The sequence below is a fragment of the Acartia tonsa genome, chromosome 3, assembly GCF_053477335.1.
Source record: "Acartia tonsa isolate MP-2025a chromosome 3, ASM5347733v1, whole genome shotgun sequence".
Lineage (NCBI taxonomy): Eukaryota > Metazoa > Arthropoda > Copepoda > Calanoida > Acartiidae > Acartia > Acartia tonsa.
Genome location: NC_137262.1, coordinates 15,207,308 through 15,279,396, shown reverse-complemented (window position 1 = coordinate 15,279,396; position 72,089 = coordinate 15,207,308). Strand labels below are relative to the sequence as shown.

Below are 72,089 nucleotides of genomic sequence, written 5' to 3'. Positions count from 1 at the left end.
AATATAATCTATGATTATGGTTTGGACCCTCTAAAACTGTAATCTACCCTTCCACTTTCCCCTCTCTTGGTGAAGATAGAAAGTGGAAAGGTAGATTACAGTTTAAGAGGGTCCAAACCATAATCATAGATTATATTTCTGCTTCTATAAAAATGGATTCAACTCCCTAACTGTACATCACTTTAAAATATATATGAAAATGCCATCTATGAATTAGAAACACGCTTATTTGACCTACTTGCATGTACCTAAAAATGAATTTAAAATAGCTACTCCTCTAACAAGTTATATGCCATGCAATGGATATAGAATACGCGGATATTGTTAGAGATTCTCGCACTCCCTAATAAAATTTTTCCCCTAGCTGGCTAATATAACGTATGGATCAATGTCTGAGGACTATATTAGCAACCTACGACGACAAAAATTCTCCTGTCACAATATCCATGTAGTCTATATCGATTTGTTTGCCTAATTGTAGTTCATGATGCATATTCAATTTTTCAATTTTAAACATGCCACTCTCTAAAACATAAACTATCTTCGCTAAATCACATAATTTAAAAGTGGTGTAATTGAGGCCCCCGTAAATATGTTAAAAATTTGTTTCTACCTTGTTTTAAAATATGACAATTTTAATGTTTTTCTTCAACTAATATTATAATGGCATAAAATAAAGTAATCGCCATGCGTCCAGCTACTTATGTAGACACGACAACTAGAAACCTTTATCTACAAGGAAACAATCTTCTTTAAATGATTATATTATGTTGTAATTTATGAAGACATGTATAGTAAGTATATCATATTTAACATAAAGTTGCTATAAAATAGTTTATCCTAAAATAAAACACATTAGCACTTTTCAGAAATTATTTAACATAACAAATCCTGTATCACATAACATTTTTTAAAAATATTAATAAAAGGGAAGGGTTTTATTTGCTGCACTTGCAAAATAAGAAATTTTTCCAGCATCTTCAGTTTTGGTATTGAGTAGTTTTACCCCGCCCATGTTGTGAATATTTCTAATCTTTTAGGGCTAAAAGGTAAGGATACCAAAAAACTTATAATTCATAAGCAAAAAAAGTGGTTCCTGTTATAATTATTTTTTTTTATAAACTTTCATATTTTATAGAATGAATAATAACACATTTCTTAATAATATTAAAGTTAGTCACTTTGTCTATTTACTAGCGGCTACGCCCCTTGCATCTGGGGGCTCTGTATATGAAGAAGCAGAGAAAAATAGATTAAACCATTACACCAAGACTTAAGTTAGGAACTATGTACTGCTTTGCTTAAAATTGAGAACACAATCGGTTCAGCATTTATCGAGATCTTAAGCTTCCGACAAGAGATACATTACTATTCTATATAATAGAATAAGATAAGGAAGTAAATATAAATATCTTTTTTTTCTTATATTCCTATTTTCTTGAAAGTTGGCAACCTAAGCGTATGAGCAATATTAGCATTGCATCATATATATGAAAACAAATTAAACAATTTGCAATTTAGAAATACATAATTTTGGCGGACTTTTAAATATTATGGCGAGTATTATCTGTAAATGGGAAGGCAGGCATACTGCATACTTATTGTTTATGTTAAATCCGCCCAGCTATTTATCTTTACAAAGTTAAGCTTTTCCGCATTTAGAAGTATTGAGTTTTGGAATTGCCTTGGTATCAGTGGCGTGCACAGGGTTTTGACACCCCACTTACAATTCTGACACGTCCTTTTTATTTAAAATGGAGGGGATGGGGAAGTTTTAGGGGGTTGAAATTAGGAAAATGGATACACCCCCAAGACGTCAGTTCATATATATAATCAACATACTCAAAAATAAAATAAAAAGAGTCCTTTAACCGCTAAATTACACGCCTCTGCTTGGTATATTCAGGTATAATTTTGTGTTTTGACATGTTGGACGTGGTATCGTTCTTTTACTTTACAACTTTAAAAAAGGTTAGAATTGAAAACATCTTTTTACTATAAATAAATTTTGGGATCTCGATTGGATCTTATTATTTTTAGGGTAAATGTTGTATTTTTAAGAAGGGAAAAGTCAAGCCCCAGTTCCAAAAAGATCCTTTTTATGGGAAACGCTAAAATTGATGTGTTGACACATGCTCTTTTCAATGAAACTAATCTAGATATTAAAGTTTGGGTTACGCTTCAAAGTTTTGAATTTATACTTGTCAGTGTTTGTTTTTCCATTTTAAGAATAAAAGCAGACGAGGTATTTAACCTATTTTTATTAAATTAGATTATAGTCTGTGTCTGGCGCATTAGATTAAAATGATGGATTGGATGATATCAAGAATTCTTCTTTCCTTACTTCCGTATTCATCATTCAGTTTTGTTTATATAAGGTAAACTTTACTTTTCAGCGAAGCTACCCTAATTTTTGTATGTCTGTCAGTTAGTCTTTTTACTCTTTGTATACACTCTTTTATTTTTACTATATCATCCTTGTTTTCTGGAGTGAAAAAAATACCACTTATACTCTTAAAGAATTTATTTAGTGCAGATAACCTATAAACCATTACTGTATCATAATTTATTGTTTTTTCTCCTGCTTTGCAACCAGGAATAAGGTAAAGCCAACTAGCGATATAAATCTAAAACAATATTTGGGGGGCAGATGGAAAGGTCGTCAATTCTACGATGTGTTGCCCCCAAACGACAGCTGAAAATCACATATAGGTTTCGTGATTTTTTTGCAAACTAATTTAATTGTTGGTATAAGCTGCTTTGCAACTTATAAACATTTATAATCTTGTTGTAAATAAATTCTTTAAAGAGCAGCTTTGATTTTCAATAAAATTAAAAGTATCGTGTTGTAAAAAGCAAACAAATGTGCATCGAATAAATCCCACAAAATTTATGAACCTAATCACTTCATAACTTTCTTTAATATACTGACAGGAGAGAACAGGACAGGAGAGCCAGTGCAGATTAGATTTTAATGGTGGTTAGCACGAAACTTTATTCTTTGTCCTGTATTAATAATTTTGATTTATTAATTTGATTAATTGTATTTTAAGATTTTCTATCGCATGCTCTTAATCTGAAAGTAAAAAGTTTACCAATTTAATTTTGAATATCTATTCCTCATATTTAAATTAGGAGTTGACAGCCTCATCTTGAGCCACCAGCTGCTGCTGAATTTCGCTTAGAATGGGTGAGTTTAAGATTTGTTGCGGCTTAGAGTAACTGCGAGGGGCTGTGACTGAGGGTTGCTGTGGCTTTAGATGTCTAAATAAAAATTTAGTGGTTACGGCTGAGGCTTATTAAGTGTCTTTTGTAGACGAGCGGCGGACGGCGAAGATTCTCTAAACCGAGCGGAGAATATTGCCGAACCCTGCTCAAAAGTTATAATAAAAAAAGGAATTACAAAAATAAAATTTTGGAGCAAATCATTAATCGTATGACCGAACCCAAATTTTTGTTCCCATTTAATTTTCATCCGCTGTCATACAACTGCCAAAAAAAACTGTAGCCAAATTGATTGGAAAAATAAGATGTCAAAGGCTTGTCCAATTTCACCCAAAAAATATAATCTTAATTCCCCGCATTTTTGGAGAGATAATGAAACGTTTCTTGTTGCCTTTTATGGTGTTTCACAAGGTTTTATATTTGGCTACACACAATTTCTTGCAGAATAAAATTAATTGACTGCATTTTGGTTGAATTTTGTTAGGAAGAAATAACAAGAACAATTACTTTCAATATAAGCTTGGCCTTCTGAATTTGTAGCCAAAAGTATCTCTAGAAGGAGGAGGCAGTGTTAGTTTTATCAATTTATAACCTTTCCATCTAAATTCGCATAAAATCTACTAAGGACAAAATTTCATTAATAGGAGACACAATTTATTTACTTTCAATTTTTCATTCCCTAATAATTTTTCATTAACCTGCACCAGAGCGGCCCTTGTTTCACAATCCCCAGATGCAGCCAAGCTGCAAGCGTTTTTTTTACACTTTACGCGTTTAGTATATATAATTTATTGATTATTGTGCCAATGCAATTCTGAATTTGCTGGCATTGGAAAACACAAATCAACTAGTGTAGAGTAGCTTCAAAACGGGATATTTCTTAATTAAGGACCAAAATTGTCATTTTCCCGTCAGACTTTCTAAAAAAAAAACAATACAGATTTTAGAAACGATCAATTTCCTGTCTGGGAATATTTGAACATGATTTAAACATTTGGAAACTTGTTGCTTATCTGCCTCTCTTCTTTTGTCTTTTTTATCTTGTGCCAGGATTCAGCCTAAAATATTTATGTTTTATGCACAGGAAAAGAAAAGATTATCTTAATTTAACATTTATTTATGGTTCATATATATGATTATTTAATGACAAAAAGAATTATTTTTAAGAAAATAAAGAGAGAAATAGGAGATGATATAGTAAGGTAAAGTTTCTTTAAAAATGTTATTTCCAGCTTGGCTTCGAAACTGATTAATATCCGCTGGATTAGAACTTGTTCTCTCTCAGCCATACTGAATAATCATGTTTAGCATCGTATTACAGACAACTTTCGGGAAAAGTCCCTTTCGTGGCAACGACCCTTAAGGGGCGATTCGTCGTATTTTTAAAATGGCTTTTGATAGGTTATTTTAGGTTAGGTTAGGAACTTAGGTTATATTGAGTTAGGTGATTGCCCCACAGGGTTAGGCAATTGGCCCCGCAGTGTTAGAGCCCCCCGCAGGGGCTAGAAATAAGGGGCTTAAGGAGCGTTGCCACGAAAGGGACTATACCCCAACTTTCCACATACATTAAAATAAAATCATTAAGTTAATACTAGTTTTGTTGGTCCGAGCCTTCGGTCCCTAGTGACAAACAAAACTGGTTTTAATCTCATATTTTTTTCTTTTTGATTTCTGTGGAAAGCTGTCTATAATACGATGCGATAAATAACTATTATTTCTCAGGGCATTTTTACAGAGATGCAATATGAAGAAAATCCTGATGTGCAGCCAAATTTTCGTGACTTAGTCCATCAAATAAGATCATAACACGAGTCATATCTGATCAATGAACATCTCTTGTTGGGTGGGTGAGTTGTATCTATCAAGGAGAATTTTATACAAAGTAGTGAAATAACGCTCTCCCAAGTAGTTCTTATCAAAGCCCTGTTTTTTTGTATTAGAAAATAAAAGATTGGAGGGTATTATTTTTGTTTATTTTTATTTTAAGTTATAGCCCTTGTTGCACTTAGGCATTAAAAAATACTCCCCTCATATTTTGAGGAAAGGCACAATTTTCTTGTATTACTTCGGTAGATGATTATTTTCAAATTGTCCAAATAGTAAAATTGTAAATAATAAACTTTTAGTATATTATCCTACATAAGCAGTTAGAACAAAAGCTTTTCTTTAAATGGAATTAATCTCCAAAAAAATTTAAGATAATGAATATGCATGATGTTTTAAAGATTTAATACATGTAAGATTGTAAAAAAAAACAATAAGTGAACTAAAAAAATCTTTTTTTCGCCTCTTCTAAAAACTGCAATACTTCAAAACAATTAGCCTGGGTTCTTTAGAAATCCAAAATTAATCAAACAATTAAGAAAAGTAAAATTAATGATTGAATAAAAATAAACCTACAATTACCAATATAAAAAATAGAAATATGTAAAATCATATAAAATTATTTGAATTTAATGACAATTCAAATTTTCAAAATTTTGTAAAAATCATTGAGAATTATGTGATAATATTTATTTGTAGTTATGTCAATGTTTTGATAATCATAAAATGATGAAGAACAATGCTTGAAACGTACATTATGTACAATTTTGTATGTTATTATTGCATAGCTATCATTAATACTTCAAGAGACCAGGCCAAAAATAGGAATGGAGATTTGATAAGTTTTTTTCCAGAAGTTTTGAAGCTGTATTTGAGATATATTTCAGCCCATACAAACATTAATACATCCAGCTACTTTAATGGTGTAAGATAGCCATAATGCCATTAAAAGAATAATGTAAATTTGAAAATTTAGATTTCTAGTCATAAAGCTTAATATTGGTCAATATTAAACCATTAGAATGTCAATAATTTTCACCCTTAATCGAACAGCATCCTTTAATATAAAATAGTTTTGTCTGAAGCTAATGATCTCTGAAAATACTGGTCCGAATTGATTACAACTTTACCCCCCCCCCCCCTTAGACATACCTGGAAGAATAGCCAAAATAAAACGTACAGCTCTTAGGACATAATTGTTGTTCCTCTGATAGAATTACCACTTGGCGCGTCCAACAATAATATTGATTTACCCCGTTTGTAAGGCCTTTTTCATCATTCTCATGTACTTGCAGTTTTTTTTTGTTGCAGCGCAGCTATTCTATAATTAATCCATGTTTAAATGTACAAAGGAGATATCTTAGTAATTATGATGTCGAGCTTTTTTTCAAAAATGCATTTCTAACCCTTGCAGGACCAAATCCCAGTATGTTACTCATAATCCTTACTTAACCTAACCTAACCTATGATAAGCATCTAAGTGTTCGTTTTGTTCCATTTTTCGGTTTAAAGGGAATTGACTGAAGAGTTTCCTATAGCAGGAACATAAGAATACCATATGTCTAAATAGAATAGATTTATTACGGACAGTCAGACAGACAGTCTAGCTTAAAATAGAAATTCTAGTAGACGGAAAATAATTGTTTCTATTAGGTAGATTAAATATTTACACTTTGCATCCAATATTGTGTTTGGATTGGTCTTACACTGTGTTTCTATTGGTCCACTTAAAGAATGGAGATCTAGACTAAAAATATTTATTGTTTATAAATTGCTTTGCTATCTCAAATATTTTTTTCTTGTTTTCAATTAAAAATAAGCATCATGTTTAACGGGAAACCAATCAGTATTTCGCAAAAATCACTTATTTGGCACTTAAAAATATGCAAATATTTTTGTTTTGCTATTTATTATGAAAGGTTTTAGTAAAGCTATTTGCCAACAAGGACAATAACGTTCAATATTTGAAGGCTAAACCTATTATGGCTTTTCTTTAATGGGTACAGACTTTTTTAACTAATGAAACAGATATCTACCCCCTTGTTAGGGAGAAAAGGCTACCCAATTTTTCTTTACTTTTAGAAATAGTATTGAAAAACAAATGTGGGGGTTACCATTAGAGTAAAACACTAGAGGGGAAAGGGTTAAATAACTGGATCTTCTTATCGCAACCGCCTTGTGCATTGGTGCAACCTTTCTATTGGGTCAATGAAATTCAATGGTGTCGCTTATATTAACACAGCCAAGTAGCAAAAAAAAAATTTAGAAGCAGACGAAAGAGGTCTTTGAAAAGAAAGGGAGTTAGTTGTCTGTATATACATCTAATATATACTATAGATCTGTTAGGTTATCTTTAAACCCCTGATAGAGCGAAGCCACTGGTTAAAACAGTATACCCATGTGAGTTCAAATCTATAAAAATAATAATTTATGATTATCCAAAACAGGACATGTCAGAAGTGTTGCAAAAAATAATAGGACCCGAGGTGAAATAGTTTAAGCATTTAAACTAAAGTTGCATAAAAAAGTGTTTTGTGCAGTGCATTTGTACGTATGTGCAAAAATGATAAAATTGTCGCATTTCCTTAATCTGTTTCTTAGTGGATTTTTGTTGGCGTGTCAGCATGACTAGGTGTCAACCAGGCCTACACAGAGTAATTCACATAATAAAAGTCCACATAGATTGTCAATTCAAGGTCAATTTAGAAGGTCGATGACAAATTAATGCCACGCTGTATCATGGGATGGGGGCGTGATTGAAATGTGTAGTATACTCTTTTGATTAAACTCAATTTACGGGTTTTTATATAATTGCAACGTAGTTATAAGACTTTTGGTAGCAATAAATTGAGACGTTGGGTATCCCTCTAACTGAACCGATTTTTGATTAGTCAACGGTCTAAATTTGTCTCGGCCAGGATATGATTAAAAGCCTAAATCGGCCAAGGAATAGCCGAGTACAATATTTTTAAACTTAAAAAATTAAAAATAAAGAGCTAAATGATTTATTGCGTCTTTCTCTTTTTATTGACAGACGCACTTGGATATATTATTTTCATAATTAATTATATGTATTTCCCATGTTAACGTCACCTTATGTGTAAATTTGGTGAGCTACATTATTGAATAGCGTTGTTAAGTTAGGATGGAAGAATTTTGTAATGAAAGCAAAAGTGGGGTAGAGGATAAGGGATGGGGTAAAACGGGTTATCATAATGTTTTATTTTCTTGACTTTAAGTTAAACTCTATCAATTTAGAAATAGGAATGTTGTCATGGGGGAGGAAAAGGGCAATGGCAGTTAAAGTGTTCACGAAGCTGGGAAAAAGTTGATATATGTCACTGATTAGTGTTTTTTAAGAGTACTATTTTGAGAATTAAGTCTTAATTACTTCCCATTTAAAAATAAATCAAACTTTAAAAAAACGAATTTATTCCCTTGAAAACATTGATGTATTTTGTGTTTTATTATACATATCTTAAAACCTATCAAAATCGACAAATAACAATCTTTTTGTTAAGGTTTACTTGCAAATTTAGAGTAGAATAAATTCTTTTGTTACATACATATCAAACTAACCAAAAAGGTTTATAATTTCTTTTTACGGGGAGATTAAACGATTTTTATCGATAATCGAAAAGATATTACCAAATATGGATATAAGGTCAGCTGATTTATAGTTGTTGATTGTAACATAGCATCCTCATCCTATCTCAATATTTACTACTTGCTAACAAAGCTTCAAACTTCCATAAAAAATTAAAATTTTAAAAATTAAAATTTTTAATGTATAATGTATAAATCGTTTTGGAGGGTGGTGGTAAATAATTTATAAGTTTTAGGTCATGGAAAGGAAACAAGTTTGCAGGTTTTGTTGTATTTGTATCCTTTGTATTCTTTCCATGAACCAAAGTTTTTATTATAAGCGTTTTCTAAGATAGGCATTTGTTGAGTATAGCCCCTCTCTCTCTCTCTCTCTCTCTCTCTCTCTCTCTCTCTCTCTCTCTCTCTCTCTCTCTCTCTCTCTCTCTCTCTCTCTCTCTCCCTCTCTCTCTGTTTTTCTTTCTCACACATTCAGATTTTTACCTGGGGGGATAGTTGTTAAATAAATATTATTTAATATATAAAAAGAAACCAAATCTAAATTTTTATTTTTCTAATATTCAAAGGGATATAAAATGGCAGAAAAATAGCTTAAAACCAACAAACGACTTTTTTGATAAAAATAAAATAGCCTAAAACCTTTCCCAAAAACTATAAAAAGCTTCACTGTAAAAGTGAACCATATCGTTTCAGCGGTCCCTTCTCTACAGATAAAAAAAGCTTACAACTTTATAAATTAGGATATTGTTAAATCTTTTCATTTAAAACTAACCCTTCTGTACGTAATTGTATGCAGGGAGGAAATGGATATTTGGCTTTTTATTACATTAGTTCCCAAAGTTAATGACATTTTGTTAGTTGGCTAATTAACTTTAGGGACTTTCATAAAATTTTAATTGGTTGGTTTATTACTTTGAGTGTCCAAATGTTTAAACCACCAAATATTGTTTACAAAATGGGTAAATTTGTGTATATTTTCATTGTGAATATCCATTAATTTATCGGCCATTGTCTTATGCCTCTAGTTCCCTGGTTATTTAGGTAGTAAGTGGGTTCGTGGGTGGGGTGTTTAGTGTGTGTGTGTGTGTGTGTTATACTACGATAGTGTGTGTGTGTGTTTTTTACTACGATAGTGTGTGTGTGCGTGTGTGTGTTAGTGCTACACTACAATATTGTGTGTGTGCGTGTGTGTGTTAGTGCTACACTACAATAGTGTGTGTGTGCGTGTGTGTGGCAAGATAGGTAAGGTATGTGTGTGTGTGTGTGTGTGTGTGTATTTAATTAAATTCGACACATTATGAGATTATTTTACGATGATAAAATGCTTTTTTTTATGTAAATACTATAGAAAGACTGCTATATTTTATGCTGAATATTTGTGGCAAATGATATTTGTTTATTCTATTTAAACATTTTAATTCTTAAATATCATGCTTTCTACAGATTTAATCAATTTTTCTTTTGTCACTATACCTGCATAAACAAAGCGGTATTTGGTTAATGATTTTTTAAAATAAACCAAACTTTTTCATTACATTTTAGAGAAAGTTCAAAGATAAATATTAAAAGAGATACATTACAAAAATATTTTCTAAGTATCAATTTTTTTGTTTTTATCTGCAAGCGAAGAAATAACTTATTTTCTCTTAGTTTAATTGATGCTCAGATTTTAACATTATTTTCATGTGGAAACACTCTCCGCATTTTAAACTGATTTTTTTCTAACTTAACTGAACTTTTAAGGCATAATTCTTTGAAAATTACTTAAAATATAAAAAAAGGTAAACGAAAATGCATTTTGAAAAATTAAATTCGCGATCACTTTAAATATATCTTTTATCTTTTAATGCTGAATTGTCGCTAGAAATTTTGCAATTTATTCATCTAATAGCAGCTGAGAATATCCATTAGGAAATCCGATTTCCCTCACTTTTAAAGACAGACGGGTAGAGAGTCATTGGTCAGGGGAATATTGACCTAAAATCAGCTGTCAAATTGTACATTCGGATAGCAAACCAAAAACGAAATTTGAATTTACATCATGAGTTTTAAAGAATTAAGGTAGAAATATATTTCTGGAAGCAGATTATAGTGTCCCAAAAAAATGTGGATAAACATTTGGTCGATGTATGTCGATTGACGTCATATTCCCTTATAATATGACGTCAATCGGGATAGTTAGGCCAAGTTTTGTATCATTTGTCTACTTTTAGAGCTATAAGCTGCTTTTTATTTCTGATACTTTTTATCTATTGACAATCTAATATAACATACAACATCTATTATAACAATTTCTTAGCTAAACCAAGGCGACTAAGGAGCTTTAATGCATGACAAATAGCATGAATCTAAACCTTTAAATGATTGTAAAAACAGAAGACAGGGAAGGGTAAACATGGGTGTAGCCCACATAAAAACTAAATAAGCATTCAAACCATTAAAGGAAAGGGGGTAATTTGCCCGGAAAACATTTTAAATCATAATAAAAGTACTTATTTTTATTTTTAAATAAAAGATTTGTATCTTTTAACATAAATTTCTTTTAACTTACTAAAAATACAATAGTTATCTATCGCATCGTATTATAGGCAGCTTTCAGCGGATATTAAAATAAAAAAATTTCAGATTAAAACCAGTTTTGTTATTATCTTTATAATTTTTCTTTAATATTAGTAGAAAATTTTCTGTAATACGTTCCTATATCCTTCTAATCCAGTGGATATTAATCGGTTGGAAATTATTTTAATAGTGAACTTGTATTTTTACAAAGCTTCCCTGAATATCACAACTCATAGGCTCATTTGAAAGCAACCAACCAGACAATCATACTTAATTTTGTTTACTACGATTTTCTTAACTTAATAGAAGGATTAGAATATTGTTTTTCTAAAAGCATTAATCCGTATTTTTATTTTCTTATCTTATCATTAATTGAATTTTAATGGTTGTTTTGGTTAAAGAAGATAGAAAATTTTATAATCATGGGTAATTTATAGTTTTTAATTCATTTTAATTTGTTAAAATTAAACTAATGGAAAGGATATTAATTCCGCCCTTTTTAGAATGGAAAAGGGAATAGGTAAACCGACTAAAAATCTGTGAAAATTTAAGGTTTGAATATTTTGATTCCTATTAGTAACAAATCCACAGTTAAACACTTATCTTGTCATTTCTTTTAGTTTTGGGTACTTTTCCACAAAGTGCCTGCCTTAACCGTGTAGGGCCCTGCCTGCAGTGCCTTAATCCTTACCCAGTTTAACCTAACCTAACCTTGCTGTGTGATTTAAATTCTTTCCTATTTTGATTAAAACAAGAATTATTTATCTTAGATTATGTCATCATTTCTTTTAAGTAGCGCAGCTACTCTACAACTATTGAATGAAGCAGACAAACTGATAAACAGCAGACGTTCTTTTTTTTGTTGTTAATAAACTAGAAAGAAATACATGTGTAAAAAATATACCTATGTCGTATTTTCCTGGATCTTTCCCCCCCTGGGAATAAAAACTGGACGTTATAATTTTCTGATTATTATCTGCTGTGCAGCTAGTGTGCTGTGCTGTGTATGCATGAAAGAGAAATTATCTTTACTTTTATTTCAGCAAGTTTAGCACTTTTTTGCAAGGCAGGGCAGTGCATTGTGCAAATTTTTTAGCAAACAAGGATGAAAACATCTTGTTAAGCAAATCTCAATAAAAAAAAATAAAAAAAAATCCACCAGCGATCTTAAGACAAGGTACATTATGTCAAACAATATTCCTAAAATCAATAATATTTTACCATCAGATTATTCAAATAAAACACAGCATTAAAAAAACATATAGACTGACATAGCAAGATGCAGGGTCTGTACCCTTTACATTTGGAGGTTTTAGCCAGGTAGATTCCACTTCAGGAGAAATTTATTTTGGAGTTCTACCACTCCCCACCCCCTAATCGGAGACCCTTAATCCTAACCAGGTATAAATCTAAGCTCCCATCCGAAAAAAAATATGTCCATCCACATTCAATTTATGCACACACATTGGATAACATGATACAGAATAAATTGAAAATGTCATATTGACTATATTAACAAATTTTCTTTAGATGACCTATCTTTGTCCTTGAAAAATGCGTAATGTGCAAAAGTAAACCTTGAAGTTATCAAGACTAAGGAAAGGAAAATTGGGTTAAACAAGGATGAAAAAATATATTAAAGCGACGATAAACGATAAGACTAACAAACACCAACACACTTGTAGAGTGTCAGAACTTAATAAGCAAAGTATACATGTAAAAAAAGCAAATTAATAGTATGTAAATTTAATGCAAAAAAATGTAGGATATCATTTAAGGACATACTGAAATTTCCAGGACTTGATTATAGAAATGATCAGTGGAAATTGATGCCCAAAGAATAATTATTCCAGTATAAGAGGAATAATAAGATATAAATGAATGACCCTAATTATATGAAGAAAGGCGTAAAAAAGTTGGGAACTTACAATTTCTTGCCAGGAACTAAATCAAAACAAAGTCATTTTTTATTTTACAATTTTTGACAAATTAGGAATTGAATAACAGGGGAAAGGTCAAATTTAAATCGGAAAATTAATAATCCATTCCATTCCAGCCCCCCCCCCATTCCCCTTTTTGATTTTGCTTTACAAAATGAAGGTAAATAGAAAGTTATTTTTAGAATTGATTATTATCACATTCAGGTAGCAGATACCCAATAGCCCGAGCATGTACACAAGTTTAAAAGTACAGAGTTAAGAAAAATGAATATATGTTTTTAAAAATCTCTTTTTTTGGACATTTTAATAAATAATCCTTTAAAAAGTATTTGTAAAACTCGAGGAAACTCAGAATGTAAAATGTACAAAATCTGACGCTTAATTTACCCGATAATCTATTAATAAATTAGTTACTATGAGGATGGCGCTGAAACTGGTCGTTATATGTGTTGTCATTCAGGTACATTCATTAACTTACCAAAGACTAGTGGCTACGCCCCTAGATGCCTTCCTTGTAGAGAAGAGGGCTGGGGGATCCAGTGGTTAGCCAGATCTTTAGGTTCATCCGTATAGACGAACTTCTTTATATACTAGTGGCTTTGTCCCTATCATATAGGATCTAAACACTAAACAACCCGGCCTAGGATTAGTAAAGCTTTTTTTAGAGGGATAGAGAAGTCCATATCCCCAGTAGGATATCTTAAAAACTATTCCAGGTCCAGGTATATTATCTGAAAAGTAGAGCCCTAACGATTTAGTAGTTACCGACATCTTAAGCTTTAGACAGACGGACTGCCAGAAGGACAGAAATCGTTTTACTTTGTAATGAAGACAAATTCTGATAGCACAATTTCACAATATTAAATTATTTTTTTATGATAATCTAAACATATTGTCTATATGCTATTAAATGATTTTATTACGAGTTGATTTATTATTTTAGACATTGAGAGCACAACAATCTGCGGAACGTGGTAAACTAGAACCAACATCTATTGGCAAGTAAAACTTGTAATAAGTATTTTCATTCTAAACATATAATATTTTTATGATTTATTATTCTGAATTGAATTTTGGAGTTTTGTTTCCTAGGACAATTTGGCACGATATCATATCCGAAGCATATTTATAATTAATATTTAAAAGTATATAGTGGAATATTAAATGCATTGTTACTAAAAATTTGTTAGTGTCAATTTGTCAGATAAGATATATCGACTTCACCCAATGAAAGCTTTCATCTCTAGTAATTTGAAGGTTGAACACTATTTGCTAGACTGTAAAAGCATAACCTAAGTTTAACAATTATACTTGAAAATAGTTTTTAAAAACTAACAGTAGATTTTTTTCTTGGTTTGTGACGTCAGTCATCGAAAAGCAGTCTTAAACATTTTTTTGACAGTTTGACCTTATCTATTTGTAAATCATTAAAATCTTGTTTCTTTTTTCTCTGTTTGGTAAATCATCACAAATCTAGTTAATTGTTTTAAAATAGAAAAATAAACTTTTGGCTTCAAACAAGTCAGTAACTAAAATGAAATTCCAAAGAATAATTCATATAATTTTTATAAAAACTTTCTTATTAAACTAAAAAAGATAAAGTTATATAAGAAATTTCTATCAGTATTGCATTCGCTGTATTAGAAATGGTTCTGGGGCTAACAAAACTGTGATTAATCTCATTATTTTTCATTTTACTAATAGTGGAAAGCTGTCTATAATACTATGCGATAAATAACTATTTATAGCTTTAAAAATACAGTCTTTTTAACCATTGTAGTATAAACATACAATACAACAACAAATATTGACTTTTATAGATCGACCTAAAATTTTCTTAGGTCGACCTATGTCCGTTGTAAACCAAGCTTGTATGTCGCAAGTTGATTCAATAACTACGCGAATTTCTTAAAATTCACCGTAAAATTTTTAAATGAATGAACTAACATAAGTTTAAGATATATATATCACTAAACAAAACTGCTCGAGGCATGCTAAATCAAAACATGAAGATTTTTATGATAATTTCTGATGAGTTTCTTAGTCGTTAGGATACTTTGTAACAATATTTTTCTTTTGTTTTGATTCTCAATTAAAAGTAGGAAGCATTATAATAGTCAACAGTCATGTCTTCGACTAAAAAAGTGACCAAAGCTGACAAATTATCGACACGGCATATCTATACTAAATTGAAATAATGCTTCTAGTTGATTTTATATAAAAGTTTCCTACAGTAAAACAATTTGAATTTCTCCCAAACCTGAGCATTTTTTAAAAAGCAGACAAGGACGATGCTGGTCGATGTTGGCAAATATGACTAATGAACTCTGCCCCTAAGGTCTGAGTATGCCGGGTGTCAATTAAATTTGATAGATTTTCAACACAGAACCTTTGTTTAGGCATTTTCAACATGTCAAAATGTTTTGATGCCCAATATTTTTGTTTTTGTTTGTTTGGTTTTGTTGATATTTTTTTAGATTATGTCTTGAAATTTTCTATTTTGACTATTTGTTTATTAGTGCCTTATCCTTAGCTTTAAGAAGCTTCATACTAAAGGTTGGGAAAAGCGTTTTTTTATTCATTGAATAGAAAAAAAATTAAAGCTAAAAAACTTTACCCAGTACTTTAATAATAAGAATACTTCAAAATCCGACACATATCCGCTGGATTAAAACAGGTTCTCTACCATGCTGAAAAAGTTATGTGTCGTACTATATTATAGACATATTACCACAAAAAATGGATACACCCTATTTCTTTCTCATTTATTATCTGCGGCAAACTGACTATGATATGATACGATAATTAACTATTAGAATTTAAAATTTATGGTTAGTGGTTACAGAGTTCTGAATGGAAACATAGATATAGCTAGGTAATGAAGACGTTAACTGTAAAATTTCAGTTACCTTTACAACAAGTTTGAATTAAAAATTTTGGCCAAACAATAGTCTAACAAGTAGGACAACATCTATAATAGCGAAGATATAAAGTAGACATACTTTATTTTTTAGGACTGGCTTATAGAGATGCTTCGCTATAAATCATTGTACCAAAAATCAGATGAAATAAATGAATTATTATTAACTTCATGGTAACAGTTATAAAGTTGCTTCGCTTTCTAAATCGTACAGGAATCATCATGCAAAGTTTAAAATCGAAAGGCAAATGTAAACATGTCTAAATTGACGATAAGAGATATCTGTTAAGTATGGACCGGAACGACTCTAATCATAGAAAAGCCCCGTTAAAAACAAACATTATTATGTATGCAAGAAGTGTTTTCAATTAAAATTTACTCTTTTTAACGAACAATGTTTAAGAATTGTTGAATGACAAAAGTTAATATGCTGTTATAATATTAAGTTGTCAAATAAAACTGTAGTCACACGTCGATAATATATCAGTAAAGACCACCATTTATAGTCGACATAACCACCAAAACTTTAAATAGAAAGAATAAATTAAGGTAAAGCTGATCCTTGAACATCCAATAGTAGCGAAATTACAAAAAAAAATATACGTGAAATAGAAAGAGAGCGCGTACTCTTTTTGATATTCTTTAATTTTCTCCTTTTAAGAAAAATATTTGTTTGTAGGATTAGTATAATCATTTCCGATAGACAGACACAGATACTTATGAAGTAGCTTCCCTACTAAAAAATAAATTGCATTTAATTAAGTCATACATTAAACCAAACTTTTTTATCATGGTTTATAAAATTATATTATAAATTAATAAAAAATGCATACAGTGTATAACTGTAAATTAAATAAAAGTTTTTTTTATAAAAAATTCAAATTAAAATATAAGTTCCAGTGGTTTCATCCCATCTACATTTCTGTAAAATCAATGATTTAAGGAAACATAGAATAATTGTTATAGAATTGAAAGGTTTTCACAAAAACCACAGAAATGCCAACCCCTTGCATATTTGAATTATAAAACTATACAAGCCTCTTCAATCATGAAGGGTCCTGTCCTCAATGGGTTTGCTATCACTGTGGGGCTCTCGTAACCTAACTTTAAATCAGCACAGTAAAATGATTTTATTTTGTTTGTTGTCTATAGCCTAGTTCACAAAAGACAGAGGTCGAAGTTAGACAATATTACTAGGTTCAATTAGAGGCAATTAATTTTCCACACTTAAATTTAAAAAGTGCAAATTACCAACAAATTGCTTATGTTAAACACCTATGAACCTAAAGATGATATTGCAATCAACCTAGTAAGCTTTCTTAATTCTATTTTTCTGTGTATTTGAACCCATGCAGAATGGTATAACTAGCTGTGTAATGAATGGAAAAACGGAACTGTTGCTAAAGCCCAATCTCATCTACATTGGATTTTGGGAATGAAAAAGCAAATCAACAAATAACTCTAGGTGGTTCTAATTAGAATAATGAAAGAACAGCAAATAACAGTTAAAGAAACAGATCTATAGTATAGATGTATATACAGACAACTACCTCCCTTTATTTTTCGAAGATCTCTTACGTCTGCTTCTAAAAAATTTTCTGCTACTTAGCTGTGTTAATATAAGTGATACCATTGGTTGATTTTCAATGACCCAATAGGAAGATTGCACAAGACGATTGCGATCGGAAGATACAGTTATTTAACCCTTTCTCCCTCTAGTGTTTTACTCTAATGTTAAAGATATGAAAAGGTAAGAAAGCGGATTTTCTCTTAAGCTCTGATAGCCCCCCCCCCCTCACCTTTTTTTGATGATAGTTTTCGTTTGTTTGTTTATTACTTTAGGTATAGCTAGGTTAGGTTATATTATGTACTGGATTGCCCACATGGTTCAGGCACTGCAGGGCTTAGATATCTCAGAGTTAATATCTCACAGGGTTAAGGAACAGCAGGCATAGGCCCTGTAGGGCTGGGTAGATAATCCCCTCCATTTTCAAATCATCAAAAAGATAAGGGGGGGGGGGGGGAGGGGGTAACAATACTCAACAGGCCACTCGTAGGAAAGCACCAAATATCTAAAATCAAAGTAACTCTCAAACAGATATACAATTCCATTCAATTGAGATCGAGCTTGTTCAAGCAATAAGTGACCCAACATTTTTGGGGTATTTTATGTAAAAGGACTAATCAGAATACAATACACTTCAAAATTCACACACACCATTTTTCAATAGGCTTAGACATATATGTACATTAGTATATGTGCACAATAGACCTGTTCAATTTTCAAATTTTTAATAACCAAAAGGTTTTCTACAGCTGGGGCCGGTAGAAAGAAATAATAGTATTCAAAATTTCTATAAAATAATATTACAAAACGACGTACGTTTAGCTTCAACATGTTTCTTTTTTGCTATAGATAATTTTTTTATGTGAACTAATTTCAAAATATCTTTATTTATTCTATTTCTATTAATATGATTCATGTTATCGAATACGGCATCAATATTAAAACAAAATAACTCAAACTAAATCCATCACGGGATCAAAGTGAATCTTCCCTATTATGGAGAACTTAATCAGTTCATACTAGCGAGATTTTGTCAAACTTAAAAAACTTTATATAATATCATGTATTCTATTACTCCGATTTTTCTAAATTAAGGCCTTTCTCTGTAACTTTTTGCGAGTTAATAAAAATGAAATAATGGGAAGGTCTAGTCCAGAGGAAAGGGCATAAACACCAAAATTTACCAATTATTTGGAAATAGAACGAGCAGATAAAAAGTTGAAAGTTAGATAAATTGTTGAATGTCACATTGTCCATATGTTTTATACAATATTTTATATGTTTGTAAAACTACAAATAATTAATGGCAATTCCCATGGATTTTTTAGCCTTAGAGGCTTCGGCCCTAAAGGTGAAGGAATGAATCCTCCCATATTATTTTTATTTTGAAAAAATTGAGAGGGAAAATTTGGAGGGGAGATAGATTTTCGTCCCCGAAAATAGCTTAAAACCTGGCCAGTAACGATTAATGAGATCTTTAGCTTCAGACGGACAGAAAGTGGGATAGACAGACGGACTTTGTATAATAGATACTGCGTGAATAAAAAAAGCTTTAATTTTTTATAGCGAATTTTTAAGATGGACGTGGTAGTGTATTCCTTAATTGAACATCAGAACATAGGTAGACTTCTCATACATTTGAAATTACTCTAACTCATCAGCTAAAAGTTTATAATAATTTTGCCTTAAGATAACTTTCAAATTTCTTGTTCAATTATTAAAAAACTCTTTAACAGTCATCAAATTGTTTGATAACCGCTAAGGATATAAAATTCATAAAGCGCATAGGTTCAAAACCAAAATCATAAATTTACAAAGATTTATTTATTTGCATATCATTAATTTAAGTAAAAAAGTTTATGTGGTAAAATAGGTGCAACAAGCAGTAAGAACATAGCAAAATGCTATGAGAATAGCGTCATGTCAAATTTAATGGTCACTTTTAGTCCACTTAAATCTTTGTGAATAAATAATACATTCTCATATTCTTGATGGAAAAATGTCGTGCAATCAAAGAGTTAATTAAAATTATTATTTCTTCTCTTTATTCTTTTAGAAGGTTTAGTTGACTTGCTAGTCATAGCAGTATTTATAACTATTCACCTAACTTGGAACTTTTTGATTATTTTTATTTATCTTTTTTGAATTAAATTATTTCAAAACAGATTATATTTGAGTTCAAAATATAAATCCTAAAATACACAAAAACTATATTAGATAATATATAAATTGTTCACAAAGTTGAAAGAATAAATGAAATGATAAGAAACTAGTTATAAAATGATTGTTTTGTTAACTGCATGTTTTGTTTCATTGTTAATTAATAATATACAAGGTCATTATATTCTAAATTATGATTATTAGTGAAGCTCCTTTATAAGTCTGTAATCAATAAAACTTTTCATATTTTCACTTTAGAATTGCCCTATCGATTTCAAACTTGGCACTATGATTCCTATGACAGTTTGGTGCAATTTAGAAAGTGTAGCAACACCATAACTCTTACCAGCACGTCCATATGTCCATGTTAAACATCTTCAATGATTTAGTTTTGTTAAGCTTCGTTTTTTGGATTTTGTCATCCTTGTTTTTAATTGTGCGCATGGCTTAATTACCAAAGTTCCCAAACGTGAATTTTAGTGCAAAATAGTTTCAATGGCATGAAATTAGGTGGGAATCTGGGATAAAGGGATAGGGTAAAATACGACGGATCAATTATGATTAACAAGATTACCCTTATGTAGACTAGAATGATTGATGGAATGTTTTTTATACAAACCAATCATACGTCCCACCTTTTTAAGCTAACAAACGGCAGAATGAGTCTATAAATTTTGGGTGGTAGAATCATTTACAGTCAATTCTCTCCCCCTCTCTCTGTGGGTAAGAATTGTCCTTACAAGTAAAATTGATTTTAGGTGTCATGCGTCCTCGGGAAAAAAAATACAGAGCAACAAAGTCTGAAAAGCTTGTTGTCACAAAAATGTTTTTAAGCTGTGACTAACAACATTCAGAAGCGCAGCAATTATATAACTAACTCTTGTCAAGTTTTTCATGTTGTTATGTTTATCCAGGAATAATGTTTTACAAGTCAGATGTAAAGGGAGGGAATATTGGATTGTTAACTATAAGTACTTGTAGTTGGTACCCAATGTTTTATAAACACGTTCTCTCATTTGTTTTATATTGTTATAAATCTGGATTGGTCTGTTGAAACTATAAATGTCCAATCTTTTCAACCAATATTTTTTTTAAACACAGAAGAGGTAATTTTAATGGGCACGAAGGGAATTTATATAAATTTATTGTCAGTTGTCCTATCACATAATATACCTGCATTTAGAAGAAAATTTTATAATCAACATTAATTTTTTGATTGTCGAATTTATAAGGTCAGATTGCTGAATGAATAAGAAAAGTTTGGTTTCAGGTGCCAATGGATGTAAAAATTTGGAGGGAGTATTTCCGTGGGACCCTGTAGTCGATACTCCACTTGGAAGGATTGAAGGATCATGGGGTCTGTCTGAAAATGGACACAGGTCATATTTAAATATTTTTTCGTCATAATGTTTCTATTTTCTAACAACTGAATTGATTCGAAAAAATATTTGGTAATTTCAGCAGATTTTTCTGCCCCCCCCCCCTAATTATAATTTTAGATTTATTTCGCTTGTTGGCTATTCTTGGCATAAACCTGTGTGTTTTCTATTAGAAGCTTTTGTAAAAATGATATCGTTATATATTTAAGTAACAGGATATTTGTCTGTCTGTCTGTGTGTGTGTGTCTGTACCAAAGGATCTCGCTAACCGCTGAACTAATATGTTTCTCCCTTAAAGTGCAGTGAAGCTTTTTATATGCCCTGGGAAGGTTTGTGACTATTTTTGAAGGGGGTACCACCACTCTCCCAAGAGAAATCCTCTCTATAAAAATATTTACCTCCCCCTCCTCAAAAAAAGGTTTACACAAAAGACACAAAAATAATCATCCAATAACTTCTGTTTGCTTAAAATTTATAATTTGTATCATGGAAATAGCAAAACTTCATTAGGAAGGAATAGTTATTTCTCGTATCGCTTTATAAACGGCTTTCCGCGGATATAAAATGTACAATTATAAGATTAAAACCAGTTTTTTTAGCCCCGAGATGCCGAAGGCACGGGCTAAAAAAACTGGTTTTAATCTTATGATTGTACATTTTATATTCGTAGAAAACTGGTTATAATACGGTGCTAGACATAGTTTTTTCGTATTGATGAGAACCGGTTCCTATCCACCGGATTCGAATGAATACGAGAAAATAATTTAAATTTCAGATTCAAGAAATTCAAAGGTATCCAATTTGGTGACATAGTGGAGAGGTTTCAAGATGCTGAACTGGTTGGATCACTTGTTCAGGATGGAGAAGTTTACCAGGCCAAATCTGATGGACCTTGTTGCCCCCAAACAAGTATGTATAATTAGTATCAGTAATTTATAAGTCTTATCAATGTGTAAATACCTTCAACAAGTTTTTTTTATACTTTTCTTATATTTCATTTTTTTAGATATGTTGATCCATAAAGAGGAGCAGTGTCTGTTTTTAAATGTATTTACCCCAGAGGAAGCAGTTAATAAATCTGTAATGGTTTGGATTCATGGAGGCACTCTAACTTCAGGTATATAAATATGTTTACCTCAGAGGAAGTCGGAAATAAATCTGTTATGGTTTGGATTCATGGAGGCACTCCTACTTCAGGTATATAAATATGTTTACTCCAGAGGAAGGTGGTAATATATAGATGTAATAGTTTGGATTCATGGAGGAACTCTAACTTCAGGTATATAAATATGTTTACCCCAGAGGAAGGTGGTAATAAATCTGTTATGGTTTGGATTCATAGAGGCACTCTAACTTCAGGTATATAAATATGTTTACCCCAGAGGAAGGTGGTAATAAATCTGTTATGGTTTGGATTCATGGAGGCACTCTAACTTCAGGTATATAAATATGTTTACCCCAGAGGAAGGTGGTAATAAATCTGTTATGGTTTGGATTCATGGAGGCACTCTAACTTCAGGTATATAAATATGTTTACCCCAGAGGAAGGTGGTAATAAATCTGTTATGGTTTGGATTCATGGGGTCACTCTAACTTCAGGTATATAAATATGTTTACCCCAGAGGAGGCAGTTAATAAATCTGTAATGGTTTGAATTCATGGAGGCACTCTAACTTCAGGTATATAAATATGTTTACCCCAGAGGAAGTCGGAAATAAATCTGTTATGGTTTGGATTCATGGAGGCACTCCTACTTCAGGTATATAAATATGTTTACTCCAGAGGAAGGTGGTAATAAATCTGTTATGGTTTGGATTCATGGGGTCACTCTAACTTCAGGTATATAAATATGTTTACCCCAGAGGAGGCAGTTAATAAATCTGTAATGGTTTGAATTCATGGAGGCAAACTAACTTCAGGTATCTAAATATGATTGTTTACCCCAGAGGAAGGTGGTAATATGTAAAGATCTATGGAGGCACTTTAACTTCAGGTATACATATAAATATGTTTACTCCAGAGAAAGGTGGTAATAAATAATTTCATGAGCGACAACAAATATTATAACTAAAGACTAAAAAACCTTAAACACGGAGAAAATTCGAAACAGACTATTATTGTTTTTATAAGGTTGTGGAGCTGAATATGATGTAGATCCAAGTATGTTCATGGACAAAGATGTTATTATTGTTTCTATTAATTACAGGTAAAATAATTGCAAATTATTATTATAAAATACCTTCTTTTATCACAGTATCTAGAGAATGGACTTATTCTTACTTGGATCTGAAACCAGGTTATTAATAAGTAACTTGTAGCTGGCTAAAATAACGATCCCCTTATCCTTATGGAATTCTTAAGCTTGTTCAAAATCTTTTATCTGGAATAATAAATATAATAAAAAATATTTAAAGTTTTTTGATTTAGAGTAAATGTGTTTGGATTTCTGAGTCTTGAGAACCCCATGATCCCAGGAAACCAGGGCTTGAAGGATCAGCTCTTGGCTCTAAAATGGGTCAGGTAAACTCAATTATATGAAGAAAAAACTGACATTTTCTTATCTTTATAAAATTATTTCAACCTATTATACCTGTTATCTGATAAGGTTTTGTGTTTTTTCATTTACATTAAAAAAAAATTAAATTGCAGACGTTTTCAGCTTGGATAAGGCTGCATATGTTGATTCATGTTTTTCTTAATAAGATTAATACATTTTTTAGAGCCAACATTGAAAGTTTTGGCGGGAACCCGCATGACGTCACAGTGTTCGGAGAATCAGCTGGAAGCAGAAGTATCCTCTTTAACATGGTCTCACCTTTGTCCCAGGGTCTCTTCCATAAAGTTATTGGTCAGAGTGGCAATTGCTTTGAACCTAGGTAAATTTGTTTATAGCGTAATTTTCTATAATTTTCTGGAAATTGGTGTGTTCTTGGGATATCTTTATAGCGTTTGAAACTCGGAATAAACTGTGTCATGTCTAAAGATGTGAAAATTGTTTAATGTTTACTAATTGTACTATGCTAGACACATCACATATGATTAGAGCAGGGTGAATGTTTTACATAGACAGGTGCAGCCTCTATTATGCTCAGTTAGAACTAGCAAACAAAGATTGTTAAATCAATAATTTGATTAATGCTATCTCAAGAAATAATAAGTAAAATTTCAAATTTTAAATTAAGGTTAAAACAACTATTTGAATATTTGTTTAGTTTAAACAAATATGTGGACTTTAGGTTTACAATCTAGAATGGATTTTTGTTTTTATTTTTGGATTTAAGTTTTTATTGTCTAGGTATGAAGTATATCGTCCAGGCAGGTACAGACAAATTATTATGATATTATTATGTGTCCAGGTATGAAGTATATCGTCCAGGAAGGTACAGACAGATTATTATGATATTATTATGTGTCCAGGTATGAAGTATATCGTCCAGGCAGGTACAGACAAATTATTATGATATTATTATGTGTCCAGGTATGAAGTATATCGTCCAGGCAGGTACAGACAGATTATTATGATATTATTATGTGTCCAGGTATGAAGTATATCGTCCAGGCAGGTACAGACAAATTATTATGATATTATTATGTGTCCAGGTATGAAGTATATCGTCCAGGAAGGTACAGACAGATTGCTTATGATATTATTATGTGTCCAGGTATGAAGTATATCGTCCAGGAAGGTACAGACAGATTATTATGATATTATGTGTCTAGGTATGAAGTATATCGTCCAGGCAGGTACAGACAGATTGCTTATGATATTATTATGTGTCCAGGTATGAAGTATATCGTCCAGGCAGGTACAGACAGATTATTATGATATTATTATGTGTCCAGGTACGAAGTATATCGTCCAGGCAGGTACAGACAGATTATTATGATATTATGTGTCTAGGTATGAAGTATATCGTCCAGGCAGGTACAGACAGATTGCTTATGATATTATTATGTGTCCAGGTATGAAGTATATCGTCCAGGCAGGTACAGACAGATTGCTTATGATATTATTATGTGTCCAGGTATGAAGTATATCGTCCAGGCAGGTACAGACAGATTGCTTATGATATTGCGGCTAAACTCAATTGTGATATTCAAGATGATCAAACAGTCAAGGAAATAAGATCAAATAATTCATTTTCTAAAAAAAAATTCATGCATATTTTTGATTTATTAAAACTGTCGGATCTAAACATTTAAAGTTTAAGATCTCAATAACTATTGAACTAATTAAATTCTCTATTTCAGGTAAGCTTCCATAGGTCCCGTGATGGGTTTAGGCTATTTTATATTCATTTCGTGAGATGATTTTAAGCTCTATTTTCTTGCCCCTTTGAATACAGAGCCCCTATATGCTAGGGACGCAGCCTATAGTACAATATCTATAGAGCAGTTGCGCTTTTGAATAATAAATGATTGTAGAAGGTCAAGCTAACAAAAATAGAATTAAATTTAAATATGAAAATCCTATGTATAAAGATAATTATTTTTGTTTACCCTTTAAGATATCAATATCTGATTGATTGCTCCATTTTCGGGAAGCTTCATATAATTTCAGGGGTGGTTTTAGGTAATTTTTATATTAATTTAAGTCTTGAGATGGTTTTAGGCTGTGTTACTAGATCTCCCATCCTATCGACGGTATATCCCCCAGATGCAATGAACTTTTATTTTAGAAGTTAACATTTATGAGGAATGGATTTTAAATTATAGTTATTTGATTTTAAAATTAGGAATGCTTATTAGCCACAAACACAAGTATGTTATTGGCTGTAGCTCAGACAACTGCCTACACTCACTTTGACCTGCCCTGGATACCAAATATTGATGATTACCTGGACAATCCGTTCCTCCCTGATCTACCTGATACTCTGCTCAGGAAAAAATTGTATTGTTCAATAACAGAAACTTAGTAGGGAGGTTTATTAGCCTTAGAAGGATATAGAATAAAGAAGACAGAACACTCCTTTTTATAACTTAATAGAGTGGTTAATTTATACTAACATTAGAATAAAACCCTTGTTAAGGCTCATGATAGGCGGTTTCTCACAGATTATTTATGCATTACAAATGAACTTTAAATAAACCATTTTTTGATACTTATTAGGTTAGATTACTTAGGTTAGGTTAGGTTAAGTAAAGGTTAGAAGGGCCCCTCGTACCGTATATGGATAGGGTCCCGCAGGTTTAGAAATATTTTTATTCAGGGATCTTAGTGGATAAGGCAATGGACGATAATTTTATATATATATCCCAATGATAATAAACAAGGTTACCCATTCTGTAGATAAATAATATTCATTGAAACGTTTGGACATTGCCAGTTTTGAAGTAACCAATCAAAATAAAAAAAATAGTATTCAAAGTTTTGGGTACAAAAGTAATTCGGAGCTAAATGTTCCCTTCCCCACTAAAAAAAAATTAGTTAAAATACAATTTTGATGTACAGCAAAGGAGAGTTCTTGAAAGTGCCAATGATATTCGGATTCAACTCAGAAGAGGGTATAATCAACACAGCTGACTTCATCAAAAATAATGACAAGTTTCATGAGTTGAATGAAGACTGGGACTACTATGGACCTAGAAAGATATTTGATACGGACAACGCTTCTGCGGAAGAGATTGAACTTGCCAGGTGAGAAAACAGATTTCTTTACTGCTTCGCTTGATTTGGTCTTACAATCAATTATTAGTAGTGCAAAAATACTAGATATTTTTAAATTAAATAGGTAAGAGCGCCTACAAAAATTGCAATCGGCAAGCTATTTTTCTATTTAGTAATGTTTCTAAGTGCCCTTATAACTTGGATTATGAAAATAGGTGCTGCCCCCTTGCCTATCTTAATATGATTGTATTTGTAATTAAACACACTACAAAGTATTTAAATAATAGAAATAAGTTATAGATAAGTTTGTGTATTTTTGACTTTAGCAACGCAATTTCTTCTTTATTAATGAATATTGCACCTAAAGAAACCATTTTCTTTTATCATTTCACGTAAAACATTGTCTTTCCTGGCAATACTCAAATGTTCTTTTATAACTGCTGGACTGATATGGTTCTCCTTTACAGAAAATCTTCTCATAGGTCCTGGAAAGGTTTATTACTATTAAACTTATAAAAAAGTGAAGGGTTGTATTCTCTTAAGTGCCCCCAAAGGCCTCTAGGGGCGTAGCCGTTAGTTATACGATAAAATGTAAATTGAATTTTTCTTTTTTACACCAGGAACGTAAGAAACTTCTACCTGAGTGACGCAGATGCCTCTATGGAAACTATTCATGATGTTATTGACATGTTCTCAGATATGAATTATTGGTCTGGTGCCTACAGGTCACTTCACTTCTACATATTTAAATTTTGAAAACTTCATTTTAAAGAAACTTGTTTGATGTGCAGTTGAATTTTTAGTATTTTGGTAACATAAATGAAGGAAAAAAAATATTTTTGCTCTTTAACTGGATGACCCTGCCAGTTTTGGCTCTTTATCTTTCACACACAGAAAATGAGATAGAAAAAAACCGGAGGGGGGGGGGGGGAGGCATTCAACGCCCCATCCCCCCCCCCCCGACCGTTAAGGATTGATAGTTGAACATTGCTTTTTTAAACATTTAATTTCCATGAATAATTTCTTAAAAGCTCGAGTTACTCAGACCTATCTATGATATACATTTTTTGTTTTAGATTTTTGCAGAAGGCCAGTGACTTAACACCAATCTACCCATATCAGTTGACTTACAAATCAAAGAATTCTTTTGCTGATTTCAATTTGGGTCTGGACTCTGAAGCTCTTGGCCTGGGTGTATGTCATGTAGATGATCTATATCATATGTTCAAGGTATATTAGTGACTTTAAATTTGAGGTATATCTAAAATCTAAAATTAAAATGGTAGAAAGTTATTGAGTGATTCCACTGCAACCAAACCCCTGCAGGGGGAATTACTTGCGTCAGCCTAACCAAGGCGTATTTATAAACTAACCAAATTATATTAATCATTAAAGAATCAAACTAACCCCACCTAAGGGCCATTTTGTAAATAGACAAATCGTATATGGTTGAAATTTATTTTTTTTAAACAAAGGCTTAAATTCAATTTTATTTAATTTTATTTTTCAGTATGTTTATGTAACTCGATTCACAGAGGATGATCTTAAGGTTCGCGACCACTTTTTAACTTGGTGGACAGGAACAGTTTTTTTGGCGCATTTTTATTCCAATCATTTTAAATTTTTGCTTTTTATGGAGATATAATAAAAAGCTATTTTTCATAGACTAAATTAACATGCATATCTTTAATTATTCTTTCTCATATCCAGTGTGGCCACAACCAAAAAAATACTGATACTGAAGAAAAAAAAGGAAATACTGAAAATACTGAATCCTAAAATAAGAAAAAATACTGAAATACTGAACAAAAAAATACAAATACTGAATAAGTATTTTTTTATATGATTCCTCATTTCAAAATTTCATATATCATAGCTTTATAATTAGGGGGATATTTTAAAGATCTTTTAATTTTGCCTCTTAGATTTTCTTGCACCAAGGGGGGGGGGGGGGAGTTCTGACACTTTTGCGTAAACAGTGATTATAGGCTTTGTCTTTGGACTGAGAGGATAGGTTATTAGGGATAAAATCATTCTTATATGATGAATTTCTCCCAGATTTAAGATTTTTTTGATAGACCTCCAGGTTCCGGAGCTCCAGGCCTCCAGGTGGTCTCTGAACAGGTAAAAATTAAAAATAAGATTTTTTTTTTTGAAGATTTAGAAGATAACTTATAAAACAAAATATACTTCTTTTTGATTGTTATTCACATATTTGAAGATTGAATTCATCATATAAGATTGATTTTATCCCTAATAACCTATCCTCTCAGTCCAAAGACAAAGCCTATATTCACTGTTTACGCAAAAGTGTCAGAACTTCCCCCCCCCCCCCTTAAGCAGAAAATGACTGATAAATATTTTAAATGCTTACAAAACTTAAATACTTTTTAGTTGAGTTAAGAGCATGCTAAAAAACTTTACCTTCAATAATCATGCAAAGTAATCACCTTAGATTATTCATTCTATTCTATTCTAACTATAAACAGGAATATAAACTAACTAGGTATTCGATTACAACTATATGACAAGAATAAATTAAATAATACCTACTTATAATGTAAGTTAGAAAAATTTATTAGTATCTAATTAAAATCCACATTAGATTGCATGCAAACAATATGATATTGATCAGTTACCTAAAATATCTAAAAAGAAGAGAAGACAACAACCATAATTAGCATAATTTAATTAAGCTAATTATGGTCGTTGTCTAATTAAATTAGTATTCTATTATTACCATAAAAAAAGCTAAATTAATGTACAAAGTTATAGGGTAATTTAAAGGAAAGTAAAGTGAGGCGCGAAGCGCCGAAAAAAATCTGACATCAACTACTTGAAAAAACATCTTATTTATGCAAAAAAATTTGGAATTTAAGAAATAATGAAAATACTGAATCATGAAAATTTCCAAAAACTTAAAAATACTGAATAAAATTTTCAAATACTGAATATTCAGTATTTACTGAAAATACTGAACCCCCAATTTCCAAATACTGAAGAACACTGAATATTTTCAGTATACTGAAAAATGTGGCAATATGCAAATAATGATTACATAACAGTTTCCAAAGTATTAAAGTTAACGTATGAGAAAACATTAATATAAAACAAAAATAAAATTTACAATCCAGTGACCACTCCCCCCATTATTCTTAAATCGTATGAAATAAACTGTGGCTCAGATTTTGCTAAGACTGGAAATCCGACTCAAGACAATTCATGGAGGCGCTTTAATACAAGGTAATTTATATTATAAGAAATTAATTCCTTATATAAAAATAAAAGTCTACGTAACTGTATCAAAGGATCTCTCTAACTGCTAAACCGAAATGTACAATGTAGCTTTTCATTGGTCCTGGGGGGTTGCTTCGCTCCTGGCCTCTAGGAGAGAACAGGGAAGGTAAGGAAAAATAGCCTGAACCACCTCAGACATTCATATTGCTTACCCTAAAAGTATAAGACCAATTCGAACCAGCATTTTCGAGATTTTCTGTAAATAGTCTAATAATAGCCATTTATTTAGAGTTTATACAATGTATAAATTTTAAATGCTTTAAAAACAAATATTTGATATCTTTATGTTTTTAGTGCATCACAATACATGGAGATTAAGCCTGATCCAGAAATGACCTACAGTGGCAGGTTCCTTTTCTTTCTTTCCCTATCAATAAATAGTTTCAGAAATGAAATTATTAGAAGAATATTAAATTTTTGCAATTTTTTATTAAAATAGTTGAAAAAATGCCCCCTTTTTTGTAATTAGTTATATTTCTAATAATCTTTTTAATTTGCCCCTAAATTGACTAGCTATCACCGAAACCGCTTCCCCAACGACCTTGTGTTACAAATAAAAATAAGATTAAGAGGCCTATACAAAGATATATAAGTTGGAAAGAATTTTAATGTTAGAGGGAGATTTGAAATCTGCATCAAACTTTAAGGATTTTTTTTTATAAAATTCGTTTTTTGTAGAATTCTTTATCTAAAAGCGGAAATACAATTTAAGTTAATTAATTTTGAAATCTGTGAATGGCATATCATTCAACCAATTAGAGCGCAGGTAGTTTTCAATCCACCTATCCTATTGGTCAAAATTTATGAACTTAAATTATACAAAAAACGAATTTTGTAAAAAATCCTAAAAATTTGATGCAGATTTCAAATCTCCCTCTAACATTAAATTCCTTCCAACTTATATATCCTACTATACAGTATGCATGCAGTATAATCTAGTCTAACCGGACCTGAATTAAAAACTGCCAAAAAATTAACTCTAATAAAATCAAGTTTTCTTAATTTTTCTATTTAGGTATGCAGAAAGAATGGAGTTCTGGAAAGAAATTATTGAAAAATATAAACAACTACATCAAACAAATGAGTAACATGTAAAACACTTAACAATATAAATTACATAGAATTGCACTTACACCGGATTGCATAAATTTCCTAAAATAGCCATCAAATCGAAATGCAAATTCAAGTATGATTTTCTTATACTATAATTAATACATTATCGTTTATAATATGATACAAGTTATTACAAAGCAGTAGCTATAAGCAACAACGAGGTTTAGGTTGGAGGGTAGAATCCGTCGTAAGTGAAATTCCAATAAAATCGTTTTTTTCTTTTATTTTGTAATATTTACATGCAATAAATAAAAATAAATCTTTTCACACATTTTCAAGTTTCAATGCAGCGCAGCTTCCCTGAATTCTTGCTAGGCACACCACTTGGCACAGTCATCATGTAGTCAATATCAGAGAAACAGATACAGTTACCCTGTATTCAGCAATCTAAGTCAATTATTAAATGAAACAAAGCAATTCTATAATAAGTTAATTTCGACGATAAATAAATTTAGGCATGTTGGAATAGTTTTTGCAATCTTCATAATAAATCATTTTATGATTTCATGGAAGCTTCTTATTAACATTCCCTATTTCGCCACTTCCCTCCAACTTGTTTCGCAATTAGAGGCAAGATGTTATCAAGAAATACCAAATTAAACCACAACAAATATTATAAAATGTAGTTCAGAATTTTATTGCTACATGTCGTAAACACTTTTTTATTTTTAATTTTTAGATGAGATAATTTTGTGATTTTCAATAAATTTTATTCACTATTTAACATATAATTTACGAGTAGTCTATGATTTAGATAAAATATTTAACGGATGTAATAGTTATTTCTTTCATCGTATTATAAACCGCTTTCCGCGGATATAGAATGTACAATTATTAGATTAAAACCAGTTTTTTAGTACTTGAGATGCCGAAGGCTATAATCTTATGATTGTACATTTCTATATTCGTAGAAAGCGGTTTATAATACGATGCTAGACATAGTTTTTTCCTATGGATGAGAACCGGTTCCTATCCACCGGATTCGAATGAATACGAGAAAAATCTTTATTTCTGCTCATCTATTTCAAAACTGAAAATGGAATTAATCTCTGACAATCATTTTTGCATGGCTCTTAGTAAAGTAAGCAAAAACTGATAAAGTAATACTTGAGTTTCTTATCAAATTCTGCCAAAAGTTGCTTAATTTCATCATCTAGTTTTAACAGGAAATCTATGAAATCAGCTCTAAAGCATTGTTTACCAGAATAGCATTCCCTTGTCCCTGGTGTTAGAAGAACAACAATTAGTTGCACATAAATATTAATGAAGTAATAATGGATTACGAATTTGCTGATAAGTTAATATAAATTGTTGTTTGATAGAATAATAGTAACATAAAATTAAGCGTATTTTAAAATTTTACAATTATATATTCTTTTTTCAAAAAATCTTTTAAAAAATTCTTTATTAAAAGTAAAGCATAGAGAACAGTAAGACTTAACTTTGTATTTACATTGTAGACAATCCATGAAGTACAAATGTTTTTGTACATCTAGCGACTTAAAAATAAACTAAATTCAATTGGTGTCATTCACACTAACCCTTTAATCCCGAAAAAACATAATTAAATTTATTCAGAATGAGTAGATTTTTTTGCCTAGGTATATATATATTTTTTTGCTTAAAGTGAAAACTCATAAATAAAATTTATATTGACTAATATTGGCTGACTTTGAAACTTTAATTGACTTAAATTAACACCTGAAAGATATCAAACTCTGTATCTGTGTTGAATGTATAATACAGAGTGTAGACACTACATTTCTCATAACATGAAGTTTCACTGCCAGCTATGAAAGAAAATCTGCACAAAGTTTTCATCCATTTGAAATATCTTTTTAAACAAAGGAAAACGTGTTTTTTTGCAGGGGGTGGGGGGAGAGGACAATGAAGTGTAATTTACAGTGGCACCCAAAGTATTATTATATATTGTCCGAACTTTTCCACCAATAATTTTAACCTACATGGGGATTAATTTGTTTGCCATAATTCGTGTTGTGCTTTAAATTATCATTCATTTTCTTATCCCCTAAGATCTAAGTTTTAGCCTTTTTGAACTTAAGTGAAAAAATAATGATAAAATATTTTTATTTTTTCATTCTAAATGGAATTGTTCTTCCTTGGTAATTTTGAAGATATGATTTCCATGCCTAAAAAATTACTTTAGAGCTACATACTTTTAGATAGATTTTAAAATTGATAAATTTTGCTTAATAATTGCAAGCCAAAGCAGTTTGATTAATTTGTAGCCACAATTGTCAGCTGTATGTTAATAAGTTTACCGCAATTTTCAAACAAACAGCTTTCTTTATTTCCCAGATTTTTTCTGCCTTTTTTTCAAACGACAATTTAAAAAAAACCTGTTTACCTGGAAACCTAACAGGACTTAAACCACTTGTACATTCTGATAAATAATATCATAATATAAATTTATATAAAATTTATTAGAAAAAACTAGAATATTATCATTAATCATTTGTGGAAGAAATAATTATCGTTTTGACAAAGATAACTTACAGTATTAATGAAGGTGTTAGAAATTGTAAGAGAAAATTAAGGTGAAGACACACAGATAGTTTAAAAATAAAAAAGCACAATAGGTTAAGGAAATTGAACCACCCTATATAGCATATCTATAATACAAAGTAGTACAATGTCTGTCCGTCCGTCCCTTAAGATCTCGGTAACCACTGAACCGATCGGATTCTACTCTTCAGGGTATCTACCTATTGGTCCTGTGGTGGTTTTAAGCTATTTTCTTGGGTGGGACACCCCCAACCCCCCCAAAAACCAAAAAATCCCCCCCCCTTTTTTTTTGCTGAAGATTTCCTTGGTCCTTTATTTTTTTTTTGTAGAAGATTTCCTTGGTCCTTTTTTGAAGGAGATTTCCATGGTCCTTTACGATTTTCGCCTTAATTTTTTTTTATCACCTCTTGGGGCAAAGCCCCTAGAGGCTAGGGGCGAAGCCGCTAGTATAAAACAAAGTTGTGAGTTCTACAGAATATTTTATGTTCCTGAGATATTGCATGGCTTTGTCTTCTTTGGTAATTCCATGTGCAAAGTGCAGTTAGACCCTTAAAAAATATCATAATCGCCACGGGAGTCCACAGGAATTTGTCTGTAGAGGAGAAAGGGGGTGAACAGCAGCAAAATAATGTTTTATATTTCTCCATTAAAAAATATTTATATAATGTAACAGTTTATTTAAACTTTTATTTTTTTTGACAAGTCCAATACACAGTGTTTCATTGTTTGATTTTTAAGAAATCGTCAGTTGGTTTATAAATAAAAAGACATGATGTTTGAAGGAGTATAGAAAAAAAGACATGACCAGTATAGATATTAGCTGAAAAAAGAGAGCCAATACCTAGGTTTATCAGTTCGCGAGATCTTAGGCTTTAGCGTTTGCGCCCTTAAATATGAAATAACCAACCATTAACATGAGTCCAAGCAACGCATTGTGGATTAATGAGACAAGCTGTAGGACAATATGGATGGAGAAGCACTTGGGTAGCTGGAAGTAAAACATCCGTATGTTCAGTGTCACCCCAGATTTCTTCAGGTTTTGTCCATATCTAGAGCGACGTTGCAATGAGGATTTAATTTGAACAAAGTTGTATAAAAAAATGCAAAGGTTTTCTTAAATCTATGTATTTTAGGTAACCTACTGTTCAATTAACAAAACTACTGCAAGTAACTTTTGAAGGCTAAGCTTTTCTACATCAAAGCAAATTATAAGACAATTTTTCGTAGACTTCCATCATATATTCATAGCATTGCATTGCATTGTATTAAAATCAGTTTTCCGCGGATAAAAAATGTTTCTCGTAAAATGCTACTCTACATAATTCATTTTGCATGTCCGTGTCGCTATAGTGGAAATTTGTTTTACTAAGGTGCTGTTTATAAGTGATTTTTTGGGGAGATACCTCATATCAAGCATAAAATATACATTTAACTCTGTCCGTAGGTCTTTCAGTCGCGCTACAAACTATAAATATTAAAAAAAGAGATATTGTTTGACAATTATTGTGATTTTTCTCCAAAAATTGTCAAAAAATTCTTGAAACAATTTGCACTTTAAATATCCTTGTCCATAGTCCAATCAATGATTTTTCAGCTTATTTGTCATCCTTGTAAAATATTATTTTATCCAACTGCTTACTTTGTTTAACTTTTCTTTCTCCTAATCTTTATTAATGCGAATTAAAATATGCACAGGCAGTTTTACCTGACACTTAGTAGATTGTGAAGGAGTAGCAAGAAAAGATACAAGGCTTATAAGATACATGAAAAATTTCATGTTAAAACTTTTTTCTCTCAATTCTGGTTTGCTTGTGTTTCAGTTATCAATATTTACTGAGTAAGCAAAAATAATATTGGATATTGTTTTTCTTATCTTCATACAACTATCCAAATCAATAATTATGAATAAATGAAGTTTTAGGAGCGCGTCGCTACTTAACAATTCGGTAATTGACAAAAATATAACATTTAGTAAATAAATATTTTGTATCAAATATTTTAGCTATAGCAGAACTTCTGCGGAGAGTATGATAAATTACGGTGACTTAATCTGAGACACCTGCCATACACGGCGACGGTCAGGTAAAAAAAAAGAGTTGAGACATAGGGTCAAGACATAATGTACTTGAATATGGATCTTGAGTTATACAAGTGTCTTATCTTACTGTATGACAATTTAGGCCCAAACACTAAGAAACTACAACTACACACTTAAAAAGACCCTCCCCCCCAAAAAATTGAAACCAATAGTAAAAAACAGTAATTCAACTGATCAGGATTTGGAGCCTTATCGTGAAACACATTGAATCTCATCCCTATATCAAAATCGAAATCTTAAAAATTCAAAACAAAAAATTGAACTATCAATTTCAGCAAAAATTAAGATTTATTTATATCACTAGGAAATTTATGACATATTAAAATACAATTATTACATATCATAATTATGGACAAAGTTACATTACAGGGCTAGTTCACTTTAGTAATTTCTGGTTTAATAAATAAAAACTACTATTGATTTAAATATTTTGTTTTTAAAAGCAAAGTACAAATAATTGGAGCCCAATTTGCAAGAGAAAAAAAAATAGGTTAATACAATAATTGATTAAATAGCATGAAGGAGAGAGATGATAGTATAAGTTTAAGATTATCAATCATGATGACTGCTGCCAGCACCAAGAGTTTTATGCACCTAAAACAAGAATAGTTATTTCTCGCACCGTATTATAAACGGCTTTCCGCGGATATAGAATGTACAATTATGAGATTAAAACTAGTTTTATTAGCCCCGAGGTGACGAAGTCAACGGCTAAAAAAACTAGTTTTAATCTTATGATTGTACATTTCTATATTCGTAGAAAGCTGGATATAATACGATGCGAGACATAGTTTTTTCGTATGGATGAGAACCGGTTCCTATCCACCGGATTCGAATGAATACGAGAAAAATAATTAAGTTTGTTTTCAATAGTAATCTTTTGTTTTTCTTTCACACAAAGCATCCTGTTGAGCTATTATGATAACCCATCCCCACACTTATTTTTGCGAAAATAGAAAAAGGGGGCCGGTGATCGTTTTTAATTTGTTTGTTTGGTACTTTAAATTAGGTTGTATTGTGTAGTGGTAAGCCAGAAGGGCACCACTAGTACAAGTAATTTCAGTATAAGCCGATCAGGCTAGGTCCCACCGCATGGGCTAGAGGTGCAGTGAATAAAGCAGGCCCCTCTTAATTTTAAATATTTTAAAAATAAGGGGGAGGGGGAAGATTATCACATTTTTCAAAGTTTTAAAGTTCAATATTTAAGCATCTTTAGTTAAAAAATAAAGATATCAGATAACAGCTTACCATTTCCTCCTTGTTGATAAGATGTGTAGTTTTCATGACAAGGTCCATCAGCTTGTTTGTATTGTTGCTCCACACGTTCAGGTTCTCCAGCGGGTCCTGATCCTGCTGGCTGAAGTCAATGATTCCCTCCAGCCTGTCAGTCTTGGCGGATACGGCACCAGAAACAACCTAAAAATCCCAAAAAATATGTTAGTGTTGAAAAATTATTTCAGAAAAAATAACAATAAGATTCAATGATTGATGATAGGTATTCAACATGATAATCAATTTGTATGAAGAGAAAAACCATTGACATAAAAGCCTATTCAACTTGAATTAGGAATTCCTTTTTAACATCTTTCTTTTAATTCTATTAGCAGTTTCTACCCACTACCCTTTGTTTATAGACCGAAATTTACTTTAAATTAGTACATTATCATATATTTCAAGAATTTCGATTTGAACAAAATGGCTAAATCATATCCAACGGAATAAAGAAATGGCTACACCACTTTACATTAATCTATGAAATATGTAGATATTGGTCAATCCGTTTCTCCATGACCAGGGGAAGGGATGAACAAAGTGGAAGGAAAGGGGGGGGAGTTATGGGGAGTATCATTAGCCAGCTGTGAGAAATATTTTAACAGCGAGAATCTTATACTATCCAATCCATGTATTCTATATTTATAACAGATGCCTGTAAGTTCCCAAAAAATAGTTTACCATTTCTGACAGACAGTCTTCAGCCTTGGATTCTGGAAGGGCCAACAGTTCTGCCATCCTGGTGAGCGTAATTCTGGTATAATACTTGGCCATGATTCTAATATTATGCTCAACTATTCTTGTCAACATATCTTTCCATCTATAATAAAATTCAATATTAGTATAAAAATTTTATTCCAGTCTAAATATTACTGAAACCTATATTTATTATTCTTGATCCTAAATAGGTTTAATTTCAAGTAGGAATGTTTCATCTTTTCCAACAGTATATTAATTAGAAATTGTCATAACTATTAGAGAGGCGAAATTTTAAAAAGCATTTTTTAGTAATTCATAATAAATAAAAAAACACCAAGCAGCCTTTGTTAAAAACAACCTGGATGGAACTGCATAAATTTTCGAGATAACAAAATAAAAAACTGTGTGACTTCTAACCTAGTTTCATACTGAAAAGTTTACCTGGCATCACCAGCCTCATTTCTGGAGAAAACCTGTGTGGGTGCTGAGCCCTGGACACCATCCCTAGTTTTCATGGAGTCTTTCAACATAAGATCTTCCCTACTTTCAACTGTTTATACTTCTAAGGTTAATTCTAAGGAAATGTAATCAATACCTAAGAAGGATGTATGTTATCCAACTAGTTGAATTTCTTTACCCCCAACCCGGGGTGGAGGGGAGAATTTTGGAAAAAATACATTCCAGATATTTATTCATTAGAGGATTGGTAAAACATTGAAATGTAGAAAACATTTATGCTAATAAAATTATTAATGAATAAAAAAAAGAGTAGGTATTTCAGTATAAGACCCCATTCCTTAATTCTTGTTCAAACTGCTGGCAGAAAGCATCCTGGTTAATCAGTTCTGATGTTGTAAACTTGTCCAATACTTGCTTATACCTGGAAAAATGAAATAGTGTATTCAAATAAGAAAGCTTAAATGTAAAAAAATCTTGCATCTGATTTCTTTGTTGTATTCAATGTTTTAATGTGCAGGGATTCAATATCATAATCAAGGATAAAAGCGTCCTATTTTATTATCTGATCATGGATATTTCTGCATTAGATAAGAAAACCTTCCTGATCCTTGCTTTTAAGCTTAATATAGCATGTATCTTACTTTTAATTAATAATGTCATAAAATATCTCATAATTTTTAGACAAATGAATTAAAAATGGTAAATTATCCTGGTATGTCATAGAATACAATAATCCTTATAGAAAAAGATAGGATTAAAATACTTTTATCAAGAAGTCTAATAAAGTCTAGTGGTTAATCTCTCACAAATTAGCTATTTCTTATACATGTAGGTAGGACTATCGGCAGCTTCCCTGAAAGTAAATAGCGAGAAAAGAATCTATACCCATTATTTTAAAAAAAATATAAGGAGTTTCTGTGGTCGCATGGCACTTTTAGTTAAAGCACCAAACTTGAGACTTACTTGGGAAGATCCTGGAGAATTTTCTCTGCCTTAACTCTGTGAATCAGATCACTCTGCTCATTGTCATACCTAATAATACAAGTTCATATCAATCTTGCACAAAAGGGGACTATCCACGAACTAGAGCAAGTGATTCTAAGCATCTAATGCTTTGTTGAGTTCAAAATGAAAATAACACTGCAGAAAAGCATTAAATGTTGTAAATTGCAAAAGTACATTAATTAAACTGTTTACAAGTTACCAACCCTTTTTCTAAATATACATTTTTAATCACAATAATATACTTTTGTGTCAAAGCTTTTAAACCTCAGTTTGAACTCATCAAAACATTCGATGATATTGCACCAAACAATGCTTAACATTTCAATTTTTTTTCATATAAAACCATGGTGAAACCTAACTTTTTAGTCGATAAAGCAAATATTAAACATAAACCTATTATATTCACTAAAAAAATACTATGGGTCAATGCTGGAAGATGCTTAGAATCACTTGCTCTTGTTCGTGGATAGTCCTCTTTCATTTAATCTATGTGTATTGTGTATACGTAGGGGTACGAAAAGGTATCCTCAAAGTTAAATAGCCTATAACCATCCCAAGACCTATGAAGTGCTTCCATCACAATCGGTGCAGTAGTTATAAAAATCGGAAGCTACAGTCCAACGAATTTTTTAAGATCTCACTAACCCCTAAACCTATTGTGTTCTTTTTTGAGGTTGTATTCGAGTATATTTGGTTTAATAAGTAAAACACAACGATCGTTGTAAAAGAAATCCAACAACAAATCTTAACTCCAATATTTTACAATATTACAATACTTACTTGGCTAGGACAACGAACAGAACAACGTTTTTCATGGCCACCATCTTCTTTTCTGTATCTTCTTGTACGGTCTAAATCAAATGACACACTGTGGGCTACAATTGAATCAAGACAAAAGTAAGTGCCGAGCCCTGGGACCTATGTAGGGTGAAAATAGACATAAATCCTTGATGATTCCAGGTGGAGACAAAATATTTCAGCGGGGTCTTTTGGTTTTTTTTCAATTTTAAGTTCTGAAAAAGAATTGAAAAAAATATGAAAATCTTTAATAAAAAACAAACAAAAAATAATTTTCAATATTTTTTTTCACAAAAAGATACAAACAACTTATATAAATACTATAAGCTTTAAAAAAATCACAATTTTCAAATTTAGACTTTCAATAAAAAGATTTGTAGAAAAAACCTCACAACAAATTCTAACATATTTCTGATCAACATAGCAATAAAACATCTTTTGCAAAATCTTTATCATCAAAAATAAATAGCACTTACTAAAGACTTTTTTTCATTTAAACTTATACTTTTCACATTAATTAACTTTAAAGATTGATTTTTTTAAAAAGAAAGGTTGCGTGATTTTTTAATTCATAATTAATTGCCTAATTTTGAGATTCAGATAAAAAACTTTAATGCTTTATATCATGGGATACTCTACTAGCAGCGGCTACGCCTCTAGAGGCATATGAGGCCCTTAGGTTGGGGGGGAAGACGAACCCCCCCTTACAATTACAGTTTTTTTTAATGAAAAAGTTAAAAACATTTATTTTTGAGAGTTAATTCTCTTGGGATAGTGATGGTACCCATCCCCAAAATAGTAATAAACCTTACCAGTACATATAAGAAGCTACCATGTAAAGGAGAACCATATTGGTTCAGTGGTTAGTGAGATCCCTAGGTTCACAAAGACTCACATAGAACCTGTTACTTTATTATAAAGATACATATATACACAGAAACTCTACAATCAGAGTATGTCTGTTTGTTCATCCGTCTGTATAAAAATATTACAGAATATATTTATTTGGTACTAGCGGCTACGCCCCTAGAGGCCTTTAGGGGCACTTGAGAGGGGAAGAAGTGGTTGAATTCTACAACTAGATTTTTATTTTAGACTTAAAAAGAAAAAGTTATTTTTTGTGTGTGAAATGGGGTCCTTTTTTAGGGGGTGATTTCTCCTAGGATGGTGGAGGTACCCTCCCAAAAAAAGTTATAAAACTTCCAAGAACCAATGAGAAGCTACATAGAAAAAAAAGAACCATTGATCATTGTTAATCTAAAGGGATAAGACAATGACCGCTAAATTGATTTACATTCCCAAATATGATACATGGATAACCCTTCTGTATGTTTCAGTTAATGGTTGAAACGTTGGGCACTTAATTTAATAATCCAACCAAACAAAAATCGCAACAAGTCCCCTAAGTAGTTAAGGCAACGAATAACAAATTGCTATATTAAACTTTGGGGACTAGTGTAATAAACAGTCCATTGTCCCATCTCGCTCTGATTAATATATCTTTGCATCTGTATATTACACTTGCTATTTTCTTTATTTGTATTCTTTTAAAATTAAGAGCTTCACTAATTATGGATGTTGTCTTTTTCCCTTGTTAAATCCAATTACCTAATTCTGGATATTCTTTGAGGTTGATAATTACAATTATATTTTATTAAATGGAAAAAGAACAATTTAATCAAAATTCAAGATAAAAATTATTTTATCACTAGCGGTTTTGCCCCTAGAGGCATCTAGGGGCCCTTGATAAGTGGGGGGAAGTTGACCCCTCCCCTACTTTCAGTTATAGTATGTAAAAGAAAAAGTTTTTTTTTAAATGTTGGGTAGGAACTCATTTTTTTCTAAACTCAAAACTTCTCAGGACCATGAAAAGCTGGAACCAAAAGGAGAACTACATCAGTTAAGCGGTTACAAAGAATCTTCGGTACCGACAGACACCCTCACACACACACACACACAAACAGACAGACACAGAAACTGTTACTTTTATATAAGGATTAATAGACACTAAACTACTCCTTAATATGTTGATCCTATCAGTCTAAAAGATAGGTCAATAAAGAAGAACTAAATAGGTCCAGCGGTTAGCAAGAACTTTAGGCACAGACAGAAAAAACACACAGACATCCTATCTTTTTAATACAGGGATATAACTTTTAATTTTAAACGATAGGAAAATTTTTTTTTCCAGATGATATTTCTCTCACTGCTTTAAAGCACTATTTATGATACAAAATAGATTGATGTCTGTTTGTCCATCTTTCTGATGCTTAAGAACTAATATGGTTCTTTTTTTACTTTACTATGTAGCTTCTCATTGGTCCTTGGAAGGTTCATAACTTTTTTTAAGAAAGAAAAGAGAAATCGCCCCTTAAAAAAGGACCACAACACACAAACAAAACTTTTCCTTTTTAAGCCTAAAATAAAAATATAGTTGTTGAATTCAACCCCTTCTTTCCCTCTTAAGTGCCCCTAAAGGCCTTTAAGGGCGTAGCCGCTTTAGCAAAATAAATATATTCTGTATTGTTTTTATACAGACGGATGAACAAACAGACATACTCTGATTGTAGAGTTTCTGTGTATATATGTATCTTTATAATAAAGTAACAGGTTCTATGGGAGTCTTTGTGCACCAAGGGATCTCACTAACCACTGAACCAATATGGTTCTCCTTTACATGGTAGCTTCTTATATGTCCTGGTAGGGTTTATTACTATTTCTGGGAAGGGTACCATCACTATCCCAAGAGAATTAACTCTCAAAAATAAATGTTTTTAACTTTTTCATTAAAAAAAAACTATAATTGTAAGGGGGGTTCGACTTCCCCCCCAACCCAAGGGCCTCATATGCCTCTAGAGGCATAGCCGCTGCTAGTAGATTATCAATTAATATAAAGTAGTAAAGTTTTTTATCTGAATCTCAAAATTAGGCAATTAATTATGAATAAAAAAATCACGCAACCTTTCTTTTTAAAAAATTCAATCTTTAAAGTTAATTAATGTGAAAAGTATAAGTTTAAATGAAAAAAAGTCTTTAGTAAATGCTATTTATTTTTGATGATAAAGATTTTGCAAAAGATGTTTTATTGCTATGTTGATCAGAAATATGTTAGAATTTGTTGTGAGGTTTTTTCTACAAATCTTTTTATTGAAAGTCTAAATTTGAAAATTGTGATTTTTTTAAAGCTTATAGTATTTATATAAGTTGTTTGTATCTTTTTGTGAAAAAAAATATTGAAAATTATTTTTTGTTTGTTTTTTATTAAAGATTTTCATATTTTTTTCAATTCTTTTTCAGAACTTAAAATTGAAAAAAAACCAAAAGACCCCGCTGAAATATTTTGTCTCCACCTGGAATCATCAAGGATTTATGTCTATTTTCACTCTACATAGGTCCCAGGGCTCGGCACTTACTTTTGTCTTGATTCAATTGTAGCCCACAGTGGACAGTATTATTTCATTTGTCAAAACCTTGCTTGCAATCCTGAAAACGTGATGCCCCCCCCCCCCCATCCACTTTTACTTTTTACGGTTTTTATGGTCTTCGTAAAGGGGAAATAGTATAAAACCAGATTGTATAATCCCTGAAAAGCGCACTTAATCGGTTAAGTTCTTTAGCTTTGGAAGTACAGATATTGTACTACTTTGTAATATAAATTACTGTTTGGTGTTCTAGTTACCTTAGTGTCATAGACAGCTCTGTAGTTCTTGCAAATCTCCAAATAGTTTTGTTCATGAAGGCCAAATTCAATCATGTATTCGTAAAACTTCAGCTGGAGGTCGTCATTCTGTCCGTCCTCGAAAAACCTTTAAAGAAAGATCGATAATAATGTAATCATAGCATATACTAGACTGGGTTGGGAATTAGTGAAAATTTGTTTGACAAAATCGATTTAGAAGTTAGAACAGTAAAATAAAAAAAACAGGAAGGTGAAAAATATTTTAACAACAAAAAGAAAAGTTCAATATTTAAAAAGAACTGTCATTTTCCCATGGTTTATCAGCAGTTTATCTTAAATGCAGCCGTTATGGACTAACGGCCGAACAAAGTAAATTAAAAAGTAGCTTCGCTACTAAAATGATAAACCCAGACGAAAAAATCTTACTTTGTTGAGATTTTCTTAGAAATGATTTGTGTTCTGATATAATCCTGAGTGGCCAGACAGAGTCGCATCTGCTCCAGAATAAGTTCAACCTTCTCCTTCCTCTCCATAGATCCATACGTTTCAACAGCCAATTCCTGAAATATTTATTTTGTGTTTATGATTTGTTGTCATAAAGCTGTTATGTAATCACCCTTGTTTGTAATACGATGAGAAAAAAAACGATAAGTTATAGGAAGGTAAAATACTTGGTAATGATGTTTTTTTTTTAATAAGTAATAGCCCCTTTCGTGGACGCCTCTTAAGGGGCGTTTCGTCGTATTTTCACATTAGATTTTCTCCTATTTCTAGCCAATGCGGGGGCTCTAACCATGCGGTGCAATCACCTAACCTAACCAAAAATAACCTATCCAAAACTACTGTGAAAATAGTCTAGTGATGGCAATCCGTCGAATTTTTGGGCCGGATTCGGATTCCGGATTCTTAAAAAATCCGTTAAAAAAAGTGACGGATTCCTTGCGCATTCCGGATTCTTATTTTTGGCGGATTCCTTGCGGATTCCGGATTCTAGCAATATTTTTAAAAAAAATTAAAAATTAAGTGCTACATATGTCCTAAAAATCAATGATCTTGGTGTTCTCTATAATTCACTTCCGAGAATCGAACCAGATTTTAAAAGATGTTATATACAGGGTGGGGCAAATAAGACCGGACAAATTCTAACTTCTAAACAAATGAACATAAAATCGTCAATTTTAAAGATTTTATTGAATCTTAAAAACTGGCAAACAAAATAGGTATATGACTATTAGATTATTCAATAAAATCGCTGCCAGCCTTAATCACCGCCTCTATCCGCCTCCTCAACCGCCGGCAGGTCCAGGTCAAAATGTACATGTCCAAGATGGCGTAGTTCTCCTTGATAGTGGCAATGAGGGAGGTCTTTTTGGTATGGGCACGTCTATTGGTGCATGCTTCAAAGTAGCCCTAGGCCTAAAAGTCCATTGAATTAAGATCGGGCTGCTGGGAGGCCACATTTCCTTAGGAACGTGAATAACCGCAGGATCCAAATTCGCCCAACTTTCAAGCTACCCTTATACACGGAGGCTCTTATTTGGACCACAGTTGAGCTAGAACGACGTTCTTTACCTTTTTAGAAATGGCATGAAGTTTCAGCTAGGGTTGTTAGCGCAACCCATAGTCTAAAATGAGCTTTTAGTTCAATGAGTCCCTGAAGTCAATTACCGAGAAATTTTCACGATTTTGACGTTTTTTACATCTCAAAATCTGCCCCGTTTCACTTTGCTGGAGTACTACGGCCAAGCCATTTCAGATAGAGAGCTCTAGTCTTTTCTAGTGTCTTACTTATGTATCTAAAAGTATCCCCAGCAAGTTACATAACTCTACCTCACCTACAGATGGGCTAAGGTCAGATTTAGTGGGCCCTAGTCGAGAATCCAGTTTAAGCCACCGGCGCATTTGGAATCTGCCTTGTTGAACATATGCGCGGCCAGCTCGTTGTACACGTCCATCTTCGTCCAAAGATTTTTTTGTGCTAAAAGGTCATTACCTAAGCTTTTTATAGTGTGGTCAAACGTCCTTATTGGTCAAGTAGTTTTGGCGCTATGGTCGTTTAAAGTTTGTCCGGTCTTATTTGCCCCGCCCTGTATAATGATGAAAATCTTTGCCTCCAAAGAGGTGTTGAAAGAAAAAACTCGAGACGCTAATTTTAGCCTACCAATTAAGAATCCGGAATCCGCTCTTAAAAAACGGATTCCGGATCCGGATTCCAAAATTGGCCAAAAATTGGGCGGATTCCGGATACGTATTGCCATCCCTAGAAAATACGACGGAACGCACTTTAAGAGTAGTTGTCACGAAAGGGAATATTCCCGAAACTTTAAATGTTACTGACAGACATTCTTTTATGATAAATAATATATGTATATTAATTTCTTACTATTTTTAGTTAAAAAAAACCAAACCTGCATGATAGTGGCGGCTTCCTTAAGTTCACCATCCTTTTCCTTAATCATGGCCAGTCTGTGGGTCAACCTAGCCCTCTCATTCTCAACGTAGATCTTTCCTAAAAGGAAAAACGGTAAAGTACAATTAATCCTAAATATTTTAAGTTTTAAAGATAACGATAAAGGGAATAATCTTGTATCCCTTACGCTTTTATGTTTTTAATATAAACTCATTCTATAGAACCTTTTCTACCCAAATCTCCAAGCAGAAAATAAATGGTTATATGATAAAAACTAAAGCCAAAGGTTGAATTCAGTATTATCAGTGAAAAAGGAAGGTGATTCTAAAAACAATTCGAAGTGCAAATTTCCCCACAACCCTTTTCTGTTATTTCTACCCTTACTCACTTCCCTTCATTTACATAAAAAAAGTAAAAAAAGTTCTCCGCTGACAAAATATTTGATTTTCGGCAATTTCAATTGAAATTAATTTTCTTACTGACAGCCTCGAGTATTTTATGCTTTATATAATTCTTCGAATAAGCTAACCTGTAGTAACTGTTCTAAGGGTCTCAATAAGCTTGAGTAGGGCATCCTTGTTGGGGGTTTTGTCCAGGAATGTGGCGCACTCCTGAACCATCTTTGTCACGGCTCCCTTCAACTGGGACCTACGCTTCGTCAACTCAACAATTTTCTCGTTCAACATGTTCCACTCGCCAGCCTATTAAAAATATTAAATACTCATAAAAAAAAACTTTGATTTCTATGTACATGGTTTTTGATTTTACCATTTATTTTATTAAAAATATTTTCCTATCATACCTCAGCACAAAGCCTAACAGCAAGAACGAGAACCCTTCCATTGCTGTGAGTATCTGCACCAGTACGACACTGCTTCTCCAAGGACATCAACATGTCCAGGGCATCGTTCAGCTTGCCAGCCTTGGCCAGAGACTCGGCCTGGGGCAGCTTCTCGTCACAGGTTGAGGAATAATCAACCTCCATTTTAACAACGGTGCCTCCTTCGGCAATAATTTCATTGATCTTTTCTTCCTAAAAATTAACATTTTTTAGCATCTTAAATCAAAAACGTTTACAATGTTCCACCAAGCTTTATCCGGGGAGTAATTGAGAGGTTATTAAAGTTTGAGGAGGTAATCTATCTAATATATCTTAATTTTGAAGGGGGTAAAATGAGTTCCAATATTCATGAAAATTTCTGAAACAGATCATTAGGTATGAATGATATATAGAAGCTTTAAGCTGGCAATAGGTTAAAACCAATGATAAAGGATCAAACAATATAATCTTCCATAAATATTTTAAAGAAAAAGTAGCCTAGAATCAGAATGTAAATTAGTCGTCGCAACCCTGTATGTTTCAAGGTAATAGAAAAAGATAGAAGAAAATGTCTAACCTTAGTCTTATCATCTTTCTTCTTCTGAGGGGTGGCGCCCTTCTCTTGTGATGCAGTCATTTTAAACTAGTCTTTTCTGTAACAATATTATTCACTTTCTCATTCAATAATTTCATAAATCATGCTTACAAACAATATCATACAATAATACAATAATATGGCATTTAAAACAACAATTCAAGTTAAATGGAACTTTTTGAAACCAACACAATATGTCTATAAAAGAGCATTAGAACTTTACTTGGTATAAAACCGTAGATACTTGTAAAAAATACGGCGGGAAATGGCGATGTCTAGCAGTTCCACCGCCGTTTCTCAAAGTTCCGCATTGTATTACATTAAAGCAATATCCTGGTGCTTAAAACTTCAATTTTGGCTTAGGTAGTTCCTATGTGTTTGGTTCCGAAAGTTACATCTTAGCCATCCCCATCAAAATTTAGGTTTAAGTTAATTTTCTACGTTTTAATGTTTTAAATTTAAATAAAAAATGCCAAAAAGGACCAGTTTCAAAAGATTAGGTTTTTGATTATTTTTACTCTAATGCCATTAATATTTATGTATAGAAGATATAAAAGGTTATTACTATATCATCAGTAATTTAGATTATTTGATTTTGATTATAACACAAAAAATAAATGCAATTTTTAAAAGTAAAACCCAAATTAAATTAAAAGATCATCCACTTATTCTTAACTTCAAATATCTAACTATTTATGTATACAATGAAACAAATGCGAATTTGAGGTTTCTTACAGTTGATAAAAGTTTACTATTAAAGTTATTATTAACATTATAAATGTTATTATAATATAAAATGTAAATGACTAGTATGTATTATGATGTGTAAAATATATGTATTATGAATTAACAAGGGTTAGTTGTGCGGAGACTTCTTACCAATCATGTAACCTCGCCATCTAAAAATTAATAAAAAGTATAAACTAACATAATCAAGATGTCACACAAAATAAGTACTTAAAAATATCAGCGCCATAATATCTTAATTTTATGAAATGATTGTTTACTTAAAATTATCTTAGACGAAGCTTTATTTATAGTAAATCAACAATTTTAAAGGAATCTTAATATTGGTCTCGAACTATTTTATTTAGGCTACTTAGCAGGGGCGTAGGTTTGCAGATCATTCTCCTTCAGAAATTTTGCCCGAAACAAAAATGGACATTCTTGTACTAATAAAGAAAAATAAAAAAATAAGGGTATATGTGCTAAAATCTTCAGTATAGATGGTCAGACAAACTCAAACAGTTATAGAATAGCATCGCCATTAAAAAATACTAGCTTACCTCTCGGCTGTTTCAGAAAAGAATTGTGTAGAATTAGTTTGAATAGTAGCAAGTAACATCAATTGATTGATATGAGTTGAATGATAATCCCATCTCGCCAACTGAAATGCAAATTATTGTTATTGATACCAATGGAATAGTATTTGATAAAGACTAATTAATTTGGTAGAAGTATTTTACATTGGCCCTTTGTAGTTTCAGCATAATTGGTTTACAGCGATATAAAATCATCAATAACAAGTTCATAATTATCGGAGAAGCAAACTCGTTAAAACTGGAAAAAATCTAATAAAATTAAGAAAACTTAGGATTTAAGTAGTCCACTTACAACTGACTTGAAAAATAATCTCTTGGACGAAGTCTGTGTTAAAATCTTACAAAATGACATTGTCATACGTGCAATAGATCACCAAGCCTGTAATAGTCTATGAGTCCTAACTTATATTGATATATATGGAGTATAAGAAATATAATGAGTGTAGTGTACTTTGGTCAATAATTCAACAACAGTATATCATTATAATTAATTCTTATTTTATACCTTAGGGGAAGTGTGCATAGTAACATGCCTGAGATCATAAAAAGTGCCAGATCCAGCATCGTATAGGGGAAGCATAAACTCCAGAGCTTCCATACCCCTAAAACAAACATGTATTTAGAAAAAGTATAGAAAAAAATACAGTGCTAAACTCTAAAGTGGATCAAGGCTAAGAATAGTTATTTCTCGCATCGTATTATAAACAGCTTTCCGCGGATATAGAATGTACAATTATAAGATTATAAGAAACTGGTTTTAATCTTATGATTGTACATTTTTATATTCGTAGAAAGCTGGATATAAAACGATGCTAGACATAGTTTTGTCGTATGGATGAGAACCGGTTCCTATCCACCGGATTCGAATGAATACGAGAAAAGTCTTTAACTTGTTAATCTAATTAACCATATAGGTAGTACAGGATGCACCACATATAGGTAGTACAAGATGCACCACATGGTCGAATTTTATTGCAACGCTGAACTAAATCTTGCAAATCAAGTGCATCGCATGGTCACGCGACAAACAATATCTTTAGGTGTTGGGCTGAGATATTATCCCTACATTACAACGAACGATTCAAGTATTCATGGAGTATTAATCAGGCAGGATAATAACATCAAGAGTAATATGATATCCGATTTGCTTATATTAAATAATAATTGCCTTCCTATGGTTGTATCTTATCCTAAACTTAAAACCATTAAATGAGATAAAAAAAAGACTGCAAAATAATTTTAATGGTAGAATTCAAACTTCAAAAACTTACTTATCATAGAGCACTCTAGCTTTGGAGTTACTGGGATTAGTTCTTGCCAGATCATATAATCCAATCAGAGAGTAGATGAATCCGTTCAGTATAAATGTTGATGGATTTGTTGGATACTCTTCATACCAATGAAACTGGTTCATGAAAACAGCCCTGATACCACCCGGCTGACTCGAGGATATCAGGAACGGCGACAGAGCGGCCTCTGCTGCCTCTAAATACCTAAAATAAGAACAATAAATCAAAATGTACCAATTAAATTTTTAAAAAGTTAGCAGAATATCCCATATATTATTGATTTTTCTATGCTTAACCTATGTGTATCCTTAAAAAATTTTCTTTCTATGTCATGAAAAGAATTAACTATTTTACAGGGGTGTTACAGAGAACTGAAAGCATTTTTTTCTATTTTTCTCCCCTCTTTGGTGAAAAAATAAATAAATAAAAGAATATGTGGGAGGGGGGATAAAATGAATAAAGGTTTTGAAAATATTTTTCCATTTTATCCCCTTCCTTGCTGGAAAAAACTAAGAGGGTAAAAAAAAAAAAAAAAAATTTGCAGCAGGGGATAAAAAAAAATCTTGTGCACAATATACACCCCTGCTATTTTACTTCTAAATATATCACGGTTGGACCCTCAGATGTCAAAACTTTATTTTAGTGTTTGGCCAAAATGACTTAGCAATTGTATCTGTAAGTACGTCTAATAACACCCTTTGCTATTTTTAAAATCCTAGAAAATTTTTTTTGCACGAAAATTGCATAAATTCGCAACCTTTTTTAGAACCACTACATAACTCGAGTTTTAAAACTTTTTATATAAAATCCTTTTTACAAAAAATATCAATAATTACTTAAAATTATACCTGTAAGAAAAAAAATCTCATTACACGTGTTAATTTGCATGTTTTAGGTCTTTTTTTGAGGAAAGTATAACTTCCACATTTTTGACAATAATATATTTTTTTAACATTTCAAAGTAAAATATAATAAAACCTAAATGATTTTTCTTGAATTATCAGTTGAAAATTTAATCAAACATGCAATTTAAGTGATGAAAATTTAATAAAATCATTTTTTGAATGTTTAGAATTACCAATTTTCTACATTTAAAACAAAATGTTAACAAAATTTAAAAACATTCTAATATATAACTTTAAAAATCAATAACATTTTATAAAATGATGTTTTAAAAAATAAATCATTAAAAGGTATTAAAATGCATTTTAAGTTGCTTAAAATTAAAACGAGAATATCTTTTTACACTTTATTCTTTGTAATAGAGATTAATCGTCATTTGCTGAAAATGAAACATTTAATAAACTAATTGAATCTTTTTGTGACCATGTTTAAACTTTTTAATTTTTACACTAAGGTGTTTTTTAATGAAAATCTTTGTTGAATTCTCTTTTGCGACAAAAAAAGAAAGGGAATTTTTTACTATTTCTAGGTTATCTTATGTAATTTAAACTATATAATATGAAATAATTTTTAATTGTCTTTCTTTTGAGCCACAAAACACTGTAAAATGTAACATATATGCAAAAATAACAATTTTTTTAATGAATATTATAATATCCTTATATGACATTGCGTCAGAGCTTATTCTTTAGATCATATGTTCATGAAAAGTAGTCATAAACTTGGAGGGTTGCGCTATTTATTAGAATATTAAATAAACTTGAATGGTAAAAATATTAGCATAGCCTTTGTCAATTCAAATGCTTTAGGTATATTATTCGGAAAGTTAGTTAAAAAAGAGAGAATTTGCTGTGTATACTGTTGAAAGACTTTCAAAAATGTAAATTACAAAGCAATCCTAAAAGATCGGGTCGTAGGCGAGTCTTAGTCGGGGGTTTTCTGATAGCAAATATTGCGTTATTGGTATACAATGTAAAAAAAAAACATTTTAAAGAAATTCTTTAAATAAAACCCAACGTGTATTGGCAGTACAAACATCTTAATGCTAGCAGACATATGTTTATCAACATTTGCAGAAAACTATTTCCACAAGAAAAATTATTCAGGTTTCTACTTCACAATTTTAAATATTTCTTTCTGATAAAATGTTTGACATATATCGTATAATCATTTACCAAAAAAAATATTTGGATAATTTAGATTTCAGAGAAGATAAATCCTTTCAAAAAACTAAGACGACATTTTGCATCTTCTGTCATGACTTTTTAGAAAAAAATATAAAAAAACAAAATTTAGTATGAAAACTATTTTCATCGATTTTTCTGAAGGTATTATCGTATTCTGTGGCTTTGTTATTATCATTTACTTATATCGAAAGTGCCAAACATTGTACCCTAACTTATTTATTTAATAAAAAACCAACCGTGATATGTTTGTCGCAACGTATGATACCTAAAAAGTTTTCAGCGGACAGAATGTTAAAACATTAGAATTGACTCCAGTTTTATCTACATATTTATCCTATAACTAATCTTTCTTTTTCATGGAAATGGTCTGTAATAATACGTTACGATATCATGTACATATTTTTAAAGATAAACTTTAAATCTGATTTAATCCACGGATGATATATATCAAATTCGGAGGCTTTCTTGTATATATGCTCACCTTGCATCTTTAGTGATATGATAGGCTCTGCATAGAACAGATATGGCTTGACCCTGGCACATTGCACCATACCAACCTAAATTTTAATATGTTACAAGTCTATAAAAAGCTTTTGAATACCCTAAAATGTTGTAATCAAATATAAAATCATGTACATTTTATTAAAATAGGTACGGATACTAAAAAAAAACTTTAGCCAATTCCGACAGAAGTGCTCACTCATCAACAGACCAAGAATATAACTGACAAACACTTTAACTTGTAAATTTACATTAATATTTAAGAGAATTTGAAGAACTTGTATAATAAATCTTAGCTGTATTTTTATACCGCATTAGAGCTAAATATTTTTCTGTACCTGGTTGAATCTCTTTTGCTTTTGGATACTTCTTTCTGCCAGGGTTAAACATTACATTACTTGGCCAACCACCTTCAGAATCCTAGAGCAAATAAATGAATAGCTTATCTTTTTTTAATTGGTATATTTTATATCTTACTCAAGGTGCCTAGCAGAGCTTATTTTTTAAAAATGAAAAAAAAAGGTTAAAGTAAGATGGAGTGGAGCAGCCCCACACACAGGGTTAGGGTCAGGTCCTTAGCAGCAGTTAGGTTTTCAGAAGCATATAATTCTCTATATAACTAAAATTTTTAAATCAGAGCTTATTTATTTCAAGACCAAGCAAATTAAATACCTAGGTAGTGGTACATGTGATTTTCTCCAAAAAAGTAGTAACCAAAAACTAATTAAAAGAATTATTATTTTTTGTCCAATCATTTACGAAAATCTTTAAAATAAGATAACATCTAGTTGCATAATGACCCAATGAAGACTATTTTCCCCATCAAATAATACCTATCCAATTACCTGATTATTAATAAACCAATTAGCACCATGAATAAACATTCTCAAATGTTCAGAATCACTGAGAGAAATATTGGCCACCTTTCCAGCTCCGTAGAATACCAAAGATATCACCTGCAATTTTATAACATGATCTATTAAGTACACCAAGGGGCTGTGATTGCTGGAAATTTGAATAATTTGGCCAGGGTAAACACAAGGTAAAATTGGATTCCGGATTTAATAAAATGAATTAAATAGGTAGTTATAGAACGAAAAGAAAATACTTTAATTGCAAGAATTCTGGTCTTTTGTGTTTCGAAATAAAGGATATCAGGCAAATGTGTGAAACATGGATAAATTACATAGATGTAAGAAAAAATATAAATATGGTGGTATAATCATCCTATAGGTAGGTAAATGTTTCTTTTAAAATTGTTTCCAATGAGAATTTGGCTAAATTTTTCTTATCTAGGTATATAATTAAAAGTTACCTTGACCCTAGTCTTCTTTAGTTTCTTAATGCCCGCCTTATCCCCCATGGAGGCTAACCCCTTCCTGAGGTCTGTGAACAGATCACGTGTTATGCGCAGCCACCGGTTATTTGCTTTTTCGCCAAAACCAAAGATAAACATGTTTTCTTTTGCCTAAAAAATATGTTAGAATTATTATCTTCATAGGCTGTTAAAATAGTATTTTGAGTGAAGATAAAGGTGAAAGTGAAACAGGTAGAAAAAAAAGTCCCAAGGTAATTTATAAACAAAGTGCCTAGTCTTAATATAAATTAAAAGGGGGGGGGGGGGGCGAAAGTGACACTTTTTGAAACCAAAACTAAAAGTCAAAGGAACTCAACTAAAAAAAGAGTTAAAGGTCTGACATGCATGGCAGTTGCTTTATAGGGGTACAATATGGAACTGTGAAGAAACGGCGGCGCAACCGCCGAAAACCGCCGAGAAAAGGCAAAAAAAATTTCGGCGGGAAACGGCGGTTTATGGCGGTTGCGCCGCCGTTTCTTCACAGTTCCATATTGTATCCCTATAAAGCAACTGCCATGCAAAATCTCAGACCTGTAACTCTTTTTTAGTTGAGTTCCTTTGTTGACTTTTAGTTTTGGTTTCAAAAAGTGTCACTTTCGCCCCCCCCCCCCCCCCTATTTATTGGTAAAAGTATTTGGGACACTTGTTAAACATCAAAGAGATAGATGAGGAGTATTTATGGCAATATAAAAATTTTCACAGAGCACAATACCTCCTTAATAAAATGTTTGTATTAAATTTCGATATGGTTAAACATTACCTGAATGTATTTATTAGATTGTGTATAACTGAGTGAAAATTGTTCTCCGGTGTCCAGCTGCGAGAGAATCCGGAATCCTGTTCCTCCACCCTCAGGATCTATCTTCAAATCAAGGCTCAGCACCTGTCATAAAAAATTTTCATAAATAATGTTCTTTCAGTTTAATTTTTTTGTTTCAGGCTCAAAAACACCTGCAATAAACGTGAAGTATTTCATTGAATTGCCATTTACTCAAAGTTTGTTCAAAATGATGACAGTTGAAGAATAGTCATTTATCGCATCGTATCATAAACAGCTTTCCACGGATAAAAATGTACAAGGGGGGGGGGCTAGATAAAGCCTAGGTGCCAGGTTTACGCAAATGTGTCAAAACTCCCCCCCCCCCCCCCGTATAAGATCAAAACCAGTTTTGTTAGACCCAAAATGCCGAATGCTCGGTCTAACAACGCTGGTTTTAGTATAAAGATTGTACATTTTTATAATCGTAGAAAACTGTAAATAATACGATTAGATACCTACAGGATTTTTCAGTATGGCTGAGAACCGGTTCTAATCTAGCGGATATTAATAGGTTTCGAAGCTATACAGGAATAACAGTTTTATTATTACCTGATTATTTGAAGACAAATCAAACTCCAGAGTGTCCTTGAACATGATCACATTAGAGCTTGTTTCCTCGTCTCTCACGACCTTGGCCACGCCAACGTCCGTCCTGGCAGGATCCAGCAAGATTTCGTACCTGGAGTCTTCCATCTTGGCCTTTTTACGCCTAAAATTAAAAGAATTAAATATAACAATTTGTATCACAACCTTGAGATTAACTAGGTAAGATATAAAATCCACACAAAATTGTCAAATAACATTAACGAAGAAACAAAATGTACCTTTGCCAAGCAGAGTAGTGTGCCAAGGAGAACTGTGCTATCTGTGTTGGATAGAAATATCCCTTGGGATCCCATTGTGTGGAGAGTGGTACACCCTCCCCTGCACTCACACACAGAACTCGGGACCTTCCCTAGAAAGAATAACAGACTATAAAAGTGAAATTAAAAGAGAAATTTGAATTTAATTAAACTTTATTTCATAAAGTATAAAGATGTTACCTAAATATTCCTGTAATATAATAAGAATAAAAATGTTAATGGAATTTATGAATGGTTTTTACCTCGACATCAAAGGAACCAAAGTGCATGAACTCTCCATGAGGATCATATGGGCCTTGTGGAGGATTTACTCGTGAGGCTGAGGTCGATATATCAAATTCCTAAAATTCATTTGTTATTATAACGGTGAACCAAAAAGAAATATTGTATTTTATATTTGAATATTTTTGTGTTGTTTTTTTTTGTTAAGAAACTTACTTTAAAATTGGATCCATCGACATAGCTGCCCATCAGCTCGTAGTAGTTCCTGAAGAATGTGAAGGGCAGGAACACCTCCTCCCCGCTCTTGATACAGTCCACCCGCTTGCTGGCCCGCAACCCAACATTCTTGGACACCTCACGGTTTATGAAACAGGACAAAGAACTGCTGGATGGATTTTCAGGAACATCCTACATACATTTCTTTTAAATAGTTATTTTTTAGAAAAAAATAGGTTCCACAATTGGAATAGTAAACTTAGAAATAAATCTTTATAAATGTTAAATAATATTTTGATGTTTCTGAGAAATTAACGACATACTTATTTTTGCATTAATTTGACTTACCTGAATATCAATATCCTGTTGCTGGTTTCTGGATACTCCAGGGCTGATGTGGGCCGCTGGGGCTGGAGACACAGAGGGAGAACTGGACCACAGTGACCAGATTAGGTACAATACAACTAAAATAAATCCAATTGATAATGATCATAAAATATGTTTTCAGAAATAAACTCAAATATCATTAAAATGAAATATATTAAATCAAAAAAATCTTTTATCAAAACTTTCTTTACCTATAATGAATGTGAGGAGAGCAAAGTCCTTGAAATGAACCCTGCGGTTCATAATTCTCAAACTTCCTACATTGTTGTCATCTGAAGAATTGTACATCACAGAATTTTAGAAAACTCACATTAGTTCTTATTACATAATATTTAACATTTTCTTATTTTTATAAAAGCTTTCAAAAACATATTAAAAGGAGGTTTATAGGACCTTATTTTTTAAAATAAAATACAAATGCTCAATAAGTTAGGATAGTTATCAGCAAGTTCTTATCAATTTTTCATATCAAAAGCTGAGCTTAAACAGAAAATTGGGGGGTAAGTGATCACTTGATTTTGGTAGACAATAAATAATAATTAGATTGATGCAAAAGTTTGGTTGATGGTTTGTCTTCTACTGAATATTTGCCAGGTAGTCCTTCACTTCTGTAGGCGTCAATCTCCTGAAACATAAATATATTCAGTCAGGGAGTAAGGGAGGGGACAATGGGCAATTAATTCAATATAAGAGTTATCAAAGAAAGGGCATGAAATCCAGTTTAATCCAATAAATTTGTAGGACATTATAAAGGGATTGTTAATTGAATAATAGATTTCCATAACGTTATGTAAAGTGAAATCACAACTTGTTTTTGATGAAATATATTGAGGTTTTTTGGTGTGATTTTTATATTACAAGATTATTGGACCCGGTCAGCTGCTAGCAAGAATATGACTGCCCCTTTTTATTTTGTTTATTTCCCTTGCCACTTGCCCCCACTTCCCTTCTCCCCGTCTGCTACATTCCAAACTAACACAACGAGTGTTTATTTCCCTTGCCCCCACTTCCCTTATCCCTTCTCCCCGTCTGCAATATTCAAAACATACATAACGAGTAGGGGCATTTCATGCGCAAGTCCCCAAACTCGGTCAGAAACTGCTAAATTCTTGCACATTCCCTTTAAGCCAGTCCCCAAAGTCTGAGACTCCTAAAAATTGAATATTCGATCCATTGTCCCCTCCCTTACTCCCTGATATTCAGTACTCTTTTTCTTCAAAAAAGTACTCCTTTATTGCAACGAAACTTTAGGTAATGCAATGCTTTTAAAATTAGCTATCAAAGTTTTCCCAGATTTTTACTCAGTGGGGTTATTTATTTTTTGATGAATTCCTACCTGAAACCGTTTTCATTGCAGATTCCAATTTCAATGTTATCCTCTGTCATTTGTCCCTCGAACCCTTCCTTCAGAGTCAAAATGGCAGTGTGAACGGCATCCTAAAAACAAAAGTTTTACTTTAATATGTATTGCAATTTAAAGTTTATTACTTATTTACAGCTGCCTTGAGGACAGCTGTTTTTGTGTTTACTTTAGAAATATGCAGGATTAGTTTTCATATAAATTATAATGACACGCATTATAACTATTTTACCTCGAGTTCAAGGTCTTCGCTGAATCTCTTCTCCAAGAAGGTCTTGCCGTTAATGTTATTCTTGCCCATGGCTGTTGCCTAAAGATGAACATAAATATGTGAGCTACTTTAAAAATTTAACATTTCCATCTCATATCAATAATATTTTTTACTATTTTAATCATATCACTCATCATCTATGAAATCTTACCTTCCAGGCAAAGTAAGCCCCACTGGGATCGCACTGGAAGAGAAGGGGTTTACCGGGCTCGTCCCAGCCGCAGATCAATAGTGAAACACCAAAAGGTCTAAACAGAAAAAGAAAATATCATTTATAATGAAATAGATGTTTGCTTCGAATTCTTATTAATCACAACTCATTTTAAACTCTGCAATCAAAATATTGACTAAAATATACAGATTGATAAAGGTCAATTTGTCAAATGAATGTTAAATAAATTACCTGACACCACCGGACTGTGTGTACTCCTGCATGACCAGGGCAACCTTGATGACCAACTGGGAGGTGGGGATGGGCTCCTCATAGGTCAGGTAGTAATCTTGAGCCATCTTTCTAGCTCTTCTTACCAGGAGTCTAATAACAAACATGTCTTGAAAGGTATTAAAATCAATACCTATTTTATTAAGAGTTATAAAAACACAAAAGAACTAGATTTCAAATCAAGAAATAACCCATACAATTTTGTTAAAATGATCTAAAATTCTACATTTATGCAATATTCCTTAAGAAGAAAAAAGTAGATTTATTATTAACAATACCTGTAATCAGGACCAATACCACTGTAGATCATACCAATATGATCACAAATCTTCTCAATCTTAACAGTGGAATGGTCCTCAATTAAACAGGACTTGTGTTTCTTCTCTGTAGCCAGCACAACACCGTTTGCAGCCTATAAAATATATAGCTATAATGTAAATAAATAGGTATGAACACACATTTCTTATCTATTGACTGTGTGCAATAACTTCTATGAAGTTTCATTATTGTTTTATTTAAATCAATGCGATTTATAATTGTAAATATCCATAATGGCTACCTAATGTTAATGGAGACTGCACGAACGATAGAGCCAATGGAATAAAATAACTTTCAGCAGTGCATGATATTTAATTGTGTATTTTTAGTATGAATATATGTGGCAACACATAATATTCTAAAAAGCTTAGTCGACACAAAAGCATAATTTTAAGATAAATGTTACATTTTAAGCTTAACTGGTGGTAGTTTGTAATTACGTGTATACATAAACTACGTGTGTTCTATGTACTTATTTGTCTAAATAGTATACGTATCACTATTCTTTTTACTCATTTGTATACTCAATTACAGGGTGGCCACAGACTTTTTTTCAAAATAGTATAAAATAGTATGCAAAAAAAAGTAAATAGTATGCAATAGTATGTAAAATTTTAAAAAATAGTATGCAATAGTATGTAAATTTTTAAAAAATAGTATGAAATAGTATGCATTTTAAACAAAATAGTATGAAATAGCAAGCATTTAAAACACTATAGGGCCTTAAAATGTTGGTTAGCTATCAGGAAATCATTACTTTCTTGTCTTATTAGATTGAAAAACATAGTAACAAACACCAACATTCTGTTCTGAAAAAAAAAAAAAATGAGCTAAGAATTAGTAAAAAAATAAGTTGTTTATTGACTATTCAAAATTTTAGACTAGTAAAATAATTTTGTTGTGCACAGTGTCATAATTCATATCATGATTTTTAAAAGAAATATTATATTATATAAAAAGTTCAAATATAATAATAAATAATAATAAATAAAGGTAAAGTTTCTGACAGGGACGTCCAAGCTTTTTATTTTGGGGGGGTTAAAAATTTTTTAAGGGGGGGGTAATTCGTTTTTGGGGGGGGTAAAATGGCGCGCGAAGCTCGCCGCAAATTTTTTTTACCCCCCCAAAATTTTTACCCCGGGGGTAAAATTTGCTTGGGGGGGGGGGGTAATTACCCCCTCTGAAATCTGTTAGCAGGGGTAAATTTAGTTTACCCCTCCAAAAATTTAATAAAAATTTTGTTAAATATATAGTATTAAAAATGCGCGCGAAGCGCGCCAAAAATTTTTTTATTAGAGATTTTTTATTTTGTGGGGGGGGGGTAAATATCCCCTTCTAAATGGTTTAATAAATAATAATAATAAAAGTTCAAATAATAAATATTTTACAACAAAATGAGAGGATCTTTCTAATGACATAGAGAAACACATTATATTTATATTAGTTTGTTAGGAGTTAATCATAAACCTCAGTAACCTGTAGGATCATTTAATAATAAAAGTACTCCTCAATGATATTAAAATTTAAAAGGAGAAATCTTTACATTGAATGTAGAAATACCAATAACTTTCAATAAAGGTACAACAATCTGAACTGAAAGACTACTTTCTTCTGGAAACATTTCTAAAAAAAAATTGAAAACAAAGTAGCGAGTTTGCCGCATTTTGACAGTAGCATAGATAGGCATTTAGGTTAGGTAAGTGTTAATGATTGCCCCGCAGGGTTAGAGCCCCCCGCAGGGACTAGAAATAGGAGAAAAGACACTGTGAAAATGCGATGAAACCTGCTACTTGGCTTTCTTTTCATGATCAAAAAATCAGTTTGTTTTAGTTACCTAAAAATTGAAGATTTATCTGAAATCCAAAGAAATAGTGGAAATAGTATGCAATTTTGGACAATAGTGGAAATAGCATATTTTTTTGGAATAGTTTGCATAGTATGCAAAAATAGTGGAAATAGTGAAAATAGTGGAAATAGTATGTTTGTGGCCAGCCTGCAATTATTATGTATATATAAATAATGGATCAAGTCAAGCTGAAAGTGCCAATGGCAACAAGTAAAACAGAGCGTGCCAATATTCCCCCTAGTCAAGTAGAGTATGCCAATATTCCCCCAAGTCAAGTAGCGTGTGCCAATATTTCATCAAGTAAAGCATAGTATGCCAATAGTTTATCAAACAAAGCAGCATGACAAAAAAAATATAAAAAAAGATGAATTGAACATATTTTCCGATTTATTTACCAAAAGACACAATTTTATACATAAATAACAAAATAAATTAAACTTTTAATATCATATTTTACGTTTATAATACGTTTAAGTTAGTTTGTCTGTGGGTTTAAGCTTTTTTGCTTCGCTTTCATGGATGTTGTCATCCTTGTTATTGATATAAATATATGTATGTCTTAAAAGGGGTCGGAGATGAGAATTATTAAGAGATTAGGGGATTAATGTTTTCCGTAACTGAATGGTTAAAAAAGGCCGAAAAAATTATGGATAAGGAAATGGAAATTTAGAAATTGTTTTATATAACATATTGGAATTTATTACAAAGGATTATATTAAACAGAAACAAGAATGATAATATTTATAGAAGTTCTGTCTAAAGTCAAATAACAACATGTAATATTGTCATATTTAAAGGTATAAAATCGAAAGTACATTTATTTAACATACGAAAATTGGCTGTGGGGGAAAAAGTTTAAAATGATAGACTGCCCGATTAGAAAAAGTTAACTATAGAGTAGCTTCGCTACTTGTATGATCATGACTCAGGATTTAAGAATATTCATTTAAGTCTAATATTTATTATATAGGTTGTCATCTAATTCAACCTACAAATTTACTACTTTGTCTTTATGTACGCATAATATATAAAATAGCAGTTGCGTCCCTAGCATCTAGGAGCTCTCTATTCCAAGTAGTAGAAAAGTTACGAAAATTAGCCTAAAACCATTAAAATTTCAAAATAAAAGATCTCACTAATCGATGGACTGTTATGATTCTTCTTTCAATGAAGCTTCTTATTGGTCCTTCAAAATACCATGATTTTGTTACATAGTTTTTCTTTTTAAAACTTAAATGTAAAGGAGATTTTCAGCTCTCTCCTTCCCTCAAATGCCCCTAGAGACATCGAGAGTGGGGCAGGGGTGAAGCCGCTAGTATATATACATAAATTATTTCAAAATTCTAGGAAAAGCATATCTTGATAAGTAAAGCAGAGTATGCCAATATTCCCCCTAGTAAAGCAGAGCATGCCAATATTCCCCCTAGTCAAGTAGAGTATGCCAATATTCCCCCAAGTCAAGTACCGTGTGCCAAAACAGGCTATTGGCATACTCAGCTTGACTTGATCCTAAATAATCCTACACATAAGCAAACATAACTTTCTGCTGCGCAAGAATTTAAATTTAGAAACTTAATTCTTTAATAATATAACATTAATTACGTGTATTTATTATTGAATTTTAATAACTAAATTACCTTAATTCCGACACTTGGAGCACCCGAAGCTACGGCCATCAGAGCATATTCAATCTGAACCAACTTTCCTGAGGGGGAAAAGGTGGTCAGGGAGAAACTATATCTTTCACTAGCCATGATTATTCTGAAAATTTTAATACTTGTTTATTAATACATAGCTTTAGAGTAATATGATAAGCATTGATTTGTAACGAAAAAAGAACAGTATATAATAAAACACTTAAAAAGAACCCATTTCACAATATTTATATCTAAGTAATAAAAATTAAGTGTTTCTTTTATTCTCTTTCCATATAATATTGTTATTTCTCAATTTTACAGAACACAAATTCGCCTGAAAGGTTCCAAAATGCATAAAATAGTGAAATATGACATACGTTACAATCATTATATTCACAAAGTTGAATTTTAGTTGTAATGATATGAAAAAGTGTTTAAATTGTTTCTGTGTTGTTAAAATTGCTTGTCACTGGCTGACCGAGCGCACCGGGGTTAAAAATGCCGCGTTTAATATTTTACTATGTTGATAGAATGTCGTTGTCCGTCTACTTTCTAATAAGGTTTTAAAATTAAAATGTTGATTCAAACCGAATGTTCTTCTTAGGGTTTCAAATACAGATTATAGGTTCTTTTAAAAGCATAGTTTTTCTACATTTAAAGTAGATTCGTAACGTCCGTAACATATTGCTTTCATCGTTGATATATGCAGGCAAAAATTCTTATAGGTATTACAAACTTTCTTGATGATACTTATTATAGCATTACAATTTTGAAGCATGGCAATTCTATAACCATCACTAGAAAATCCGCAATTATATTTAGAAAATGTTGATTTATTACTACAACGCGACGCCTCAATCTTTTTTCCCGTATATCCGTATATCCTAACATCTTGATTCTTGTCATGGTGATTCCTTGGAGAAATTTACACAATATCATAAGTGAAGAGATAGCTACAATGTTACAATTTAAAAAAAGATTACGAGAAATCAATTACTAATTTCACTATAGTTTGGTGGACGAGAGATTTTAATTATTCACAAATTTGCGCCTGCTGTCTGTGACGGTTAGCTCCCATAATAAAGTCAGGCGTGTTAGAGTTGTTCTATCGATTTCAAACTTGGCTGTTTATTCCTGTAACAATAAAGTACAATTTAGAAATCGTAACTGCTAGCAGTGTTATAATCTCTACTAAAAAGTTCGTACTAAACCCTAAAAAATATCTTTTCTTTTATAACACCTGTAAAAATTCGCTTTTATGGATGCTGTGATTCTTGTTACTTCATTATTTGGGTTGTTCTCTACTTGGAATGAAAACGTTTTATGTTTTGATAATGCTTATTTATTTATTTTATTATTTGGGAATTTCTTTTCTCATGTTTCATAAATCTTAATGAAAATTCTAAATTTTTAATTAGAGGTTAGTGTCATTCTTTTTAAAAATTTTGTATTGTTGCTCTAATAATATTTTTTAAACAATTGCTCTTTTCTGTGATATCTACTTTATTCCATGAAACCTCGGAAATGCCACCTTTTCTCCCCCCCCCCCCCCCCATCCTTCTCATCTCCCAATGTAATATTTTCCTTTTAACCTTTCGTTCTTAATCTCTTTACTCTCCCTCTCTCTCTCTCTCTCTCTCTCTCTCTCTCTCTCTCTCTCTCTCTCTCTCTCTCTCTCTCTCTCTCTCTCTTATCTCTCTCTCTCTCTCTCTCTTTTTATCTCTCTCTATCTCTCTCATTTTCTCTTTTCTCTCTCTCTCCCCATCTTTCCTTTCTTACTGATTATACTTTCTCTGTATATTGTAAATTTATTCTTCCTTCCCTTTCTTTTGGTTAAATGTCATTTTTCATTTTCATCTGTTTGTTTCCTTTCTCATGATGTTGGATAGGGAGGAGATGACTGCAACCAATGCCACCCCTCCTCCAAACACAAATTTTCCATAGCTACACATGCCTGCCCTCCCCCCCTCACCCCACCATTAGCACTAACCTTCAATTCTTATCTATGTTATTAGGTATTCTGTTATACAAATTGATATTATCTTTTACAGGTTTAACCATAATGCTGTCAATTTTGGAAAGGTTTTCATGTTTATTTTCAAGCAGTCAAATTGTCTGTTATTTTAAATTCAGAAGCAGCTTATAGCATCTCCAAAAAAGTGGACAAATGTTGCGTCAACGTTTGGCCGAACTATGCCTTCAATTATGACGTCAATCGGGATAGTTCGGCAAAGTTTTGTAACATTTTAAACTTTTTTTGGATACACTATAAGCTGCTTCCCTTAGGGTCTTGGTCCCAAGAGGAGGGCAGGGGTTACCCAAAGTATTTATCAGCCTGTTGACATACTCCTCCCCCTCACCTCCAAATTATACCCTATATCCTAACCTGTAACTTAAATAAAACTTTCCTTGAAATTGTGGTACGGTCGGTATAGCTGTTTTTGAGATCTTACTTGACGATTTTATGTCATTTGAAAACTACACAACAAAAAAATATCAATTTTAAAGATACATAATCATAAAGGCAAACTTGTTTTGATGATACCTTGTATAAATAATCTTGTATTATTCTCTCTAAATGCTTTTTTCCTCTCTCTTTTGTCCTTTCTCTCTACAATATAATTTTCTATTACTAGATGTACATTAATTGCTTAGACTCCATGAAATGTCACTCTTGTTTTTTTTATCATTTGATTTTTTAGAAATACATATGATTGTATTCATTTATATTTCAAAATATTCCTTCTACTGTTTTTATCTCTACCTTTTTCTATCTCTGTAGTCTATTTACATTAATCTATCTATCAAATATCTTCCCAATCCACTTTCTCTTCTTTCTAATTTTCTATTGTTAGCTCCCTGTTCTCTATTATCTCTCCCTCTCTCTCTCTCCCCCCTCTCTCTCTCTCTCTCTCTCTCTCTCTCTCTCTGTATTCCTCCATGCCTGTACGCTAGTAACAATTTTTCTCGGAGCTTAAACATACCTTTATCAGCATTCTCCCACTCTCTTGTAATCTCCTTACTCCGATGGGAGGTACAGGAGAGAAAGAGATAAAAAGAGAGACATGAAAAGCAGAGGGAATCACCAACCAAAGCACACTTACATCCAACAATATGACATAGACACACCAACAGACAATAGAGCTGAACACACACACAAACTATCCCACAGCTAACAGCCACACACAAACATTGTATATTCTCTGGTTGAATGAGACTCCTTCTCTTGCTTCAGTCACTGTTGACCCAGCTGTAAGTGAGGGAGGTCTGTGTAACAGCTGATTCCATCTCCCCAGTAACAACCATTGGCTTAGGCCTCCACCGCTTTTGGCGCCAAATGTTTTGCAGCTGTTGTTATTGACTTTTGTGTACACAGTATTTTACTAATTTTATTAACAGTATTATTATCAAGTTTTGTTTAACTAGACACTGACAAAATAAGTGATTCATTAAATTTTAGTACTCTTATATTTTTATCTTGAATAAATAAGTTATTGTATTGAATTCCATATGGCTGAGTAGACATATTGTTGTTGATCTTATTGTGCTCAAGTGTCAGATTAAAATTATTCCTGGAAATTAAAATATGCTCTGACCAGGGTGCATACAACAAAAATGTGGTAAACAGAGGGGATGGAAACAGGTTATTCTTCAAGTAATGGGAAGGAAAAAGGGAGGAATGTAAGAGAAAGTTAAAATGGCAAAGGGATTACTGACTATTTGTGGAATATACATCAATGTAGAGAATATATATGTATGCATACATGATATAATGGACAACTCTTCCCAAAAGAGCTTACCTGGTGGCATTCAATGTTTCACTTTCCTTGCCATCTTTATCAGACCTTAACCTCTCTCAATTTTCTTCCCCAACCATTATCCTTCTCTCTCTCTCTCTCTTTGTCTGTTCTTCCTTTCCTGATTTAGTATAGTTGTGAGTTGTGCCATGTATAAGCGTAATAAGAATATCTACCTGGTGTCAGAGTGCACCCTTGGGAGGAGTCACAGGGGCTCAGGGCACCAACATTCGGGGAGAGAACAAGATAATTCTTGATAAAAAGGGAGGATTAAGGAAGAACCCCCACCCCCCTCTCCTCCACCCACTACCTAACCAACATATTTATCTTCTGGTTACATTTTTCTGAGGTTTATTTTTGTAGAATAATTGTTTATTATATGCCTTTTCTTATTTATTCATAATGAGTTATTTGTGACAATTAGTATTATATTATCTTTTTTAGATCAAGTAACATAAAATCCTTAATATTTATTTTTATTTTCATAAGTCCATAAATGTTACATAATCCTCACTTTCTTTCTATGCATAATTAATGTAGTTGTGACTTTTCCATAACATTTGACAACAACAGTTTTTTTCTTCTCCCAAACACTTATTTCACTCCGAAAATTATAAAGGAAAAAAACGTTTTTTTACGTATTATCTATTTGATGTTATTTGAACTGACATTTAGAATGTTTTGTATTTTTTTACTAAAAATGTTCTTTTGTAATAACTCTGCCTTTTATTTATAGAAAACCATAAAATATACTGAAAGTCTATTAAATTTAATTTTCAAACAGAATAGAGGATAAGGGTTTCATCATACTAGGCTCGGCGGCCGCCTGTTGGACTAACATAAGACGCTAATTTTTAATATGAGCTGGATCTTTAAATTATTTAAGTGGTGAGCCAGATCGGGGTGAGCCAACTTTCCACCAATGCTGAGAGCACAGCATTTTATGAAATGCCGCGCTGTATTTGGCTGAAATTAGGCACACCCCGATCTGGCTCACCACTAAAATGATTTAAAGATCCAGCTCTGTTTTCATGTTTTAAAAATTTAATAAACGGAAAGATTATATATAATTAGGTTTAAACATCTAGCTGAGTCAGAGATATGGATAAGACAATGGACGATAGATTGATGTACTTTCCCAATGATGATTAACAAAATTAAAATATATTACAATATTTGATTGAAAAGTTTGGACACAGCAAGTTTGAACCAACCAATCAAGATCTAATCAACTACCCTAAGTTTTTAAGCTAACAAATACACAAAAATACTTTACATGTCCCCTCCCTCCTTGAGCTTAGAGCTCGTTGTATTAGAGGGACCTTGACTTAGAGAAGCCTAAGAAAAGTTATTTGAATATTCACATTCATATTTATATCTGCTATACGCTTTTCCTCTTCATTAATATACAAGTCATAATATTATTATTTTAATATATATGTATACATAAGCATGCGGAAAAAGGGTTTACCTTTCCCCCCTGGCAAAACTCTGTGCATGGACGCCACTGCATATTTAACATTACTTAAATGATGTATGAATGACTGATGAAAATATCCAAAAAGCATTAACAATTGAAAAATTATTTGTGGAACTTTTTCAATATCTAAAATAATGAAATGTCAAATTTAAACATTGACATTAGACTTTCTTTAATTCCTTTGTACTGTAGTAATTATATATAAATAATAATTATAATCTATTAAAAACAAAGTAAGATATTCAGCTCTTTTAATTTGTCAAAAGAAACCTGCAGCAGTTAAATCGAATTTTTAAAGAAATTTTTATTGTAAAATTATAATCAGTTACTGCCATCCTAACTTTGTGCCCAAAACAAGCTTTTAATTTCACTTCTAGCTGGTGTAATTTAATATTGGAATTCTTTATATGAATGCTAGAAAAATTTCAAAGATTTTTAACTCCCTAAAATGTCACTTTAAGATGCCTATAAAATTTTTGTTATTGAAGCTTAAGGCTTAAAATTTGGGATTTGGGGTCTACTTGTGGCAGTCTTTTAACAGTTAGAGCTGTGTATTTACTGCAGGCTTCCTTTAAACCAACTTCTTATTAATTTCAATAATATTTGTCATGTCTACATCTACACAATTTAAATAAATTCAGGATTGACAGAGTTGCAGTCACCAAAATTGTGTCTAAAAATTGCACAAATCAATAAAAAAAGAGAGAATAGAATAACAATGTGCATTTTGGCTGGACCCGAATTGCATATTTTTAAATCAATTATTGATCAAATTCAGTTCAACTTTGAGAATTTCAAATTTGGCAATTTGAACGCTTTTTTTTGTATTGTATACATTTTGTTCAACACAATCTAAAAAAAAGAGTTGTTGAAATTGACAATCTTTTCAAAGATTAATTAAAATTGAAGTATAGGTGTAATATTTATCAAAATATTTGACGTCAATGGTTTTTCTTTCTCCCCCAAAAAAGGTCGTATGTGAGAAGGACCCATATTACAAAATGTCAACCTAAACTTTCAACATTCTCGAACAATTTATTCTCTCGCGGATTTTAGAATTTAATCTAGATATGGAACTTTTGTGTTCTATACCGCAGTGCTGGGATAACAAGAAAAGTATTCTTCAAAAATTGCAAAAAATTTTTCTGATTTTAGCAGCAACAAACTTATAATTCAGAGGCAAAGAAAGAAGGTGGTGGGGGTTAACCACACCCCACATTTGATTTTAGTTTAAAATGACATACCCCTCTGCAAACAGCCAAAAAAATGCAAGAAACAACACTATCATCTTTGTCCAGCCGTTTTAAAGATCTTACAGGATATACACACAAACATAAATGCATAAATTTTCATACTAACTTGCAATTTTTAGGATATATCTTATTAAATTCAGGATTAATACGCCAAGCAAATCAAAGAAAATTAAACTATTGGTCTATTGGTTATACTTGAAATATTAATTAATTTTAAAAAGGAAATTTTTAAAAAATAAACTAACTTATATAGAAGCTTTGCATGTATTAAAGTTGTATATATTGTTCACTCTCTCTGCAATAAATGTCACAAATTTTACAAGTATATGAATTAGGAAATGAAAAGATTTTATAATATTTCATGTGCTCAGAAATTTAATCAAAATGTGTATATATGTAGAGAGAGAGATAGAGAGAAAATTTTACATTTTTAAAAAGCGAAGCTTTGCTACATTTAAGGTATGTCCATTGTCCGTATGTTTGTAACGAATAGTCCTAATCCTACTCCTCCTATTGATTTAAACCTCTGCATCATGATTCCTGCAACAATTAGTTACAACTCTATAATCATTAACCGAAATTCTGTATACGTCATTTTTAAACACGGTAATCCTTGTTTTCATTATTTTAATATTAAATTTATTAATCTCCTCTTGATGTTAATCTTTTTTAAGAGACTTAAAATTTAATAACACTTAATTATCAAAATTGAGAAGTTTATTGAACAAAATTTTTATCATTTAAACATGTTATTCTTTTCTATAATTAAGGTCGGTCCGTCCGTCCGTAACGGATAGTTTTTTTCGCATGCTAGAATTGACCTATCGATTTCAAACTTTGCATGATAATTCCTGTAGTAGTTAGGTACTATTTAGAAAGCGTAGCAACTCTATTATCGTTACCAGAATTTGCGTACGTCCTTTTTAAACATGTTGATTTTTAACTTTTTTAAGAACTAATTTTTATGTGAAAAAGTTTTCCGATTGATCTAATTTTTGAAGTACTGATTCCTATTGAAAGAAGGTACAATATTATAAGCGAATCATCTCTACTAGCACGTCCTAAAATATCAGTATGTCCTTAAACAGTCTTCTGTATTTAAGAAGTTTTGCAACAAATTTACGTAAAATTTTGTCAAAACTTATATATTTATATTTTGAATATTCAGTTCTGACACTCTACAAGAGTTTATTTTCGTCTGTCATACCGTTTCAGAGTTTCGTTTTTATGGATGTTGTCATCCTTGTTTTTTTTATATGGCACTGCTACACATTCTAAGTTAAAAGCACCAAAATATAAGAAATAAAATTTCAATGGGAAAAGGGAATAATAGCTTTCGAAAAATTGCGTAAAGTTGTGAGTAAGATTACAGTCAAATGCGCTTATTAGGTCAAACTGTTTTTGAATATGTGTTTAATTATACTATGTGTTTGGTCAACATTAAGAACAGTTAGACTTGATAGGTGCACCTGACTGGAAGCTTACTCACAATTTTACTCAATTTTGCGTAAGCTACTATTCCCTTATTACTTTATTTACTGGGGTGGGGACAGATAGTTTGATGGACATGTAAATGTGATTATAATTAGTGATATAATATTGATAAATATGCTAAAACCATACCACTAAATCAATTATGCAAATTGCATAATGGGAGGAAATTGAATATAATAACAAGGTTGAAAACATCCATATGTAGCGAAGCACAGAAATATAATTATAATTATTGAAATATCTAAAAAAGCTAAACTAACGGAATATAGGAAATTATTTCTCATGATAAAGAAAGCCTTTTCATACAACAGGCGAGAAAATCACATTTACATAATAAATAAATTTTCTTGTGTGCCATCATTGACTGACAGACAGAGGAATCTTCACAAATTGAAAAACCATTGTGCGTGGCCTATGGTCTACTTAAAGATGATTTGCTTGACAATGATGATCTTTATTTGAATCTGAGTGAATTTCTTGGATGAAAATTAAACACGCTTCTTGGCGTTACCGACAAACAAACAAGTTATAGACGAATAATCACTAAAATTGATTAAATGTTCACCGAGAAAATTACGTTTCAGACAAACATAGGGAAATTAGAAATTATAGAATACCAGCGCCACTAATAATTACATAATAATATTTCCTATTTTGGTTCTGGGGAATTTGGTTATGTATTATAAATGATGTTTTTCATATAATTTGCTTCCTTCAACCCATATTTTTCCTACCCTTAATCAATAAAATTGTATGAGTTTTAAATGCGAAGCTTTTCTATATTTGGAGTCCGTCCGTTACGGATAGCTTTTTCGTTAATTTAGGCATGTTAGAATTGTTCTATCGATTTTAAACTTTGCATGGTGATTCCTGTAGCAGTTAGGTATGATTTAGAAAGCGTAGCAACTCTATAATCACACCAAAATGTCCGTACGTCCATGTTAAACAGGTTAATTTTTTTATTTTTTTAACAACAAATTTGTATGTGATCTAAATATCCGATTGATCTGATTTTTTGGTATACTGAATCCTGGGACAACAAAGTACAATATTATAAGCGAAGCAACTCTTTAATGAAGTCCTGAAAATGTAAGTATGTCCAAAAACATCATCCTGTATCAAGCATTTTTTCAACAAATTTACTTAAAATTTTGCTTCAACTCTTATAAATTTATATTATGGTTATTCAGTTCTGACACTATACAAGTGTTAATGTCCGTTTGTGTTACAGTTTCAGAGCTTTGCTTTTATGGATGTTGTCATCCTTGTTATTTTATTCAATTCAATTGAATCAAAGGAAGGACTATCCGTGTAAAAAGCCACTCGCCGGTGGCGTTAATATTTCAAAACAATTAAAATAGTTTCGTTAAAGGCTGTACTAAAGTCAAATTGATTAAAAACATTATCAAGATAATTAATAAAATTCAGGAATCTAAATGGATAAGACAATGACGGATAAATTGATGGACATCCCCAATAATGATACACAAAATTACCCCTTCTGATGATTACAATTTGTGGTTGAAACGTTTGGACACTTAACTAAATGAACTAACCTATCAGAAGTC

The 72,089-nt window shown here is 31.7% G+C and overlaps 5 protein-coding genes across 10 annotated transcripts; 2 read left to right on the top strand and 3 right to left on the bottom strand.

Moving 5' to 3' along the window:
* Positions 1–19,907: 19,907 nt before the first annotated feature.
* LOC145315126 (carboxylic ester hydrolase-like) lies at positions 19,908–25,411 on the top strand. 5 transcript variants are annotated; one of them, XM_080155171.1, is made up of 9 exons: positions 19,908–19,973; positions 21,069–21,177; positions 21,953–22,086; positions 22,184–22,294; positions 23,308–23,383; positions 23,605–23,697; positions 23,898–24,053; positions 24,840–24,863; positions 25,227–25,411. In XM_080155171.1, the coding sequence occupies exons 1-9, from the start codon at positions 19,919–19,921 to the stop codon at positions 25,378–25,380; spliced, it is 912 nt and encodes a 303-aa protein (XP_080011297.1). In that variant the 5' UTR covers positions 19,908–19,918; the 3' UTR covers positions 25,381–25,411. The 5 variants fall into 5 exon arrangements, with proteins under 5 accessions (XP_080011297.1, XP_080011296.1, XP_080011298.1 ...); XM_080155170.1 differs by lacking the exon at positions 24,840–24,863 and having other exon boundaries at positions 25,203–25,411; XM_080155172.1 differs by lacking the exons at positions 24,840–24,863; positions 25,227–25,411 and adding an exon at positions 24,898–25,043.
* Positions 25,412–26,621: 1,210 nt separating this feature from the next.
* On the top strand, positions 26,622–31,210 carry LOC145315125 (venom carboxylesterase-6-like). The gene is made up of 7 exons (XM_080155169.1): positions 26,622–26,815; positions 27,406–27,510; positions 27,862–28,015; positions 28,296–28,365; positions 29,971–30,028; positions 30,377–30,430; positions 31,098–31,210. The coding sequence occupies exons 1-7, from the start codon at positions 26,622–26,624 to the stop codon at positions 31,168–31,170; spliced, it is 708 nt and encodes a 235-aa protein (XP_080011295.1). The 3' UTR covers positions 31,171–31,210.
* Positions 31,211–36,088: 4,878 nt separating this feature from the next.
* Positions 36,089–47,678, bottom strand: Rpn5 (regulatory particle non-ATPase 5). Its single transcript, XM_080152853.1, has 13 exons — positions 47,539–47,678; positions 46,944–47,174; positions 46,671–46,842; positions 46,140–46,240; positions 44,158–44,291; positions 43,732–43,858; positions 40,035–40,105; positions 39,213–39,281; positions 38,589–38,670; positions 38,232–38,296; positions 37,773–37,911; positions 37,068–37,235; positions 36,089–36,413 (listed from the first exon to the last, which is right to left on the bottom strand). The coding sequence occupies exons 1-13, from the start codon at positions 47,596–47,598 to the stop codon at positions 36,372–36,374; spliced, it is 1,461 nt and encodes a 486-aa protein (XP_080008979.1). The 5' UTR covers positions 47,599–47,678; the 3' UTR covers positions 36,089–36,371.
* On the bottom strand, positions 47,611–56,941 carry Hsepi (D-glucuronyl C5-epimerase). 2 transcript variants are annotated; one of them, XR_013877332.1, is made up of 16 exons: positions 56,815–56,941; positions 56,585–56,700; positions 56,237–56,428; positions 56,041–56,139; positions 55,760–55,890; positions 55,485–55,644; positions 54,876–54,998; positions 54,074–54,226; positions 53,604–53,714; positions 53,097–53,178; positions 52,739–52,814; positions 50,150–50,371; positions 49,384–49,480; positions 48,843–48,943; positions 48,292–48,455; positions 47,611–48,075 (listed from the first exon to the last, which is right to left on the bottom strand). XR_013877332.1 is itself a non-coding variant. In XM_080152851.1 (15 exons), exons 1-15 carry the CDS (start codon positions 56,909–56,911, stop codon positions 48,413–48,415), a joined length of 1,803 nt encoding a protein of 600 aa, XP_080008977.1. In that variant the 5' UTR covers positions 56,912–56,941; the 3' UTR covers positions 47,611–48,412. The 2 variants fall into 2 exon arrangements, 1 of the variants encoding a protein (XP_080008977.1); XM_080152851.1 differs by having other exon boundaries at positions 47,611–48,455.
* Positions 56,895–62,619, bottom strand: Prosalpha2 (proteasome alpha2 subunit). The gene is made up of 7 exons (XM_080152854.1): positions 62,498–62,619; positions 58,975–59,108; positions 58,658–58,789; positions 58,406–58,502; positions 58,216–58,293; positions 57,960–58,060; positions 56,895–57,248 (listed from the first exon to the last, which is right to left on the bottom strand). The coding sequence occupies exons 1-7, from the start codon at positions 62,612–62,614 to the stop codon at positions 57,200–57,202; spliced, it is 708 nt and encodes a 235-aa protein (XP_080008980.1). The 5' UTR covers positions 62,615–62,619; the 3' UTR covers positions 56,895–57,199.
* Positions 62,620–72,089: the final 9,470 nt, after the last annotated feature.

Bases quoted from the DNA above. Each gene is read 5' to 3' on its own strand.
- LOC145315125 (XM_080155169.1), top strand. From the start codon at position 26,622: ATGTACAGCAAAGGAGAGTTCTTGAAAGTGCCAATGATATTCGGATTC. The intron at 28,016-28,295 runs GTATATTAGTGA...TTTATTTTTCAG, and splicing joins ATCTATATCATATGTTCAAG to TATGTTTATGTAACTCGATT. The intron at 28,366-29,970 runs GAACAGTTTTTT...ACTGTGGCTCAG, and splicing joins CTTTTTAACTTGGTGGACAG to ATTTTGCTAAGACTGGAAAT.
- Hsepi (XM_080152851.1), bottom strand. From the start codon at position 56,911: ATGTACAATTCTTCAGATGACAACAATGTAGGAAGTTTGAGAATTATG. The intron at 56,429-56,584 runs GTAAGTCAAATT...AAATGTATGTAG, and splicing joins AACAGGATATTGATATTCAG to GATGTTCCTGAAAATCCATC. The intron at 50,372-52,738 runs GTGAGCATATAT...TTCTTATTTTAG, and splicing joins CATATCACTAAAGATGCAAG to GTATTTAGAGGCAGCAGAGG.
- LOC145315126 (XM_080155170.1), top strand. From the start codon at position 19,919: ATGATTGTTTTGTTAACTGCATGTTTTGTTTCATTGTTAATTAATAAT. The intron at 22,087-22,183 runs GTATGTATAATT...TCATTTTTTTAG, and splicing joins ACCTTGTTGCCCCCAAACAA to ATATGTTGATCCATAAAGAG. The intron at 23,698-23,897 runs GTAAACTCAATT...TACATTTTTTAG, and splicing joins TTGGCTCTAAAATGGGTCAG to AGCCAACATTGAAAGTTTTG.
- Prosalpha2 (XM_080152854.1), bottom strand. From the start codon at position 62,614: ATGGCTAGTGAAAGATATAGTTTCTCCCTGACCACCTTTTCCCCCTCA. The intron at 59,109-62,497 runs GTAATTTAGTTA...TATATTTTATAG, and splicing joins CTCCAAGTGTCGGAATTAAG to GCTGCAAACGGTGTTGTGCT. The intron at 58,294-58,405 runs GTAAGATTTCAT...GTTCATCTTTAG, and splicing joins GGGCTTACTTTGCCTGGAAG to GCAACAGCCATGGGCAAGAA.
- Rpn5 (XM_080152853.1), bottom strand. From the start codon at position 47,598: ATGACTGCATCACAAGAGAAGGGCGCCACCCCTCAGAAGAAGAAAGAT. The intron at 43,859-44,157 runs GTAAGATTTTTT...CTTTCTTTAAAG, and splicing joins TCTAAGAAAATCTCAACAAA to GTTTTTCGAGGACGGACAGA. The intron at 38,297-38,588 runs AGGAATGGGGTC...TCCATGAAAACT, and splicing joins AGCAGTTTGAACAAGAATTA to AGGGATGGTGTCCAGGGCTC.